Consider the following 72089-nt stretch of genomic DNA (forward strand, 5'->3'; position numbering starts at 1 on the left):
AGTTTGACAAAGCATTCTTTATTCTGCTTTATTTTATTCTGTTTTAGTATTCTCCATTTACTTTGTGTTCAAATGTGCTTTAGTTTGCCATGACATTCCAGTCCTTTATTTTTTGTCATGTATAAGAGATATAAACTTTCAGATTGGGTAAAAATTGTGCTCTGTTTCAAATATCAATAAATCGATGTTTGATGGGCTAGTAGATAAATTGATTGAAAAGTGTAAACAAAATTTGCTTTCCAACACCACTTTTGATGAGCACATATTCATTTATTCTGTTTGCTTCTCTCTCTTATCGCCTTTGGCAAGCTGTCATTCTTTTTCTGTGCTTTTGTGCATGGATTGCATTTAAGCTTTTATGCAATTTAAGGGTCATTTTGCTTGCTTCTTTCTGATCTAAAGATGTTGAATGACTTATACAGTATATTTTTTACCAAAACTGAAGATCTATTGAAATTTATGTTTCAACTGACTAGTTATTGGTCCTCCCAGGGTGATTACATTTATGAGTTTTTTTTAATTCTTTTTTTTTTTTTTAACCAAACAAAATTGTTGATACTTGATGAATGATAGCTAAAGTTGTGATGATTGGTTGTAAATGTTAATGAAAATAATTTTTAGATCTTACATGCTAATCAATTTCTAGATTCATTTGGTTGTAATCTTAAAATAAGTCGTTTGCCTTTTAGATACTACAAAATATTATAGGTCTTTGTGATCAAATAAGAAATAGTATGGTATAGATTTGCTGATAAGTTATTTACATCTAGATGAAAGGTTGTGGGTCCATAGACACACATATTTAGTGTGAATAGAGTATTGAAATTGCGTCACCAAGGATGTGGCATCATGCCATCTTTAGATTTCTGGGTGACGTGGATGCGGTAGCATATCTTTCCCTTTTAATTTTAGGAATTATATAGATACTATTAATTAGTATTTTAATTTCTATGTGTGCCTTGTCATGTAGAACCAGTCCGTTCTTTCCTGGTTGGAGCCTTTACATTTTTCATGTTTCATTTTCAGTGGATCATGTCCTTCATTTTCTGGAGAAAGAAATCACGTCAAAGCAAGTAAGTTTTTCACATTTCAGTTATGGATGATTGGTTTATCTTTTTTCTCCAATTATATATACTACACTCTTAGGTTTAAATGATTTGTCTTCTCTCCACAATCTCTCTGCACAATCTCTCTGCTCAATCTCTCTGCTCAATCTCTCTGCTTATTTCCTATTACTACAAATACAAAATTTAATAAATTTTGGTAAACGTCTTTTTTCTTCTTTCCTGGGTATTTCTATGGTTCATTGAAAGCTATGAACAGAACAATGGAGATAGACTTATTGGTTGGAGCCTCTTGTAATTAGATTCAACCTTGAGGGCTTTTTCAACTTCGTATTCATGATCAGTCTTTTGTTATTACTCTTATTAGATTCTACCTTAAGGACACTTGGACTTTGTATTCATCTAAGCTTGTACACATATTTCAGACTAATAGAACTAACTAAGGAGATGGACTATTTGGTTAGAGTCTTTTTGTGGTCAATTACAAACAAAAGTCTAGCAAACTTTTTTAAAAAAAAACAGATATTATTATTTACTTTACTACCCTAGCTTATGTTATTTACTGGTCTTCCGTGGATTTATTTATTATCCTTTTTGTTTCATAACTACACATTTCCTTTTTTGCGTAAAGAATGTCAATAGATGATAGATTTTTAGCTTTGCATTTCTTTGTTGATAATTGTGGGAATTTATGATTGGAGAGCAGAGCCAATAGCTTTGAGATAACATATGAGATAGTTGTGTAGAGCAGAGCCAATAGCTCTGAGATAATATAAAAAGATTGTTATTCTTTTAGTATGAACATTATCACCATGTATGCTGTATCATCTATATGGCGAACATCAGACTATTAATTGTTCATACTGGTCTAGTTTCACTTGTTTTGCTATGTGTTATTTCTGTCTCTTTTGCATCTGATGGTATTTAATTATTTTCTGTCATATACTAATTTTTTATGGATGATAACAGGTACATGTTTGAATTGACGGCGAATAATGTGGGTCTGCTACTGCTTTTGGATAAAAACCCACGCTCCAAACTATGGAGATGTGTTTCATCAACGCAAATTCGATAAGCTGAGCTACCAAACTTGTAGCGAGTTTGTCAATTTAGGAGCTGCATTTCCGGGCTTGCGTTTAGATAAACATTTGTTTCTGGATTTATGGAATATGGTTATTTGTGCAGCGTTCTTTGTGATTCATTTTCCCCCTTTACCCTCCATTGAAAAGTTTGGGGTTAAAATTTGCTTAGCTGGTTCTTCAGCAAAAATCATGTGATATAGGCCAGTGTGCAGTTTGGTTTTTCTGAAATTTTAGCATTTGAGGTAGGTATTTTGACAAATTCTCCTGTATAGTTCAAGATTCATGTATTATGTTAAATTGGTGCTCATTTTTTACTTTCAGAGTGAAAAAAATGAAATCATATATTTGTTGTTCTCTCACAGTTTCAAACTAATAAGGCAGTAAAACCTTTCCAGCTTTGAAGGGTGTATTTCTCTCTTTTAATTGCAGTATTATTTCATATTATGACTATTATGTTGTGTGAAGGCTGTTGAAGCCCTTGGAGGAGTATCATGTAGGGTTCCATAGGAACAAAACATATGATTACTACGCAATAACAGTTACCCCAAATAAAGTACTTCTTCCGTTACATATTACTTGCAACAATTACTATAAATAGTCGGTACACATTACTTGCAACAAATCCAAATCTTTCCTTTTTTAGTAAATTTTTTAAATGAAATTACAAAAACACCCTTAAATAAAATTTTATAATTTCAATTACATACTTTAAACATAATTAATTAAATCTACATAGTAATTAAATTCATCTTCTCCACAATCTTTCTCTCTTTTCCTTCTTCATCATCTTCCTCATCCCTTTATTATTCTCTCCTCCAACCCCATTCTCATAAATTGTTGAAGAAGACCACCCTTTCGTTGTGGGTTTTTCCAGATCTGACGGTTTTGGTTTTGGATTCGTGTATGGGTTTTCATGGGATCGGGTTTTTGGTTCGTGGGTTATGGATTTTGAGGTTATTGGTTCGAATTCAAGTTTCTGGGTTGAGGGTTTTTGGGGTTCGTGGGTTCGTCGGTTGTTCAAATTCGTGGGTTCGTCTGTTGTTCAAATTCAAGGGTCGATTGTGGGTTGAGGGTGATGGGTTTGGGGTTTGTGGGTTGAGGGTTATGGGTTTTGGGGTTCGTGGGTTCAATTCGTCGGTTGTGGGTGGTGACGCTCAAAGTCGTGGGTTCTTGGGTTTGATTGTGGGTTCGATTGTGGTGCTACTAGGTCGTGGTGGTGGTGCTGGGTGGTTTCATGGTGTTGGATTGTGGTGCTGCTAGGTGGTGGTGGTATGGTGCTGTGTGGTTGTGTTTGTGTTTGATTTGATTTAATTATATTTTTTTATTATTGGTTGGATTAATACTAATTACATGCCCTTATTTTTCAATGATTATACTTTAAGAACTTTTGCCTAGGAGTCTGCAATCCTCCCTTTTGTTGCGAGTAATTCGTAACGGTGGGAGAATATAATTAGTGTAACAAAGATTGAGCGAAATTGCTTATACTTTCTAGTGACACAAGCTTTGGGTGTGTTGCAATAGCACAAACTAGAAACATTGACAATATCAAGGAAAAAATTGCCAAGATAATCTCAATTTTGCCTCATCCGTCAATATTAATATCAACTTTAGATTTTTTTTTTTTTAATCCCAACTTTATAACCCATCTGCCAATAACACTCCCAACCGGTCATTCAACCTAATATTACATATTACAAGACACGTGTCAGCCTATGATTGGCTTTAAAAAAAAGAAATTAAACTATAAAATTAAAAATTAAAAACAAAAAAACCAAAACCACCAAGCTAGCCCCTTGCCACGGTGCCACCCACGACCAGCCCCGCCCAACCCCTTCCCTCCAAAGCGCCATCCGCCACCCATACCCTCTTCCCCTCCTCCGGTGTCGGGGCATCCCCGACCACCTCCCCTTTCCCCTTCAATCACCATGAAATCCCCCAAATCACATACCCTAACTCTAACCTTCAATCTCCAACAGCGGAAAGCTAAGACGTTGGTGAGGGGGAGGTGTGGTTGGATATTTCCGGTGGTTAAAAAGGTTACTTAAGGATTTTTGGAGGGGAGGGGGAGGGGTTACGTGAGGTTTTAAGGGGAAAGGTGAAGGTGGTCGGGAAGCACGACACTGTGGGAGGGGAAGGGGGTCCTCGCGGCGGCCGCACTCCGAGGGGATAGGGTTTGGCGGGGCTAGCAACGAATTGGCTAGTCGTGGGTACCGCGGCAGGGGCTAGCCTTGATGGTTTTGGCTTTTGAGTTTATTGTTTTCTAATTTTGTTTTTACCAATCACAAGCTCACATGTGTATATTAAACTTTTAAAAAAATTATCTCCTCAACAGCTAATCAGTCACGTAGGAGTGTTATGAGCGGAAGGAGTATAAAGTTTGGATTAATAATAAATAATTCAAAGTTGGGATTAATATTGGCGGATGAAGCAAAGTTGGAATTAATCATGTTAATTTTTCCAAAAACTAAACCAAGTTGGTTATACATAGACATAAACTAGTATAAATTATATTATAGGGTAATGATGCATGTGAATCACATAGGCTTCCTACAAATCTACAATGGAATAAAATTGAAAATTTATTACATAATTATGTGTAACATAATTATGTGTAAATTGTTGTAAGTAATGTTTATACTACCTCCGATTTTTATTAGTTGCAACTTTGAAATATTTTATATCTCACAAATAATACCCCAAAGTTGCAACTAAAAAAAATTAGAGGTAGATATTCATTAATATTTTCTTCAATTTTTTGCGGGTTAGGGCTCGTAGAGGACAATGTCTACCAATGGTCTCATGTTGACTTGTAGTGTTACAAAAGACATTGTACTCCTTCAAGAAAAAAAAAAAAAAAAAAAACCAACTATTAGTAACGAATGAAGCTTAAATAAACACTACACTACCCCCTTGTTTCACTCAAATATTCAAAGTATTAAGGTTTGCGTTCATCAATTCACATCAAACTTCAACGCCAAATAATAATCCAAACATTATTAGAGCAATAAAAACATGTTTACAAATAACCAACAAACAATTCAACAAATAATTTCATTTGATCATCACAAAACCCTAAGATTACCCACATAAAATAGAAATTCGGCAAAAAAAAACAGACCATAATAAGGGAGTTATGAGTATACCTAGCTTAATTTAAGAGAATTCGGTCGAAATCGCTGCAAAATATGAATAATCAACTTGCTTTTTCCTCTAAAATGGTCACTTTCGCTCTAGAATTGGGGAGAAGAATGAAAGGGGGCCAAGATTTTTTTTTTTGTAGAAATGAATAAAATATTAGAAAATTTTGTCAAGAATAAGTCAACCTTTACGTGGTTAGCTCAAAATAAGTCAACTTTTCGATTAACTCAAAATAAGTCAATTTTTATAAGATATCTTCTTCAAAATGAGTCAAAACCTGTTAGATTAAAAGGTAACCGGTTGTTAAAGTAAAATATGACACATGTCATTATATGGTTGGTCATTTTTACAAAAGTTAACTAAGGCTCCGTTCTCTTCACCTTATTTTTGCTGAACTTAAATTATTTTTACTGAAATGAAATTATTTTTGCTGAACTGAAATTATTTTTACTAATTTTTGTTATAATTCTTCTTTAAGAAAATTGATTTTTACTGAACTTATTTTTACTAAATTGAAATTAATTATGCTGAACTGAAATTATTTTTACTGAACTGAAATTATTTTTACTTAATATTATTTTTTTAAGGTAAAGAGAACAGATCCTAAGATTTTTTTTCTATTAAATGTTAAAAAAAATCAATTAATAATTAAATAATTATATCAAATAATTAAAATGAACATAAAAACTTTAAAATTTTGAAAAAAAAAACCTCAGCCACCACTTCTTACTAGCCCCCTCCCCCGGCCAGCGGTCGACGATCACCTCCCTACCCCGGCGTCGGCGACCCTATTACTCTCCCTTTCCCCATTCTTGCTTCCCCCACCCCAACTCCTAACATTTTCTATTTTATATCTACTGGAATGTGGATATCTTCTTTTGATTCTTCTTGTACTGTTTCTAAACTCATCTTTTTTTTTTCCCCAATTCTAGTATTATCTTCTTGTGAAAAAGTTGAAAAACAAAATCAATTAATTTATCAATGTTTACTAAAATTTGGGTTGAAAATTAAAGAGATAAATCTCCGTACGTATACATGATAAATTTTCCCCAGAAAACACATTTAACTCATTTTTGTTGTTATAAATATAAACTCGAAAAAGGGGTGAAATAGACAGAATGAAAGAGGAAAGTTGTAGATTGTGGGTGGGGGGAAGAGGGGATGGTTGGTGGTCTATCACCGCCAGCAGTTGGCAGTGGGTGGGGGGAGGGAGTTGCTGGGCTTTTTTAATTATGTTATTTAATTTTTTTACAATTTTTTTATATAATTATAGTTGAACATTTAATTAAATTTAATAAATTATTTTCAATTAAAAAGGTGATATAATTGATAGGTTGTAGGTCATTTGACCTATTAAAAGAAAATATCCCTTAAAAGTTGACTTATATTGATTTATCAAAAAGTTGACTTATTTTGAGCTAATTACCACGCAAATGTTGGCTTATTCTTAACAAATTTTCTCAAAATATAAGAAGGGTAACTTCTATAAAATAATTAAGCACACTTCCCCATGCCACATCACCCATGTGACAATGACTAGTTGCCAGTTAACTAAAAATTAAATTTTAATTAATTATTGTCTCTCCTAAAGTAAATGTTATAAAAGGTGAAAAAATCGTTTCTTAACCAAGATGAAGCAGTGTTCTGATAGAAAATTAATTATTACCAATCGGGGTTCTCTTTTAGCAAAGGTGTGTGTGTTTCGAAGCAAGAGGAGTTGATCGAGTTGTTAAGCATGGAAAAGATGGAGGAGCATGAAAAATATTTAGGCATTCCTACCATCATAGGGAGGTCAAAACAGGTTACTTTTAATTCTCTCAAGGACAAGCTGTGGAAAAAGATGCAAGGTTGGAAGGAAAAGCTTCTTTCTAGGGTTGGGAAAGAAAGTCTCATCAAATCGGTGATTCAAGCCATTCTAACATACTTGATGGGTGTGTACAAGATCCTAACGAGTGTTATTGATGATATTAGGTCTATGACGGCGCAATTCTGGTGGGAACATTCGGGTCAAAAGAGAAGGGTCCACTAAATTAATTGGGATGCTTTGTGTGCTCCAAAATGTTTAGGAGGCATGGGGTTTCATGATATGGGGCTTTCCAATACATCCCTCCTTGGAAAGCAATCGTAGAGATTCTTGATAAATCCAACCTCGATGTTAGGACGGGTGATGACTGCTAAATATTACCCCGCGTCTGAGTTTTTAGGCTCGACTTTAGGTCTTGCGGGTAACTAGTTTTGGACTGGCATGTAGGTGTCAAAGGCTTTATTAAAGGAAGGTCTCATTTGGCGTGCTGGAAACGGTTGTCGCATTAAGGGTTGGGAGGACCAATGGGTGGTTGAAGAGCAGGGGAACCATTTTGTTTCTAATCGGGTGTCGAATGTTAAAAGGGTTAAAGACCCCATTAAGGATAGCAACAAAGATTGGAGGGCTGATTTTATTGTGGATAATTTATGTGAAAGGGACGTCAAATGCATTCTTTCCATTCCTCTAAGCCACCTTTCTCCTGGAGACGAATTAATTTGGGCCTCCTCCAAAGATGGGAGGTACTATGTGAAAAACGCTTATTTAATTTGCTGGGAAAATCTTGTAACCTTGATGATTTTCATAAATCTTGGGTGATTATTTGGAGCATGAAACACCCACCAAAAATCAGATTCTTTATGATGAGAGCTTGCGTTAGAACACTACCCGTGCGAGTTTATCTATAGGCTAGGCATGTGTCCGATTTTAATAGCTGTCTTTGGTGTCTTGATAAGGCTGAAACTCTGCAGCACACGCTCTTTGAATGTTTAGCTACCAAAGACTTATGAAGAGAAGTGGGATGTGAGCATCTCATAATTAGTGATGGGATGTCTTTTGCGGATCTTGTTGTTACTCAGAAGGATCGTTATGCATCTAGTTGCCACATAGGTGTGTAGGCGTCATTATTCGAAGCGCACCTACCAAGCATGTTGTGAATGTGCTTGGTACTCATTGGAAGTGGGAATTGACGTACGGTTAGGGACACGATTAAGGAAAAAGCAAAGTAGGAGGCCGCCAACAAGTTTTTAAGGAACTTGTATACCGTTCACGAATCATTAAAAGGCAACCACAAAAAGGGACAACGATAGACCACAACGATTACCCGAGAAGGTTACACCCCATTCAAATCCATGAGATTACTAACTCCATATGGTTCGGAACGACGAAAGGAGGATCGAGGATGATGGTACGAAGTGAGTCATGGAGTCAAATTCGCCCGTATTGGCCTCTACTCGATTTTTATAGCGAAAAGTAATTCCTGCGATCTCAAAAGCATACAAACAAATATTCAATGTGCTCCAAGCTAAATTAGGCTGAATTGGTTGAATGTTAATGAAACATATAATTTTAAGTATTGTGATCAATTAAATTAACAACAAGATTAAAAAGGATCCTAACCGGTCGTCCGAATTATCTTATTAGGCGTTGTATTCAATTACATATTCCTTTAACATGCAATATGATGATCAACAAATATTATAAAATCAATATCAACATTTGAAGCAATTTAACCATAAAAACAACGATTAATATATGAAAAAACATAATAAAAATCGTTAAAAATATAAAAGGAACCTGATTCGTTACTTTGATTGCTTTTGCTTGCAACTATAAAACAATAAATGCGTTAGTAGTTTCAAGGAAATAATAAACAATAATGGAAATTAAGTTAAATTAAAGTAGAGTTAATTTGGGGCCAAACACTCAAACAGTTTTACCTTTCACGCCTCGGTTTAAGTTTAGAACCTCAGGTAAAGTACAGACTCCTGGAGAGTGCTTAGGGGATGTATTGTGAAAGAATAAGAGAGGTTAGTATTTTAAGTTAGAGCATAAGAGAGAAAGATCGAATTATTTGGTGCCCCGAAATTGAGAAAGCAACCTCGTATGTATAGAGGAAATGAGGGGGGTAAGGTCCGGAACCCTATAATAAATGAAGCGCTACTGAAAAACAAACCTTTGAAATTACCGTGTCACGACACAAATTGTAATGACACAGTACAATTTGTCGTGACACAACAAAGTCTACCGTGGTGCGAAATTTCCGCCGTGACACGTCATATGCCTTGTCTTGAATTCCGTCTAAATTCATTTTTATCTTTTTTGTTTAACATTAAGCACGTGATAATTTGGTTGTTCTAGATCTATTTGAGGTTTAGGATTATAATATTTATTAATCAGGCTTAATTAATAAATAAAATGAAATGAATTAAAAAGGTTTATGCTTAAATGAGGCCATGAGGGTTGGACTATGCTTTGACTAAATACTTAGATTGATCTGTTGACTGACTTGTGATGAATCTATTTGACTAAATATGGATTTAAAGCACTCCCGAGATTAAATACTTGACCCGACTAATAATGGTAGTGGAAGGTTGTCATCATCTCGTTTGGTTTAAGGGAGACATTTTTAGGTATCTACAAGGTGCCATCCTTTTTATGGAAAATCTGAAATAGAAGAAACGACAAGGTGTTTAAAAGAGTGAAGTCTCACACTATACCGTTGTAGAGCATACTAGAAAACTTGTTGGAGACTTGATCTTATACGCTGTGAAAATTTATGGGAGTGCTAGCATGACGATGGGGATGCAAGAGTCCAAACAAGTAGGTAGCCCCTCCGAATGAAGTGGTAAAAGTCAATTGTGGCGCTTGATTGACGAAACTGGTTGGGTGGGTCTTGGTGTAGTAGCAAGAGATGCTTCAGGGACTATTCTTTTTGCAGCCATGAGGAGGATCAGAGCCTATTGGGATCCTACTGTTGTCGAAGGGAAGGCACTAGCAATGGCTGTGAGGCTAGCTTGCAGGTTTAAGTACAAAAAAAGTTATTTTTGAGAATGACAATGCTTCGTTGATCACGCGTCTCATAAATACAATGATTTATTTATCAGAACTTGATGACATCCTTGAATATATTTGTTCACTTTCTTGTTATTTTGAGTTAGTGCATTAGTCTCATGTTAAAAGGGATGAGAATTTTGTAGCCCATCACCTTGCTACATTGATTCCCTTTGGTGTAAAACAAGTATGGATAAATCATTTTCCCTGTGAGACATTTCACCTATGCTTGACGGACATATTGAGTTAATTTAATGGATTACGATGTTTCAAAAAAAAAAAAAAAAAAAAAGAACACTTTATAGTTTATACATGCTCGGATCAAACATTCGAAGCCATGACATAGAACAAGCCCAAGTGACAGCAAAAACCCCCAAAACCAAAAGCAGGCGGGAGGGAAATGAAAATGCACTTCAAATAATCACTTCCTCTGAAAAATCTTCATCTTCATCTCATCTTCCCCCTTTTTTTCCCATTTCAATTTTTCACCTTGTTCATCTTCCCTCCTCTTTTTCTCTCTCCTCCCCACTTTTCATTCTTACCCAGATTCGCCCTAAATCCCTCGTTTGGGGCGGATTCTTCCCTAATTTCACCCTTCTCTTCTCCATTTTTCTCCCAACCCTAATTTTTCGCCTAATTTAATCATTTAATCAGGTACTACTCTTGACCAGTTTCTATTCAATTTCTTATCCTTTTCTGTTCTTCGACTTTTAATTTTCTTGTGAATTGATTTGGTTTGATTTGATTGAAGTTTGAATGATTGTGAATTGCAGTGAAGGAGTAGGGCTGGCTGTGATTCTGGATTCATAGCATGGCCAAAGTTGCCAAAGTTGCTGCTGCCCCGGGTTCTTTGCCTTCCGATTCGGCACGGTTTTGTGGGGGTCCCATGAATGCTGGTCCTGCTCTTAAGAGAAAGACGCCGTCCGAATTAAGAGTAAGTTTTTTTGCTGTTGCTTTGGTTAATTTCAACTCAACTTTATCTTTGGAATCTGTACTATGTGTTGATGCTATGTACTTGAACGTATTGAGGGTGGAATGCTTCTAAATGATGTAGTATCAATGTTGATCGGGTTATAAAGGCGAGTGCTATGTCATAAGTTTGCTTAAAGTGTTGTAATATTTGATTCATTTTATTAACATAAAGTTTCTGAATATCAAGTTTTAGTAGTAGGGTTGGTTTTCCATTTATATATATTTTCGCCGTTAATGATATGATTACTTATAAAATGTGCCGTGGGTTGGAATTAACAATCAATAGGTAGAAGGAGGATAAAAGCTGAATTTAGTAACATATTTGGTATTGAACACAAATGAAGTTGACAGTGTTTAACTTAGTCCAGTGAAATTTGTGTGGGTTTAGAGGAGTGAGAAAAATTCAGCTTTAGATTTTACAGGATTTAGATAACAAATGTGTTAGCAAATTAGTCAAACTCTTTACTGGATCATGTTATATACATTCAAAGATTATTGTCGCGTATTTATTGTTTCCATCTATGAAAACTTCTATTACGGATTAGGTTACTGTCACTCCATTGGTTTGCTGAAAAAGGTATAGGGAATTTTAGTATTGTGTCTGTATAACAAAGAATTCTCCTGCAGTTTACTGGTGTGTCTTATTCGTAACTTGTAAGCTAAAAGAAAGTTGATGGAAAGCTTCTTAATCTGGAAAAGAAATTGTGTAGCATTTATTGCACAAATTTTAGGTTTATTGATTCATGCATTTGTCTCGGTACTGCAGGGTGAGCAATTAAAGAGAAGAATAGCAGTGGAGCTTGTCCATGAATCTGCTGCACCTTCAGAGTATGTTTCATTCCTGCCTTCTACTTGCTTGTTTAGTTTTCATTTGTTATAGGCTCTCTTCTGCCTTTAAATTTTGACCTTTTTTTAAGAATTTTTGGTTCTAATGTTTTAACACTAAAACCAATACTTTATCCCAGAAATGCAGATGTCGTGGACTCTGGTTCTAACAAGTCACAAGGCCCAAAAAATACAAAATACATTGACAAGCGTCTTGATGAAGTATATCCTGCTAGAAAACCAAACAGCAGGCTCAGCTTGCTTTCTGGAAAATCAAATTTTAAGGTATTTTCTGTACTGTTTGTATAGTTTGAGTGAATATAAGGACTAATTATTATTCTGGATGCCTGATTTCAATGTAAGTAATAATGTTCACTTTTGTCTGTATCTCGATCTCTTGCATGCAGGAAAATCAAGTTGTTCAGGAAAAAAGTGGGTTTAAGAGTTCTTTTTCTTCACGTTTGACACCCAAGAATCAGCAAGAGCTTAATGGGTATGATTTTTCTGATTCTAGAGGTTTTGTATTTCGGGGGTGGGGGTTCAGTTCTGTATAGGAAACAAAGTTATATATTGAAAAGATGTGCTAATTTGTTCTATTTTACCCTTGGTTTTACAGCAGCTCTAAAGTATCAGTTGCCAAGGCCACTGGCTGTGTTTTACGACAGTGTGAAACTGGTGAAAAAGGCACTCAAAATAAGTTTCGTAGCGTAGCTGAGCTCTCACTTGGTAGTGACAGATTTACAGAGCAGGGCACAGTTGATGTGGTATTGCTATGGTTTCTTTGGCTACTACAATATTCTTGTGTGATATTTATATGTTGTTAATAACTCTTATATTTTTAGGATAAAGCACTGAAAGGACTCGCTGCTCATGAGAGTTCTGGCTCTTGTTCTCCATCAAGTTCAGCTGGAAAGTCTGGGGATGTAAAGTCTACATCTATGGGAAATTATTGTTCAGAAATACAAATTCCTGGAGTAAAAGTTCCTCTTGATTTTACCCTGAAAACCATCATGCGTATAGTATCCTCTTCACCTGTGGACAGGTAAGAAAATCTGATTTCCTTTGCAATTATTTGTGTATTAATACTGGTGAAGATGGTTTACTTGTTGGTAAACTAATATACATCATACATTCATACTATGGAAGAGAAACTTTACTCTTTCACCCTTGATACCTGAGTTTGTTGTCTCATGTATTGCAATTTCAGGTTTCACAGGTTATTTATGGGTGGCACTTACAATGGAATATCCTCTTTCTCTTTATCTGGCAACTCTGCCAATGAAAGTATTGAGTCTGCTTTAAACACTCCAGCATCTGGGGATTCTTATAATTTTCAATCATGGATATACCCCCAGTCCTCATTGCCAGCTTCTGTAATATCAGTATTGAGCTCATCTTCAGGAGGTAAATGTGCCCAAATTCGCTGAGCAGTGAAGTCTTTGTGGCTACCAAATATCTTTAACATCCCCTCTCCATTTTACATGAGGTTGAAAACAATCTTATCTCAGTTTATCATGATTTTTCTCTGGTATGGATTATGTCACTTTATTTGCAGCTGAAATGGACTTTTTGGAGAAACGCCAATTAGCTTGGGAGGATTCCTTTAGAAGTCTTTACTACATGCTACGGAAGAGTGGGTGCAATGTATTTTATGGTTAGAATTCTACTCTTGCATTTCCCTTTCTCATTTCAGTTCTACAATGATACAAATATGGTAATATGAGCCGTGCAATTTTATTCTGGAACATAAAGAATGATGTTGTAAGATTTCTAAGTACAATTTTATACCTTTAGAGACTTATGTCTCAAGCTGCTACATGTATAGCAAGATATTATGCTATACAGATCCAAATTTTCTAGAAGTTTACCTTGACTCTAGAGTGAAGACATTGCTATTTTATTACTTCCTCTGTTCTTTATTACTTGACCTGTATTCCTTTTTAGGAAGTTTCTTTTTACTTGACTAGTTTCCTTTCATGGCAAATATAATACTACACTTTTACTTATTTACCCTCATGACCAATTCAACATAATATTACACTACACCCTCTTACCTTTCCTACTTCCTCTCTCATCACCTCAGTCAACCCCAGTTCATTGATTACCACCACCCCAAATCTTCCTCTTTCCTACCCTTTATCCATGGCAGCCACCACAACCACCACCTCAATTTTTTTTTTAAACATCAATCACCACCCTTATCTCTCCTCTTCACCGCCGATGGTCTCCCCCCTTCTCTCATCACACTCTCTCTCGTCACCTACGCGCCGTTTCCACCACCGTCAAAGTACTCAAAGTTTACCAAATGTCCAAAATCGAGGCTATGGTGGTCCAATCTAGCCGCCAAATTTAGATCTAAAACAAACACAGCCAAATTCAACCTTCGTAGATACGGTTTTGGGTCTCAAATACGTAATAATTGCTTGGGTGTGGGTGGTTGGAGTATGGGTATTTTCTTTCTCACTCCTTTCTTGTCTTTACTTCGGCGGTGGTACTAATTTCGACCTTCAATCTTTCAATTTCGTAAAAAATGCTCATGTATGTGATGGTGGTTGTCTTTTTAAAAAAAATAAAATAAAAAGGGTATGGTGGTGGCGGCTCCGTGGGGCGGCGAAGGGGAGTGTGTGTGGTGAAGTTGTGGTGTGGTGCGGCTGCGGTGAAGTGGTGGCTCTGTGGGGCGGTGAAGGGGAATGTGTGGTGAAGTGGTGCGGCTGCGGTGAAGTGGTGGTGTGGTGCGGCTGCGGTAAAGTGATGGCTCCACAACTGTGCTGTGAGATGTACTGTATGTCTGGGTGGAGGGGAAAGAGGGAAAGGGTAGGAGTAGAGGGGTAATTTGGTCTTTCACTTTTTTTCCTATTCTACCTTAAAATTTGTGCCTATTTACAATAGGTCAAGTAATAAAAAACAGAGGAAGTAGATCTTAGGCGGCACTTGGAAGAATTGTTTGTAAAGTTGATTCATGTTTTACCAAAATTCAATCTCGCACTTTTTCATAGATTAGGAAAATGGGCTGCATGAGTTGCAGCCAAACAAGGCTTTAGAAGAGAAGTAGTAGAGGATGGAAAGGATTGGTGTCTGGGGTGGCGGTTTGCTGGTTTGGTTTACACGCAGAAATAAAAAAATAAAAAAAAAGAGAATTTATTGAACTCTATTTCACAAATGGAACTTTGTCACAAGATAAAACTGCAAACCTTTGTATTTTTCCGAATATACTTGTTAGGGTAACTATGATTCAATTTGCATTGTTTTGTTTTTCGTTTTCCTGTGATATCTGCATTAAAAAAGGGCTCGAAACTTGGGGCTTGGTTGCCGCGATCAATTTGCGTCTTATTTTTGTGTGTTACTAGCTCTAAAGTTGACAAATAGTTTGTGTAGAGGGAATTATTAATCAAAGTTCAAGTGAAGTAGTCAGTTTATGGTTGGGTAAAACCGTAAAACTCTTGATTTTCTCAACTATCCATTAATTAGTTCATAAATTGAAGTAGATTTTGTATCCTATGTGCAAAAAATAAAAGTATTTTAAAGTTGCTTGTCTGCTTTGCCTCCGCCCGTTTTCAGTGCACACAAGCCTCATCTATGATTCGGGGCAGAGATTCGGGGTGAGGGAGGGGGAGGTTGCCGATGGGCAGATGGCCGGGGGAATGCCGTGCGGGGGGGGGGGGGGGCGCTAGTCCAGGAAACGGATGACTGGGGTTTTAATTTTTTTTTTTATTTTAATTATTTCTTAATAGTTTAATAATTAAATATAAATAAAAAAAATCTAACCATGGTTGATGATTTTAATTGAAAATAATTGTTTTCTTTAATAATAATAATAATACAATGTTACCAAAGATAATGGATTTTTTTGCAATTCAACAAAGAGAAAAATAAAAAATTTGATGTTACTAAAGAGAATCCCTCCCCCCCCCCCCCAAAAAAAAAAAAAAAAAAAAAAAAAACAAACAAAAACAAAGGAAGCATATTAGTTCATATCTCTAAAATCTAATGGCACAATCAAAAGCTAATCTGTGGAAACCTGATTCCCGTAGTAGATATTTTTTATCAACCCCTAGTTAGATATTGGATATGGCTAAATTGATAGACATGACATAGTTTACAATGGTTGCTAAATACCAACAAGATATTTCGGCATATTGGCAATTTGGCTTTATTAGTTTGGGTGTGTTTTCTCTGTTGAGGATCTTGTGTCTTCCCATATTCACTTTGTTACTGTTATGATTTGGTATGCTCTAATCCTTAGATTTTTATATCTTTTACCAGTTTGTACATCACAGTTTGTGGTGATCTTCAGTGCTGTTGAAGGCACAGGGAAGGTCAAACGCACATGCAATGCATTTATTTCCAAATCAACAAGAGGTTTAAGGTCTTTATTGAAGGAGCATGTAAGTTGTAAATCTTGTAATATGGATATTCTTCCAACTACTGTCTTACTTTTTTCCAATCTAAATACATAAAGATGTTTATCATTTGTCTTTGTCTTGCAAGCTCTCCATGGCTCTTTCAATTTATCACTCACTTTGTGTTTTTTTTTTTTTTTTTAATATATTTTTTTTGAACATATTTGACCTTTTCTACTTTACCAAATCCACTTTGACTTATGTTAATGATATATACATAAGACAAAAAAAGTCTTGCGGGTATTTGTTGGAATCATCTCAATGAATAGTTTATTAATATTCAATTGTTATAATTTCAACGTATTGATAATTAAAAATATTATTAGTTAAGGTTTTGCATTGGCTTAAAAGCATGGGAGAAACGTTTCACTTAAAAAAACAAAGGGAGTATTTGTAGTTTTTTAAAAGTTGAGTAGCATTGGTATGCTATATTTCTATTGCTTCCTAATGAATAACGGTTCAACATCCCTTTGTATAATTAAAACTATCTTCAGGGTGAACATCAAAGCCAAAGTGAGATTAAAGATAAATTATGAAATATGGCTATCCATCAATATTAGGAGGAGGGACACTTTAGAATATAGCATAATAATTCAGTTGGAGAGATTGAGAGATTCTTTAGCTTTTAGATTGAATAGTGCACCTTGAGCCTTTACATATGAAGAGCGCACTTCATTTGAAAAAAGGATTAATGGTATCTTCAGTTAACGTGTGAAGATTATGAAATATTCATTGCTAGATTTGTTCAACATTTCAAATTTCTATTTATTAGAAGTTTCATAATTATTGATTCAGCTGAATGGATTTTTAATTCTGAATTCAAGTTTAAACCTTACCTTTCTTCTGAACTTAATCTAATTTGATTGTGGGATGCTGATTTAATTAGCTATTAATCCCTTCGTTACTTATTAAACTCCCTATCTGTGTTGGGCACAAGTATTTAAAAGAGAAGTTGTAGTGAGATCTTGTTGTTTAAATGTCAGTAGAAATTTTTAAATTTTGTGTGTGTTTGTGTTTGTGTGTGGAGGTAAGAAAGTAAGAAGCTTGAATTTGAAAACAAAATGTTATTTATCATTTTTGAGAAATTGGAAGTTTGATGGGGGATGGAGGGAGTATTTGGATTGATTCTCGCCAGTTTAGGTCCTGTCTAAACATAACCTGCAAAGAGTGAAGGGAATTACATTTAAAGGATGGCTTTCTTGACTGCTTTTGATATTTTAGAATGAATTATGCGTAATGAAGAAAGGTGCTAAAATCTGCAGAATCTTAAACATAACATTGTGATCGAGGGATCTAATGGAAGAACTATAAATCAGAAGTTTGTGTATGAGTGGGAGCCAATCTACTGTAAGCGTTGTACCAAAGCTGGTCATGACTGTGGTGTGAGTAAACCAGTTGAGAGAAAGAAGAAAGCACAAGAGAAATGGGTGCCTAGGGTGCAAGCCCAACCACAGTGAGTTGCATCATGAAAAGGAGGCACGCCAAAGTAAACAGCACATAAAAAAGCTTGAGCCATGGGTTAGCTAAGTGAATTGAGCGGCTACTAATAAAGATCTCATTTTGGCACCACAAAGATGGCTAAAACCATCTTTTTATATGTGAAAGTTCATTTAGGGTCCATAAAGTTGATTTTCCTTTTTGCAACCTGATTTTTATGTTAGAGGTGATTTTTTTACCTGGGGGATTGATTGGTAGAATTTCCACGACATCACTTGTAACATTTTAATTGTAGGAATTTTTTAAATGCATTCCTAAATAGCTTTTGTTACCTATAAAATCATATTATAATTTACATATAACCCACAAACATGGGGCCAGATAGACACTTTCAATATTCATTTGTGCATTCTGTATATCTATGTCCTAACAATCAATTGTGAATTTATCTTAGGTAATTATTATTTGTGAAGTTTCAACCTTGCTTTTATGCCTCCTTTAGTCTTATGAGTTGTGACTATATGGGCTTCTTGGAATTACCCATGCTAACATTTTCTTCCTTATGTCACCAGGATATCAGTTTCACTATGCCTTTGTGTTGTTCTGAAGTGGAGCAGATAAGTAGAGAAGACTTGGTGGAGCTCTCTGAAATTGAGAAGCATAATTTAGGACAGGTTCCAATCTGAGCTTTATTTTGCAAGTCAAGCATCTCTTTTTCATAGGTTATTCTCATATCAACCAGAAATAGCAAGAAAGTTATTTGTTAGGGTATAAAAAATAAAAACAAAATCAGAAAACAAAAGTAAAACAGTTTTTGTGACTGACTAGTGAGTACTGAGTAGTGACTACAGTTCATCTTAATTTCTTGTGGATATACTAATTCTGTTTCTAATTTTTTTTTTTTTTTTTTTGGTTATTGAAATCAACCTGTGCAGGCTAAACGTTTTGGTTCTATGCCTGACGTGGACAACAGCCCAAAATCTTTGTTAGCATTCAACGGAAATGAAAGTGTTCATGGCCTATATGATTTTCTATTAAATTATAGGTACATAAGCCTGGAGTTTGGCTGTTAGATACTTAGAATTGAGATTTCTGTCAGCATTTCATTTGGGCTGTTTGTTTCTACAGGTCTTTGTTGACAACTTTGAGCAATATGGATGTACCTGTGCTGTGTTCTCCTATTCCTTTTCTTAATGCTGCTCTATCTTCCCCACAGGTGAATTATTTTTGCATTCTTAATCACCTGGCGTATATTTGTCAAATGCAGCAAGATGTATATATCGATTAAAAATTGTTGATCGTGCTATTTTGCCCCTATTCTATTCAAATTATTCGGTAAATAAATTTGACTTACATCTTTCATTGAAAATTCATCAACAAATGCTGAAACTGACAGTTTTCCTTACGCAATACTTGAACCAAGTTCCCCTTTATAATGAACAATTAGGGATTTTCTGAGGTATTATTCGTTAATCATGCGCAGTAAGATGTCTGAATGCTAAGCACCACATTAAAACGGAATCAAAGATGGTTCTAGTTTATATCTTTGATATTAAAGTGGTTTGGTCAATCTAAATGGTCTGTACCTCTAAATCAATTCAATTGTCTGGTTTTTGTGTTTGTTCAGCATGTAAATTTTATTTTGCAGATCAGGTGCAAGGAGATTAGGAGAGTTGATACTTTGCAGTCAAAAGGATCATTGGCAAAAGATGGGGAATCATTTGCTTTAAAGACTGGTATCTGCTACAGCATTGAAGTAAAGGATGCATATCTTCCTCCTTGGATAGTTTCTTCCCTATGTGCTGTGATGGGTTCTGAGGGGAGAAGTTTTGAGGCATGGTGTGTGCTCATCTGTCTTTTACGTTTTTGGGGGGGGGGGGGGGGGGTGGGTTTGGTAGATGATGTTGCAAACTAGATATTGACGTATTGAATGACTCTTTCTCTGGTTTCATGCAGCTTTGTGACAGACCCTAACACAATGGGATTGAATGCTGCTCTTGAAGCCGTCAGCCAAAAATCCAACAGTAACACTGATGAGACAACTGGAGATTCACAAGATACTGCCTATGCATTTGGTATTTCAGCAGCTGTGGTAAATTCTGGCTTACATTCCACATGTTTGAAGGCGTTGAAATATTCAAATGGGTCTTATGTAGCTGCCCTTTCCCCTGTTTGAACTCTAATCAAACTTTTGCTGTCTAATGGGAGGAAGTGACTAGTGTGGCCAACGCTCCATTCAACCCCTCTTGTTTTGTTTATACTTTCCCTAAGATGTGCTCATCCTCGGTGTATAATGGTTTCTGTACCATGCATATTCTGACATAGGAAGGGGTAAAATTCGTGTTAGTTTGAATAATTACAAATGAATATTGTAGTCATTTTGGAAGAACTTATATTCCTCCTCCGTTAACGGTTAATTACAACAAAGAGGGTGTGCACGGAACCCAAGGTAAAATTTCTTAACTATGATTAATGAAAAGTAAGGGCATATACTTGATATTAATCCAACAAAAACTAAAACCACAATTAAACAGAACACCAAGCACCACCACCTACGAACCCAAAAACCACCCACGAACCCAGAAACCATCGCCTAGCTCACCTACGCGAACCCAAATCCACCACAAACCCCCGAACCCACCACCTAGCTTACCCACGCAAACCCACCACCACAAACCCACCACATAACTTACCCAAGCGAACCCAAATCCAAAATCCACAAACTAACCCACCACCCATGCGAACCACCACCACGAACCACCAACCCACAAAACCACCACCCACAAAACACTTGCTTGACCCCCAAAAGGCCAAAACCCAGATCTGAAATTGAATAATAAAAAGGTGGTCTTCTTCTTCAATTGATGAGAATGGTTGAAGGAGGACAAAGAAATATAATGGGGAAATGAGAGATGAAGATGAAGGAGGAGAGAGAAAGATAATGGGGAATAGGGATGAATGTGATTTTAATTAAGTTAAATTAGGATTATAATGATTTGTAGTTATGTATAGTTTTATGTGTTAATAATTTTTAAGTGAGGGTCTTTTGGTCATTTTGGTAAAGAAAACTTATCAAAAAAGGAAAGAAATTTTTTTGTTGCAATTAAAGCTTAGTACCCATTTTTAGTAATTGTTGCAATTAACCGTTAACGGAGGAAGTATATGACCCTATGTCTCTCCTTCACAAACATTGTAACTGCTAAGTAATGGGCTTATTGACAAAAAAACCTTTGTTTTTCTCAAATATTAACCTGCATTCTTTAACATTTGGATTAGGTTTTTTTTTTTTTTTTTTTTTTTTTTTTTTTTTTTTGTTTATCTGATGTAAATGTCAAATTTGACCTTAAATATAAGATAATCTATACGGAAAAAAAATATAGGAATTTTTTTTAATTACCACCCAAAAACGTAACCATTTTTGAACTATCCACCAGTTAATTATTATTTTTTTTTTAAAATTATCATCCCTTAAATTAAATAAATGCTCAGATTACCACCTATTTTAAAAATCCGGGGGATTTTCCACCTGAGTAACTTCCTTCCTTTATTTTTTCTTTTGATTTAATCATCGCACTGATATAATTCACTCAACCTATCATCATTTCCTTCATTGAATTCAACACTGATATAATTTCATTTTCTAAACCCCTTAATTTTACAACTTCAGACAAAAAAAAAAACATATCACCACCATTACACTGTCAACCTTCTCATTCATTTTCTCTCTCCTCCCCTCACTACGAAAAGCTTAACATGGCGGCTCCGGAGAAGAGAAGGTGGTTGAGACGGCGGAGAAGATCATTCTCCGATGGGATTCCACTGTTTCCGAGGAAGCTTGTGATAAGATTATTTTCTTCGGCGACCGCCATGAAGTTGACCTTTACCTCTGTGCTATTGATGGGATCCAACGCTCACTTCATTCGCTCGTAATTTTATCTCCGTGCTGCTTCCTTCATTGATTTAACCCATTACAACAACTCAACACACCAACAACTCTGTAGCACTGAACCTCTCAACCCAGCCAATACCCACCTCCGACCCCATTTCATCTGCATCCGCAAACATCCGCGCAACAACTCGCATCCCCCTCTCCAACTGTAACAGCAACCCACACAAAGAAGCTAATTGTAGCAGCTAAGCGCCTGCAAGAATGAATTGCAGTTGGCGCAACTTTCAATTTCAACCCCAATTCGATTTGAATTCAAAGCCCCAATTTCAACCCCAATTCGATTTGATTTCATGAACCCTAATTCCCAAATCTACTTATTACCCCAATTATAGTGAAATTTGGTAGAATTTGGCGAAGGAAATGTGAATTGAAGTTAGGAGAACGTTTTTAAAGAGAAAAATCTAGGAAAATCAGTCAAAATAAGGGTCGAAATAAGCGTTAGGTGAGACCCACTGATGGAAAATACACCGGATTTTTAAAAATGGGTGGTAATATGAGCATTTATTTAATTTAAGGGGTGATAATTTAAAATAAAAAATTAAACGGGTGGTTAATTCGAAAATGGTTACATTTTTGGGTGATAATTTAAAAATTTTCCAAAAATATATCAAGTGGGGTCTTGTTACATTCGTAATAATGTGTATTTTAGTAATGTTTAATTTTCATAATTTTTTTCACTACGAAATTAAAGATATTTAGCGATAAAAAACTACACATAAAACGATGAATTTTTTTTGAGGAAACATGAAACGATGATTTGATCCGAATTTATTTTTTCTGATCTGACCTAATCTAAACTTTTTTTTTTCCTGATCTGATCTGAACTTATTTTTTCTAAAATAAGTAAAAATAAGATGAAATAAACAAGGTCCGAGTCCTCATAATTTAGGTGGTGCACTATGGTGTATTTTTTGCGTTGCACACTCTGGAGTGGAATTGTAGTTATGTTTAGTTATCAATTGTAATATCTCACAAATACTCCCTCTGTTCCCAATTGTTTGCCTCAAACCATAAATTTACTTTGCTAAGGCTTTGGGCAAAAAATGGTGCATATGGGTTGACACAAATATCAATAAGGAGAGAGATAGAGAGAGTGCAAGTGGGAAAACATGCCAAAAGTAGTATGAGACAATCTTTTGAGGACACCCTAAAAAGAAAAGTGGAGCAAACAATTAATTAGGGACAGAGAGAGTGTCTTGTTGTAGTGTTTTTTCAATTGAAACATTTATAAGAAAATATATATGAGTAGATTATGTGAAATTAACTATTTGTAGGAAGAATAGAGAATATTATATTTAATACAAATAAATTATATATTGCCAATTTTTAACACATGAAATGTAACTATGTAAGTCGTAAAATAAAATGAGAATCTCCTAGAATTATTGCAAAACTAATTAAGAGCACTTTCTTGCGGAAAAAAATATAATAAATAAATAAAATTAAGAGACCCGTATTTGATACATGGTACTACTTACAAGCTATAAAATGGGAAATACATTTTGTTAAAAAAAAAAAAAAAAAGAAATACATTACAATTTAGACTCCCAATTTACCATGCTAGACAGGCTTACCCCCAGGACCCAGGTATAAGAAAAGTCTTAAGATTATAATAGTTCGTACGAAAAATAGAGAGAGCTAGCAAAGAGACAAGGTCACTTAAGTCACGATATCCACTTTGTGCAAAGCCAATAGATATGTTGACCCTCAGACATCACACGATCACACTGCCAATTTATCATATGCATTTTTCATCATGGAAATTTATAGAATAAAAATAAACATTATAATTTCATAACATATGTGAAAGTCTAACTGGCTAATACAAGAGGGGGGGGGGGGGTGAATTGTATTTGAGGTGAAATCTAAAAACTTTTTTGCGGAATTTAACTAAATGAAATAATAACGAGAGAAGATATAGGCTTTTCTAAATTTCCACTATGTAATCAAACTCTTTACAAGTGAAGATTCAAACCCGTTAACAAGTTCCACAAATTAGGAACTTGTTCCCAACTCTCACAGAAGACTTCAGCAACGAAGCTTCCTTGACCTCACCTTACACAAAATCACAATCCCAACCCCAAAGTACTTGAATACAATCTGTGATTACAAATACCTATTGCACTCAAGAATATAAGAAGGATAATAACTCTCTTTATGTTATTAGATGGCTACTGGAATTTTTATGCTCAAGAGTTATGTTTTTCTGAGATAGTTTGCATGAGTATTTATAGAGAAGGCTTAGTCATTAACCTCCACTATAATCACGTCCACATGCCAACACCCCACTAACAACTTGTGGAGTTATCTTGACAGATGGTGATCATGAAGGAGGTTTCCTAGCCTTATCTCACTAATCCACTATCTCAACAACTTGATAAACATTAGCTATGAAAAAACGTATAATCAGAGATTTTCGCTGCTTGCTAACTTTATCAAAAATTTGTTTAAAAAGATTATCAAAAGTTTTTTGTAAAAGATTTTATTTGAAAAGATAAATTTATTATTTATATTAAAACAACTAGATAATTATTTTCGATAATTATCTTTATTCAAAAATAGATGACTAAATAAAACTTTTATAAATTATCTTTTCTTAAAGAAATTATCTTTTAAAACTAACTTTTATTCCAGTAGTCTTTTTAATAACATAAGTCATTGAGTTCCTTTCCGACTTTATATTATTGAGTGCTGACAATTAAAACTAGAACGTGAGATTTGCATGAGGCTTTTTAGAGAATGCTACTCCGCATCCAAGTTCCTACTCCGGAACGAACTTTGCTTGAACCCTTTATTCACCAAAGACTCAAAACATTCATTAGTCGAGTTTGTCAATTTGTCCATCAAAACCAAAAGGCTCAACAAATTCCCCCTTTTTGATGATGACAAACATTGACAAACTTAGGTAAATAAAATCATCAAGGCATGCAACAAAAATTTAAAGCAAGACATGAAAACCAAAAAAAATAATTAAAGAACTTAGAAAAATATTAAAAAGTATTATTATTATTATTATTATTATTTTTTTTTTTTAAAAAAAAAACTGAGCAAAAGAAAAATTAACAAAGACTTTAAAAACTGAACTTAGCAAAAGTTTGTACCTTCGATGTGTGAGTTCCTTGGTAAACACTTTAGCCGCCATGAAGTTTGTCTTTTCCCCCTTTTGGCATTATCAAAAGATTGAAAAAAAACATTTTGCTATACTCCCACTAGACTACGTAGGGAATAGTGAGCTCAAATAATGCAAGGCAAAAATAAGTTAGGTACCAAATTATCAGCAAACACACACAATCATATGAAAAATACGAGCCAAGTTCCGATTTAGGAAATAGAAGAGGAACATAGAGAATGTAGCAAAGGATAAAGGCGTACAAACCAAAGTTAAGAGAGATTAAACAAAACCAAAATAAAATTGTTCAACATATGAAATTAGAATAAGTGCAATCAAGGATTTAAGAGGCTGCATTGGTAGGATCAAGGGTTGGATTTGTGGGATCAATAGAGTCTTCCTCGACTTCCTCAAAGGCTACTTTGTTGATAGTTTCCAAGATCTCCTTGTTGCCTTCACTAAACTTGCCTTCAGCCTGTGCAAGCTTTGCCTCCACGCCTGCAAATCCGGTTGCTTGAGATTCTGCCAGAGCCTGCACCTGGCCTTTAAGAGAAAGCAATTCCGAGGCCATTTCCTCCAGTTTCTTGCTCACCAGGGTAGTCAACTTCTCCATATCTGCTTTAACCTGTTGAAAATCATAAACAGACACACGAGTTCCAGAGAAAGCAGCAAAGCCAGTAGGCTGAAATGGAGGAGGAGAAGGTGAATGAGGAGGCTGCCTAGTAGGTGAGACGGGAATAGAAGAGGGTTCAGTGGAAGAGGGAACTTGGGTAGGTGTGAAGGTGGGATCAGATTTGTCTGAGGAGCTGATGGTTTCTACAGTCACAGGGTGTGTAGTAGAAAGGGCAGGCTTGACCACATTCCTCTTACTTCTTCTAAGGCCCCCTGTAGACACAGGAATGACAGGTGGTCCAGCTGTGCTCTCAGAGTCTGTGGTATGTTCCCCCTCACTTTGATCAGTTCCCTGCCCCTCATGTGAGTCAGATTTTTGAGTTTCCCCCTCAGACACTTCCTTATGTTCCCCCTCAGAATCTTCCTGTTTTTCTCCTTGCACATCTCCCTCAAGTATTTTTTCTTTGTTTTTCTCTCCGTTAGAACTTTTTTCTTCTTCCTTATCTCCCTCAGAATCACTGGAGGTGGTAGCACCCTCACTAGCATCCTCACTACCCTGGTCACCGCCCTCCTCATCACTTGCATCACATTCTTCCTCAGCTTCTTTCCCTTTCCCTTTCTTTTTCTCCCCTCCTTTCCGAGGCACAAAACATACTTTGCCATTTGTAAGCCTAAGACTCAGTCTAAGTAATGATTGTTCAGAGAGGATATTATCGGGTTTGAGATATGTTGGGGATTCACATTCAACATCAATACCAAAAGATTTGAACAACACAGTAAGGAAAGAGCCATATGGAATTGTGGTCTTTTGAGCATAAAAATTCAAGTGTTCAATCATTAGAGCAGGGAAATTAATCTGTATTTTGCATGCAAGACAGAATATGAGGGAGGCATCCAAGAGTGATACGGTACTCCGTTTTTGTAAACGGGGTACTATACCCTTCCAGGTGAAGGTAAACAGTAGCTTATTAAGGGGTGTTAGGGCATGATGGTGAGTAGTTTTCACTTTCGGATTTCCTCCAATAAATTGAAGGATTTTGCATTCATCATTATGGCCAATGTTTACAGATTGTTTGTGCTTTAAATAAGAACAATAGCCTTTAACAGGAACTTGAAATAGATTTCCAAGATAATTGGCATCAAACGAAATTGGAATATCATTAACTACGGCCGAGCACACACCATTATCACATTGAAAGGTATTTTTGAACTCATAAATAAATTTAGGATAAATAGGGTAATGAGAACAATTCTGGAACAAGTGAGTCCATTTTTGATAATCAATTAAAGAAGTAAATTCAGTGAACTTACTCGCCACACACCAATCATAGTTGATGTGATATCCGAGAGTGTAATTCCATGATGGGAATTTGGTGGTTGCGCGCCGTTTCCTGTCGCCGCCCTTCACAGCCTTAGCCTTCCTCTTTGGCTGAGCAGATGGATGCACCACCGCAATTGGCACCGGTTGTGGAGACCCCGTGTTTGAGGAGGGTTTGGATGGTGGTGATCGGGTTTTTGGGGTGGTGTTTCGGTTGGTTTTCATAGTGTTGAAGGTAAGATGAAGGGAAGGAGAAGATGAATAGTGTGAATAGGAAGGAGAGAGAGTGAGGCCGGTTATGGGAGTTTATGGGGAGTTTAATTGATTTGATAGGTGAAGGTGGAGTGAAAAGAAGAAGAAGAGTTTAATTGGGAGGATTGAGAAAGAAAAGTGACGGTTTAAAAGGTGAAGTAGTGGGGTAGTTTTAGAGGTAGTAGGATTTAATTTGGTGAAATAATTGCACTCATCTAATTCAATGTTGATAAAATAAAGTCGTAAGTTAAGGAGTTGATATACATGCTCCTTATCTTACGTAACAAATCAAATCTTTTTGTATTTTTTGAATTTTCAAAAGAAAGCAGAACTGAACAAAGGAAAATAAGGAGAAAAAAAAAAGATAAAAATATGAATAAAAGATAAGAATAAAAGATAAAAAATAAGGAAGGCAAAAAAAAATAATAACAAGAAGGATAACAAATTAACAATATAAAAACAAATAGGTAAGTGCAAATGGATCGTAAATTATGATGATAATTTACGTGATCATAATACAGAGAATAAAGAATGATGAAAAGGGAACTTGAAACAACATGGCTCAATATTTTGAACATATCAAAAGTATGTATAAGTGACTTTTCAATACTTCACAAATCTTTTCCCTGGGTAATTTCAGCTGTGTTAAGCACACAAGATTGAGCATAGCATTGTTAGTTACATCCGATTTTACCTTAGGGGTTCCAAACAAAAATCACTTTAGCCGTAGCATCCCCAATTCCACACGCATCTTTTCAAACTTGTCTCTGCTTAAAGGCTTAGTTAATATATCAGCAATTTGACATTCAGTAGAAATAAAATCTAGCCTAATTAAGCCCTTTTTCAAGAAAGTCATAAACATATCAAAAGTTTCATCTTTACTATGTAAGAATATGACCCATGTAAATCTAGAATAATCATCCACAAGAACTAAGACATATCTTTTTCCACTTCTACTTTGAATTCTAACGGGGCCACACAAATCCATATGAATGAGTTCCAATGGTTTTGTGGTGCTTACCATTTTCTTTGATTTAAACGATGATCGAACATGCTTTCCTTTGATGCAGGCTTCACAAATTTTATCATTAAGGAACTTGATAGATGGTAGTCCGATTTCCAAGTCCTTTGACCTTAATTTGTCAAGCAATGAAAGACTAGCATGTCCAAAACGTTTATGCCATAGAAGTGGATCATCCTCAATAACACTTAAACAAGATAGATTGTATTTTGGAACTTTGTTAAGGTCCACGGTATACGTGTTCCCTTTACGAGTTCCTTCCAAAACGATTTTTCCAGTGTTATTGTTGCTGATTTTGCATTTTTCAGAAGAAAAGCTTACAGAGTTTCCTTTATCACAAAACTGAGAAATACTGAGTAGATTATGCTTCAAACCCTCGACTAAAAATACATTGTCAATTTCATGGGAACTTAACCTTCCTACTTTGCCAACAGCAACAATGTTGCCTTTCTTATTGTCTCCAAAGGTCACTGTTCCCCCTGTATAGGCCGTCAGTGAGAGAAATCTGGATTCATCTCCTGTCATGTGCTTAGAACAACCGCTATCGAGGTACCACTGGTTGTTCCCCCTCACTGCGACGTGCAAAAGAAATTAAGGGTTAGTAGCAGGAACCCTTTCATTCATGGTTCACATTCTTATTGTACTGATTTGCTTTCTTAGTACATTCTTCACTGCGATGTTCTTGTTTACCACAAAATGAACAAACAGTCTCACTAGGCAAATCCACATACTTCTTTTTCTTTCCAGTAGACTTCTTCTTATGGCCATAGCCTAGACCTTCTGTTCTTTTTGTCTGAGCTTCCTGTACCCACTTAGGAACACCCGTGCTTGCTGTATTTTTACTTTTTCTTGCAATTGCTAGGTCCTTTTCTAGTTTCTCATTTTTATCATTAGTATCCTTTATCTCTTTCTTAACATGCTCTAGTTCATTATTAAACATGATTAAAGGAACTTCAGTAGACCTGCAAGAATCAATGTTAGTACACAGCATTTTATATTGAGTCAATTCAATATTCAGCATGATATTCTCACTCTTGACTCTTTCAAGGGATTCTTTTAGCATAATATTTTTATCTAACAATTCAAAGAATCTGCCTTGAACATCATTTCTTAAGCTATTCAGATACTTAACATGATCTCTACAAATTCCAGTTGCCTTTTCGGCTTGCCTTAGTTTTGCACATAATTCTTTATATTCATCTAAGGTTTCTAACAATGAAGAGATTAATTTATCCTTTGAGAGAGATTTCAAATAACTAGGTTGAATGACTACCTCATCATCATGCTTTGCCATTAGACAGAGATTGGCTACTTCATCGTCTGTGTGTTCCTGTTCCTCTTCTTCGGAACTTGATTCTCCCCACGTGGAAATCATTGCTTTCCTGAAATTTGTTTTAGAAAAGTTAGGCTTGGAGTTTCTGTTTTGATCAGCTTCTTTTCCCTTGCCTTTCTTAGATTCCCATAATGGACACTCTTTGATGAAGTGGTTGATGCTTCCACATTTGTGACAAGAAGACTTGGCTTTGGATTCCTGATTTCTTTTACTGTATCCTTTCTTCTTGTCTAAAAACTTGTTGTTACGGTAGAATTTTTTCAGCCTTCTCACCAACATTGCAGCTTCTTCTTCATCAATGTCAGACTTCTCTTCGGATTCTTCATTAGCTCTTAGTGCTAGCCCTTGACTTTTGACAGTCTCCTGAGTTCGATTGTTCGACTGGATCTCGTGGGTAATGAGGGAACCCGCAAGCTGTTCTAGATCGAACTTGGTGAAGTCTTTTGATTCCTGCACAGCTGCAACCTTTGCTCTCCATCTTTCATTGTCTGGAAGACTTCTTAAGACCTTTCTGACCTGCTCATCTATAGGAATTATCTTACCAAGACACGTTAGTTCGTTAGTAATACTTTTAAATCGAGTAAACATGTCTTTAATGGATTATTTGTTTCCCATTTCAAAGCGCTCATACTGAGACAAAAGAATGTCTATTTTGGAACGTTTAACATCTGACGTTCCTTCATGTGTAACTTCCAGAAGATCCCAAATTTCCTTTGCGGACTTGCACCCTTTGACACGAGTATGTTCATCGGGTCCAAGTCCCCAAATTAAAAACTTTTTGGCAGTAGCATTCATTTCTAGTTTTTCGAAATCAGTTTTTTCATATTCATCCATAGGTTTAGGGATTACCTCATTGTTGGCATTCGTTTTTGTAATTTCGTAATCTCCTACTTGTATAATCCGCCATACCTGATAATTCTCTGCTTGGATAAAGATTTCCATCTTATCCTTCCAATAAGGATAATATTTGCCGTTGAAGTATGGAGGCCTTTGAATGGATGTACTCCCGAATTCCTTTTCCTCTGTGTAAGCCATTTTCCCAGGAACTTACTCAACAGGGTTGCCTGCGTGCTCTGAGTTCCCTCTCTGATACCAACTGAAAGTCTAACTGGCTAATACAAGAGGGGGGGGGGGTGAATTGTATTTGAGGTGAAATCTTAAAACTTTTTTGCGGAATTTAACTAAATGAAATAATAACGAGAGAAGATATAGGCTTTTCTAAATTTCCACTATGTAATCAAACTCTTTACAAGTGAAGATTCAAACCCGTTAACAAGTTCCACAAATTAGGAACTTGTTCCCAACTCTCACAGAAGACTTCAGCAACGAAGCTTCCTTGACCTCACCTTACACAAACTCACAATCCCAACCCCAAAGTACTTGAATACAATCTGTGATTACAAATACCTATTGCACTCAAGAATATAAGAAGGATAATAACTCTCTTTATGTTATTAGATGGCTACTGGAATTTTTATGCTCAAGAGTTATGTTTTTCTGAGATAGTTTGCATGAGTATTTATAGAGAAGGCTTAGTCATTAACCTCCACTATAATCACGTCCACATGCCAACACCCCACTAACAACTTGTGGAGTTATCTTGACAGATGGTGATCATGAAGGAGGTTTCCTAGCCTTATCTCACTAATCCACTATCTCAACAACTTGATAAACATTAGCTATGAAAAAACGTATAATCAGAGATTTTCGCTGCTTGCTAACTTTATCAAAAATTTGTTTAAAAAGATTATCAAAAGTTTGTTTTAAAAGATTTTATTTGAAAAGATAAATTTATTATTTATATTAAAACAACTAGATAATTATCTTCGATAATTATCTTTATTCAAAAATAGATGACTAAATAAAACTTTTATAAATTATCTTTTCTTTAAGAAATTATCTTTTAAAACTAACTTTTATTCCAGTAGTCTTTTTAATAACATAAGTCATTGAGTTCCTTTCCGACTTTATATTATTGAGTGCTGACAATTAAAACTAGAACGTGAGATTTGCATGAGGCTTTTTAGAGAATGCTACTCCGCATCCAAGTTCCTACTCCGGAACGAACTTTGCTTGAACCCTTTATTCACCAAAGACTCAAAACATTCATTAGTCGAGTTTGTCAATTTGTCCATCAAAATCAAAAGGCTCAACAATATGCTTTTGTTTTTAAAGAAAAGGATCAGTCATCAATTAATGTGTCATTTTTTTTTACAAGAATGTGGCAAACTTACTTTTTTTAAACAAAAGCTTAAAATTAGTTGCATACTCTCGTTTTTAGTTAATAAACTCTTTCTATCTCTCTCCTATTCCGTGGATTCATTTTTTTTGGACTGCAATTAACAAAGTGATGCAACTAAAAAAAGGAGAAAGTATACATAATGAAAACGCTCACTTTCATGCCCTAATATTTGACATATTGGGTGTGTGTGTTTGTGTGGTGTTAGAGCCAGACCTAGTTTATATCACTAACAAAATATGTTAATAATATCCTTCTATGCTCTATCTCCTCCCCTCCCAAAGCAATTCCTTCTATCTCCTCCCCTCCCAAAGCTATTCATTCTTTCTCCTTTGCACAACCACTGTCGCACAACCACCTTCGCGACTGTAATATGGTCGACTGACCAAATAAAACAACCTATTCGCAAAGCATGTAAATTGGGCCCGTGCTAATCCTTTAGAAAAGGAATTTACTCTTGTGGTGGTGTTAGTGGTTGGGTGGTTGTGCTAATAGTCGTGCGGTGGTCGCGCGATGGTGTTAACAGAAGTACGGTGGTCGTGCGATGGTGCTAGTGGTCAATTGACCAACTTAATTAATTTTCTTAAAAAAAACATTTGTTATAAAAATTGAAGAAAAAATTATTGATTTAAAATTGAAAATAAATTGTCAAGTTACTCATTTTTTTAGGACAACGCCGATGCATAATATTAATTAATGGACAAAGAGTCCGAGATTACATAAGGAGAAATCTCCATGGGACAGTGATTGACCCACACTTGCTCAACCCCAAATGACACTACTCTAGCAAGATGATGTGCAACATAGTTGCCACGACTCTTTACATGGGACCACTTGAAATAATTAAAAGTACTACTTAAAGACAAAATATCATCAAAACAATATCAAAATCAGAGAAATAAGTCGCAGCTTTTGAGAGGCGATTAATAAGCACTTCACAATCGGACTCCAAAATTACATCATTATAGCCCCACCTTCGTGCTAGCTTGACTGCCATAAGGAGTGCTCTACCCTGTGCTATCTCTGGAGGCCAAAAGGCCTTGACCCTTCGAATAGCTGAATGCTAGCATCTACATTAATTTTGATCACACCAAGTGGCGGGGCAAACCATCTTGATGGACTCTTGCAGCCCCTAGCTTGAGCAATCCCATAAATCTTCTTGCTGTATTTCCCCTGCTCATCCACAAGCCTATCAACCCTTGCAATCAACAAAGCATTGGATGTAATTTTTCCTTCAAACACTCGAGTGTTTCTCTCAGCCCAGATAACCCATGTCAAGAAGGTTGCCTTCTGTTTCAATTTGGCATCAACGTTCTTCCAGTGCTCTAGCAGGTCACACATAGAGCCTTCCCTATTCTGCAGCAAGCTCACGCAGTCACACTCTTCCCATAGTTCCTGAACCCGAACACAATCAAAAAGAGCGTGAGAACTTGTTTCCTCTGTCTCGCTGCACCATGGACACCCAGCCTCCTAAATCAAGTGCGTTGACTTCAATAAAGCTCGAGTTGGTAGAGTGTTTGTACATAGGCGCCAAAGAAAGTGACGTATGTTTGGAGAAACATCCATGCCCCAAATTTCAACCCACGCAATGTGAGTCATCAAAATTACAACCTTTCCCAAGCATATAAGACGTTTTGGTAGAGTGCAAACCGTCTTTAGAGAAGGCCCAAGTAAGCTGATCTTGAGGTGATCTCATACTCACCGGAATTAATAAAATGCACTGCTGGTCCTGCTCATTGAAGGTCGCAGAAATCAAGGTAAAATCCAACTCCTTCGGCTGCATATCAATTAGATCAGAAACTTGTTTAAATTCTTAGACTTCTGTAGATGTCACGAACCTTCCTTCAGCATCTGCCAACCAAGGATCCTTCCAGATGTTTATCTTTGCTCCGTTGCCAACACGCCATAGCAAGCCTTCTTTTACAAGTGCCTTGGCACTCCTCCAAGAATAGCTCCCCCCCCCCCCCCCCCACCCCCAAATACGCATCAAGGAATGATGAGTTTGGGTAGTATTTTGCCTTGAACACTCTGCTCAACAGAAAGCTTTCATACTGTATCAATTGCCAGGCTTGTTTTCCGAACAACGCCTCATTAAAAACCTCAAGATCCTTGAACCCCATCCCCCCTAAACATTTTGGTGTACACATATATTCCCATGATTTCCAGTGATTTTCCGGCTCAAACCACCATACCCCCAGAAAAAACGAGCCATATATGATTGGATGGTATTAAATTTCAAGCTCGGGAATTTGTACACACCCATTAAATAAGTCGGGATTGCCTGTATCACTGACTTCAAAAGTACTTCTTTTCCTGCTCTTGAAAGCAATTTCTCTTTCCAACCCTGTAGCTTCTTCCATATTCTGTCAATAAGTGCGGTGAAAATAGCTTTCTAGTTATAATTTCTTTTTCTCTCTAGGGTTCTTTAAAAAAAAAGTATTTCATAGGCCCGAGATTTGGCTATTTCCAACCCCTTCCCTTTAATTTCTTCATGTTTTTGGTTATTGAATATAATAACTCTACACTCTTTGATGGTAGTAAGTACTCTTATAGTGGGTTTGAGTGTAGTAAGTGCCCCTATAATGAGTTTTTTTTGTTTTTATTTTTATTTTTTGAGTTTAGTATGGTTAAAGATTTGTGCGGAGTTAAGAAAGAGGTTAATCCTTTGATTACAATCAGATGAATTAGTCGGAAATTTTCTTCATGACTATAACAGATCTATAGACCCCCTCGTCGAAAAAGGTTTTAAATCACAACAATATGAAAGAGGGTATAAAGAAGGTACGATTTGCAATAATTATCGTAGATTTGATGAAATAATGTTTTTATTTGATTCAATTTTCATATATTAATTATATTTAAATCTCTTTATAGATGTCGTATGACTTTTCATTGATTAAAAAAAAAAACTAATCTGCCACTGATTTTATTCATGATGTAATAATTTGATAGATATGTTTACGCACCAACATTTTGTAACACTCCCAAATTACTCTCCAATAATAATTATTATAAAACATGATTTAGAGAGAAACTTAGGGATATTACCACCACGTGATTACGTTAGGCTTTTCAAAACAGAGATTTGCACCAGAAGAAATGCATACTTAACTTTTCTATATTAATAATAATAGTAATAATAGCTTTTAAATTGAACTATATGAGAACTTTTCATAAAAAAGTCAACCATGAAACCTAGACTACATGATTATCGCCCTTCATCCCCAATGCCACATTTAGATCACGTCGAGTTATCATCAACTATCTACTTATCATAATGACAAGTAGGGCCAAGCAAAAATAAAAGAGAAATACGTATTAGAAAAAACGCTAAGTACATACCAACGCTAGATATGAAAAACCTAGTTATTTAAGTAAACATACTTTCGTAAGATTTAGCATTTGTGGATAATAATTATTCAAACCTTCCATAAATAGAAATTTCGCATTTATCTTAGAAATGTTTAGAAACATTCCAAAAATTATCAACATTTCAAAACCAGAGACTTTCCCAAAATAGATTCCAATATACATGGAAGATCAATTTTTTCGTAAACCATTTTCCCAACCTAAGTGTGCACACACCCCCAAACTAGTAACTTCTTACATAGTGCTATCAAGGGAAAACTAGGTTATACATAGCTCATAGTCTTCCATCAATTTTATCTCCACATAGTGTGAGTCATAAAAATCCAATATATATATTTGATAAGTCAACCTTCCAATCCCCATGTATGGCATTTCAATAACATTTGTTCTTAAAAATGAATTTAAATTCAAGTATGTGTATAAAAAACTTTTAGAGCATTGAGATTATTTCCAAAGATCAAACAATAAAATATTTCACAATATTTATTTCATAAACATTCATAAATCCTTGTTCAACATTCAAACATATTTGTATAAAATCACATAATTAAAGATCTAGCCACGAGTACGTATCTTGCTCTTTACAACTATTCCACCTAGATTTACAAGCACGAGTTATCTCCTAAATAAACATTATATGGAGTATATTAAATAAACATAAAATATGAAACCTTATAAATATCATAAATTGAAAATAAATTTTAGTTTTTTAGGAGACTAATCACAAAACAATCTAAAGTAGCAAAGCTCACGCGAAGGTTCATGTTGTAAAGGAGGCAGATCTTGCAGAGGTCATATCTCATAGTGTATAACTCGGGTGATTCTTGAGTCTAACCTCAAGGACTTTTCAAGAGGAACAACTTTGTCTCAAATAGCAGAATAGCATAAAGCTAAAAATGATCAGAAATGGTTGAAAAATAGCTTGGAACAAATACGGGCTGAACTAGTACAAAAATGAAAGGCATAAGAAGAAAGAAGAAAAGGAGGATGGAGCTTTAAGAGCAAGAGACTTTTGGCTTAAAATAGCTGAACTTTGGGTTCTATTTATAGAGTTTGAGAATTCTTTTGACATCATGTATGATGTCAACAATTTGGGGGTCAAGTATTCAAACTTATAGAGGAAGTTTATGATTTTGGTCATGCTATTGATATCATGTATGATGTTAACAACTTGACGGTTAAGTATTCAAGTTTGTAGAGGAAGTTTATGACTTTGGTCTTGTTTTAAGAGTAAGAAATATTGACTCTGGTCTTTATGTTAACTTAGAGAAATAATGAAAGATGCACACGAAGTAGAAAAATATGATTTTCGGCTACTGAATTCCCGGCTTCCATTTTAAAATCTTTTATAAAACATTATTTTAACCAAGTCATTTTCGTAACTACGATGTTGTTTGGTTGATAAGGGAATTTAATTCTCATGGGAATTTGTATTTCATGGGAATTAAATACCTATATCTAATTCCTAGGAATTGTCTAAACTTACTTGGTTAGGATGAAGGAAGTTGCAAATCATGGGAATTTTGAGTTACCTAGGGAAGGTTAGGTAATTAATGTCCCATATTTGTGGGAAGTCACAATTCCCATGAATTTGTAATTCCCCCATTTACACTTTTTATTGTCAACCAAACAACTCACTCATTTGCAAATTCCCATGATTTTTCACTTTCCCCATTATTATTATTATTATTATTATTATTATTATTATTATTATTATTATTATTATTATTATTATTATTATTATTATTATTATTATTATTATTATTATTATTATTATTATTATTATTATTATTATTATTATTATTATTATTATTATTATTATTATTATTATTATTATTATTATGACGTATTCAAGTCAAAACATAATTAATGTTCATAAAACGGGTCTGAAAATACGGGGTATTACACATTTTTTGAATTCATTTTTACCTTGTCTTTATATTAAAAAAAAAACTTTAATACAACCTTCTAGTTAGATTGGAATTTTATCATGTTTAGTGGTGTTCAAAAATCGGTCCAGACCGAAAAAATGGATCACTGGACCGAATTAATTGGCCTAGTCTTCGGGTCTAATTTTTTTTCCCGGTCTTCGGGCCGGTTCAAAACCCTATGAAAACCGGTCTTGGATCGGACCGATTTTTTTATTAAAAATGTGCGTGAAACCTTAAATAATGGTTTAGATTATCCTTAATAATCTTAGAAAACTCTAATTTATGACTTTTTTTGTACTAAATACACAAAAAAAGAAGTTAAAGTGTAGATTTTCTTTACTTTTTTTTTCAAGTTTTTCGTTAAATTATTAAAAAATATTAGAATTCTTTTTAAAAAATTCTTAAATCGGTCCAAAGCGATTCGGTATGGGTTTTGGACCGATTCTTTTGGTCCAATCTAGGATTGCTCCTAGCTTAATCGGTCCGGTCTTCAGTTTTTAAAATTCTAATTTTCGGTATTAGGTCCGATCCGAGTTAGTCTGGTCTGGTCCGGTCTTAGACCTATGATAATCATGTTTACTCTTAAAGCCTATTAATCATCCCTTCAATAATGTCCATTTTAAAGTTGAAATGTGTTGACTTAGAAATCATTTGAACACATAAAAGTATATATCTTGGTTTAAAATTTTACTTTTCCATTACAATTTATTACATTACAATTTATTATTTTTGAAAGACATTTCTTAAGGAATTAACTAAATTAATTATTGTCCCAATAAAAAAAATATTTATTGTGTAGCTTTTATGAATACGATAGTTATTTATGAAATCCTTAGAAACATAAATAAAAAAAATCTAGTATTATATTTTCCGTTACATTTTCATTATCTTGATAATAACATATATAAAATGTGTCAACATCTTTATTTAGAGTCAGGATTTCTACGTTACCCAATATGATTATAATATTTATATGCATACAAGATACTAATATAAAAAAAATTACATACTAGATTTACATGGAATTAAAATTAATTAAAATAGGAATTTTGTTACATTACATGAAAAAAATTACATGGAAATAATTTATAAATTATTTTTATTATGATACTGTCCAATTATAATGCTGGAGGTTTTTAATCAATTTTAGTGTATTTTCAATTCTGTTTTAAGTTTGTTATTTCTGGGTTTTTAGAAAGCAATATTTTCTTTTATGAATGAGTGGTTGTAATGTGTTTGCTAATTGGTTATTAAAGCAACTGAAAGTTGTAATTGAAAATTAAAAAATGAATTACAATTTTATCTCTCTCTTCTACTTCTCTCTGATTCTATCTTTTCCTTCTTGTTTTTTCTATCCTATTCCGCTTCTATCTATGCTGCTGCATTCTTCATCCCCTCTCTAAAATTGAGTTCGATATCGACAATTGAGGTATGTAGGCGTCGTTTGAAGTGCGCTACGTTAGGCATGTATGAATATGCTTAGAATTATTAGAAAGTGGGAATTGACATATATGATTAGGGACAACGATTAGTGTAATACTCCGTACTTTTATGTATTTTTATAGAGTATTTAAGTATTTATAAAATATATTTTAAGGGCTCACGTATTTTAATTAAATATTTTAAAGGGTTAAAGTATTTTAATTATAAGGTTTTATAAAAGTAAAATATATATTTTGGGTCAAACGCTTACTAATTATTGGGCCTTGTTTAAAATATTGTATATAAACTATTTCTACATACTCTTATTGAAAATATCCATTTCATTTAAATAAGCCCAACCCTTCATTTGAACCGTTGTGGGTCAAATGTCTTATAATTCAAGCCCATTTATTTATTAAGCCCAAACCTACTCTATACTCTCTACTCTATAAATATCCCCCAAGACCCCAAAATTTTTTCACACAAATAGGCCAAAATCAGTTTTTGCCATGTAAGTATTTATTTATTCTTTTTCTATCTTTTCTTTCTTTTTCTTTCTCTTCTTTTTGGTTCATGCGTGAACAACATCACGCAAGCAAGCAAGTTGCTTGCCTTGTTTCTTGACTTTGCCACCTTGCTGCCACGTCATGCTGCCGGCCTACCGTCGGCCACCACCCATGGTGGTTTCCTCTTCTCTCTCCTCGTTCTTAATTTAATTTATGTACTTCCTCCGTTCTTTTATTATTGCACCACTTGCCTTTTTAGGAAGTTTCACAAATATTGCACCATTTCTTCTTTAGGAAAAAAAATTATTTGTGTTCACAATATAAATACCCAACATACCCTTGTTTTTTCACACTTACTTTTTAATTTATCAATATGACACAAAGGCAATTTTGTATTTTTACCTTTCTCTCTCTTACTTTTTTCTACTACCAAAATATTTGCACCCAACCCCTATGGTGCAATAATAAAAAAAAAACGGAGGAAGTATTATATATTTTTGGGTATTGATTTTTGATTGTTAAATTATGACTAGTATATTTTTTTATTGTGTTTTGATGTTTAAAGATTGTAAATTTTATATTATAATTAAACTGTTTAATTTTCAGATTTTATAAAGTATTAAAAGTTAGGGTTTTTATTATTAAAGTGTTGATTTTTAGGGTTCTAACTTACAATTGATTTGGGGGTTTTATATACCCATTGATTCTAAGTGATAATAAAGCTTAAAGATTGTATCTTTATGGAGTTTTGATGAAGATTTAATGGGTTTTTGATTAAATTATAATGCTGGATTTTTTCCAAAGTACTACTTTTGACGGTTTTAAGAAAAGGGTTTAGTTACCCATTAATGAGGAGTTTAATTAGGGGTTTTAAAATAATTTTCAGATTATTTGTAGTAGTTTAAAGTGAATTTAAGTAGCTGGAAATTGTGTATACAAAGAGAAGTAATATAGTGTTATTGTCCCTTTATGTAGGAGACTTGATTCGGGAATTGTTGTAGTGTAATCGCATACTTAAGGGCTGAATTGAGGTACACACGCGTACTTAGAAATTTATTAGGCGTGTAGAAACATGCTAGGTTTTGCTTAATTGATTCCAAGTTAGTGTCATGCTAGGAATTTATTGGAATGGTTGAATTGAAATGAGATTGGTGATTTGTATTGGGTTGATCGAATTGAGAATGGTTTTGGTGAATTATTTGTGAAGTATGATTGGTTGAAATAAATTATTTATTGGACTGGTGATATTGGAATATTGTCATTGAACTTTATTTTTATTATTGGAATGTTGAAGGTTTATTTAATAAAACTAAATGTTTAATTTGGTTTAGAATATTGAAAAGGAATTTTATTATGGTTCATACAAATTTTATTGATGTTTTAAGCATGAGGAAAGAGCTATTTAAGTGTCTTTGTACACGAGGGTTAAATTATATTTTGGTGCTTTGGCGCTTTATACGTTTAAGGTGTCTTCGACAACGAGGTAGATTTAAAAAGGGTTTAACATTAAATATTATGTGGTCACTAATTATTCAAGAATTAAATTGGTATATTTGATTGTTTGAATAATTATTGTTGGTTGAATGATATGGATTGAGAGTCATCACCAAGTCTAATAATATGTAAATAACGTAAAGTGAAAGAAATTACGCACCAAAACTCTTGGAACGTATATACCTTGAGTATGGACATATAGGGGGAGTTATGGGGTTTTATATTTAATCATAACTTCTACTGGAGTACAGGACGCTGTACATTCCTTTTATTATTATTATTATTATTATTATTATTATTATTATTATTCTTATTATTCTTATTATTATTATTATTATTATTATTATTATTATTATTATTATTATTATTATTATTATTATTATTATTATTATTATTATTATTATTATTATTATTATTATTATTATTATTATTATTATTATGCGCAGGAATTCCGCCACTTACGAGTGGTTATTTGATGCTGGCACTAGGGGTGGCAAAAACTGACCCGACCCGAAAACCCGACCCGAACCCGACCTGAAAATAGCGGGTTTGGGTTGAGATTTTCGACCCGAAAACTTAAATGGGTTGACACGAACCCGACCCGAAATTAAATAGGTTAGGTTAAGGTTGAAAATCTCAACCCGAAAATGACCCACTTAACCCGAAATTATTTTCGGGTCAAAATCAGGTCGGGTTCGGGTCGGGTCAATCCGAACCCAACCTTAAAAAAAAGTCTTACAAAAAAAAAAATAAAAAATAAAAAAGAAACTAAAACTACTACTAGGCCAAGGCCCCAAACCCCAAGCCCAAATCTTTAAACAAAAAAACCGTAAGTGCCTTATATTGAGCTTGAAACCCTAACACTCACTCTTACTCTCATTCTCTCAGCCTCTTATCTCATCTCAGCCGTTTTCACATTTCCCTCTCTTAAAAAATTTCATTCTCAATTTCTCTGTTTCTCCTCAAAACCCTAACCCTAAATCGGTTCAAGCAATCAAGCTTAACGTCTCAGCTCTTAATAGATCAAAGGTAATTTTTAACTTTTAGTTAATTGTTTTTGTTTTCGTTTCGGTTGTTTTTTTCGATCTCAAGTTCTCTATATTCGATTTTTTTGAATGATCTCCAGTTCTCCAACTTCTCCTCCAAGCCGTCATCTTAATATGCCTAAGATTTTTGTTCTTAATTTCTATTTTTGATTTGTTTTTTTTATGGGAAAGGGTAGATCCGTAGATCGATAGATTTGTTGTTGACTTGTTGTTTAATTTATATTTCTGTTTTCTTTTTCTAACATTTGCAAATCAGATATTAAGATTAACATTTTCTGTTGTTGATTTGTTGTTCATATCCTCAACTACACTTTTCGGTTGATCTGCAATTCTCCATCTTCAAATCTTCCTCTACTTCTAAGGTAATTTTCTGTTTTACTTTTTCGTTGTTTTTTTTTTCAAATTTTTTTTTTTATTTCAGTTTTTGTATTCGATTGTGTTGATGTTCTTGGTTAATAATTGTAATATGATAAATTTTTTGTTGATTTGTTGTTTGACGAGAAAAAGTATAGTGCATGTCTTTTTAATTTTTGTTTTTTGCTGATTTGTTGGTGATTTGTTGTTCTTGATTTTTGCTGATTTGTTGTTGATTTCTTGCTAATTTTTATTGCTTTCTTACTGATTTGTTCTTGCTGTTTTGGTTGTTTTTCCTGAGATGTTGCTAATTTGTTGTTCTTGCTAATTTGGTTGTTCTTGAGTTGTCTTTTTAATTGTTTTATTTTGTTATATTTTTTTGCAGCAGTTATGGACACCCATCAACCCCTTGTACAACAACTTTCTTCTGGGAATATGAGAAGATTCAGGAGATTGTAACTTTAAATACATTTGTTTCTTTTTAATTATGGTTTGTAATTTGTTAAGACTTTATTTTGGTATGTAATAGTTAATTAGGCATTTAGACTTCTTATACTTTATTTGGTTTTTATTGAAAATTTAAGTTTGAAAATTAAGTTTGAAGACATTAGGTAAAAAAAAAATCAGGTTTTATTAACGGTTAAGTAGTCAATCAGGCTAAAAAATCAGGTTATTCAAGTAAAAAAAAATAAATAAATAAAAAATCATGTCAAATCAGGTCGTTTTCAGGTTGACCCGAACCTGAAAATATCAGGTTCAGGTTGGGGTTTTCAACCCAAAAACTTAAATGGATCAGGTTCAGGTTGGGGGTTAGCTGATCCGAAACCCGAAAACCCGAACACGAACCCGACCTGACCTGATCCGTTTGCCACCCCTAGCTGGCACGGTTAGCTCCCGTGTTAGTAACCCCATTATTGGGGGAGATTATTTGGGAAATCCGTTCGATGCATAATCAATACTAAATAAATTATTTAGTTGTCTAGTTAAGAAGTTTTTGTTGAATGTTGTGTGCTTGTAAATAGGTGCATTGAGGTAAGTGTGTGTTGATAGGTGAAGGCATGTTAGTGTGTTTTATTTACGCTTATGTATTTAGCATTGCTGATTGTGTGTTTGTATGTTTGTTTGGCCTTGTCTTTACTTTGGCCCTACAACGACCCATTTCTAATGGCGAATAGTGGGGACAAGTAGAGAGGAGTTTTTCAGGTGATGAAGCATATTTGAGAATGACAACGGATCGGACTGTATGGGATCCGACTCCGATCCGCAACACAATTGGACCTGAAATCCGAGTCCAACTCCGAATCCGACTCCGAGTAGCTGAGCTCCGAGTCCGACTCCGGTATCTTCTGCGACCTCCGAATCCGAACGATAATGATATTAAATTTTCACTTTTTATGAATCCAAATTATTGAAGACTAAATTAATGTATAATTGCAAACAAACTTTCAATAAAATTATACTTTATATAAATTGAATCAATTTTAATGAATATACAATTATGAAAATAACAAAATGAACTCGAAAAAAAAAGAAAAGAAAATTACAGAATGAATGATCTTAGATGTAGAAATATATACTAACACTACTATTAATTTAAAATGGCATAATTCTTTGCTTTCCCTCAAATTTCATCCTTATTAATGATATGTTCATTTTATATAGTATTTTACCCCCGTCCCTCGGTCATAATTTGTAGTGTTTTTGGCTCTTTAGAGCCACTTTTATTACTGATTGGTGTTTTTTAGTGTTTTCGTAGTTTTAATTGAGTTTTGTAGGAAATTGCACTTTTGGAGCATTTTCCTAGGATTTTATGGAGCAACTACGATCATTGGAGATGCACGACCATTTTTATAGCCCAGGGCCGGTTAGAACCATCGAACCAGTGATTAAGGGCTCGGTATATGTGATACCGGGGCATTTGGACCAAGTATTCAAGACCCGAAGAGGAAATCCGGATTGGGACGAAGAATCGGAGCCCAATCGAAGTCCAAGGAGTAGCCCAAGAGTGTCGCCCGGCCAAGAGAGCTCCCGCCCGAAGTCCAAGGAAGAGTGAACTCGCGCCCGGCCGGGCGCGAGAGAAGCTATTGCCGAAGAAAAGGCGGGCCTGATCGGGCGGTGCCTCGCCCGATCGGACGCGTGTCAGCATTAGGAGTTTGTGAGCGTCGTTAAGTTTGTTTTAGTTTAGGATTCTTGCTTAATATAAATACTTTTACGTTAAGCAAGTCTAGTATCTCTTTTTACACTTTCTTACTTATTTTCTTAGACTTTCTCTCTCTACTTAGCTTTTAGATTATTTTCTCTCTCTACACTTTATACTTTGTTCTTTGCTCAACTCTTAATTCCGATTTCTTTGGTTCTTTTCTCTTAATCTCAGTTATTTATTTTATTCCTTCGATCATGTCTTATTTTATTGCTTTGAATTGTTTAGATTTGATTATGTCTGAGTAGTTTCTTTTCTAGGGTTTGTGGGGATCCATAAATAATATGAAGGGGTAATTTATTGTTGTTGATTATCAATGCTTGATTATTTTCCTATTGATTAATTTAATGCTATGTGACTAGATTAGGCCTGATCTTTTATGCATGAGTTTGACAATATTGATTCGAGATTCGAGAGATGAGAATTGATGTTTAGGTCTAGTTTCAATAGGCAGGTTAATTTATAAATGGTTAAGTCGAGATTCGAGAGATGAGATTTAATACCGGTAAATTAATTCTATGATTGTAATACGTAGCGAAAGCCCTTTATGATCTGATTAATTGATGCATTGATGATGGATTGTTATGCTTTATCCTGGAATGTTATTTATTGGTGAACCTATGCCCTAGGTCTTTTATTCATTGATTTCCTCTACTTTTATTCTTCCCTACTTTTACTCTTAGTAGTTTAGTTATTTCGATTACAATATATTGGTTACTTTATAATTTAGATTGCTTTAATTAATTAGGAATAGAAAGACAAGTTTCCCTGTGGATTCGACCCTACTTCCCTATCTGCATTAGTTAGAGGATTTAGGTATTATTTTTTATTGGGTGATACGACTTTAGCCTGTCAAAAGTTGGCGCCGTTGCCGGGAAAATGGGTTTATTTTTATTTCTAATTGTTTTATGTAGTCTAGGTTATTTCTTTTTGTCTTAGAGAATGTTAGTTGTTTGAGGCAAGTCTCATATTTGCTTTTAGTTCTTTGTTTATGCCCAGGTGTTCCAGATCAGGCTATATCCCATTCGATCCTGAGATCGAACGATCCTTCCGTAGACAAAAGAATTTTTACAGGCAAATCCTGGCGGGTTCTGGTGATAATAATATTCGCCAAGACCCTCCAACTGATTCTAGCGATTCAGAGGTATCTTCAGATCCAGAATCAGAGATGGCGGTACCTAAGAAACTCAGTGATTATTCACAGCCAAAGCTTACAGATTTTCCACACCTTACTCCCACTCCAGCTCTTGATGGGGTACAATTCAAGATTAAACCTCAATTTATCACGATGATAGAAAGGAAGAAATTCAGTGGAGCTAAGGGTGAAGACCCAAATCTTCATATTGCAGACTACTGTCAGTATTGTAATACCATCAGGCAAGCTGGGGTCACACAAGACCAAATCAGGGAGATTCTCTTTCCTTTCCCTTTATTTGGAAAAGCCAAATTATGGTTTAATGGATTAAATAGAACTGCACTTGGTATAACTGACTGGGAAACTCTTGTTTTAAATTTTTATAATAAATATTATCCAGCAGAGAGAACAACTGTACTAAGGAGTGCTATTCATAACTTTGCCCAAGAAGCCGATGAAACTCTATATGAGGCTTGGGAAAGGTTCAAGGATCTTCAGAGAGAATGCCCCCACCATAATCCGGCACAATAGCAGTTGATCCAAGCCTTTTACAATGGGATTGGAAATTCATCTAGAATAATATTGGATTCTGCAGCTAGTGGGAGGTTTATGAACCTTAATGTTGATGATGCAGGTTAAGTTATTGAAGATATGGCAATACATAATTCCCAATATGGGAATCCCAGAGGCTTTGCTAACAAAGGGAAACATAATGTCGACTCTGTATCCTTTTTACAAGCTCAATTAACCTCTATTTTCCAGAAACTAGATAATCTCAGTAATGCAAATGTAGCTAATGTTTCTGCAATTAATACTAATGCTAATGAGGCTTTCTCTGAAAAGTGTGGAATTGTAGGTCATTGGGAGAAAAATTACAGGAGTTCCGTGGAGCAAGTCAATGCCTTTCAAGCTTATAGGCAGAATGACCCATACCAGAGCACCAATTTTCAAAATCCACCACCTCCACAAGAATCACAGGCGCTACAACAAACTCAGTAGAAATATTACCACCCCAATGTTGGCCAGAAGAACCAACCACAACAACCCTCATCTTCCGACCCTGCTTTGGTAGAAATTAGAGCGAGGCTGGCTAGTTTGCAGAAGCACATGGAGAGTAGAGATGCCCAAATTGATTCGATCATAGCACATAATAAAATTGTAGATAATCAAATTGCGCAAATTTCTGCTACTCTGCAAGCCCGTCAACAGGGAGCCCTGCCAGCACAGCCAACCAAGACTACGGATCAAGCTTTTACAATTACTCTAAGGAGTGGTTCACACTATGAAGGGCCCCCTATGCCCAGAGATGATGAACCTATTTTAATAAATAATGCTAATCTTGATTCCATTAAACCTGACAATGTAGCTAATAGCCCTGCAGGGCTAAAGAGTAGTACTAATATTTCTGATAATACATTGCAGGGTACGACTCCAGGGAAGGTAGCAGCTCCAGATAAGAGCAGCAATGCCCCAAAGCCAGTTATCAAACTTCCATTCCCCAATCGTCACTTGAAAACAAATTTGGATAAGCAATTTGGTAAGTTTCTGGAGATGGTTGAAGATTTGCAGGTAACAGTTCCCTTCACTGAATTAATCACACAAATTCCTACATATGCAAAATTCATGAAGGAAATATTGACAAGAAAAAGGTCTATTAATGAGGTAGAGACAGTAGCTTTCACTGCAGAATGTAGTGCGGTACTTCAAAATAAATCTCCACCTAAACTGAAAGACCCGGGTAGTTTTTCTATCCCTTGTCATATTGGTAATCTAATGATTGATAATGCATTATGTGATTTGGGTGCTAGCGTTAGTGTTATGCCATTGTCTGTGTGTTCCAAGCTAAATATGGGTAAATTAAAAGCTACTAATATTACTCTAAAAATGGCCGACCGTTCTTTTAAATACCCCTTAGGTGTTTAGAGGATGTTCCTGTTAGAGTAGGTAAATTTTATATACCTGTTGATTTTTTTTGTGCTTGATATGGCTGAGGATATGCAAACCCCAATTATTTTGGGTAGACCATTGCTTAACACTGTAGGAGCAATTATAGATGTGAGATGTGGCAAATTGATACTATCAGTAGGGGACGATAAAATTACTTTTAATATGAATAATACTCTTAAAATCCCTATGACAGAGGAGAAGTGTTTTAGTGTTAATGTGGTTCATAATTATTCTAACAAGCCCCAAGCTCTTGTAAAAGATCCCTTGGAGGCGGTATCTTGTGTTGCATCCTCTACAGATGAAATAGACAAATGGAAAAAGGAAGTCGTTGATGCAAAAGAAAAAGCCTTCTACACTGTCGGTCTTGGCTTTGAAGATGAGAAGGTGGAAATAAACAAGAAAGTTGTGGAAATTGAGCCTACAGTAAGTGTTCCGCCAGATCGAGTTGCAATTGCTACATCTAGTGATAATTTAAAGCAACCATCGATCGAAGAGGGGTCTCTAGTGTGAAGTATTAAAGAACCCCCAGTCCAAGTCAAGGAGGATCCACCAGATTAGGTGAATTGGCATCCCACAGGGTATGTCAGGAAGTCGCGTCGTGGCCTAAACACCGCTCGACCGGGTGAGAAACCACCCGACCAAGCGTTAGGCCAAGAGTCCTAGTTTTTAAACTTGGTAAGAAGGTCGTGCGGGACCTAAATAAACCAGCGCTTTGCGGGAGGCAACCCGTATTTTCTTGATTTTAGTCTTCTTTCTTTTTCTTATGAGAGGAGAGAGGAGGGAAGTTAATGAGTTTATTGAGTTGTACAGGTTTGGAAAGAGTTAGTAAAATTTGGAGAAAAGAAAAAAAATCAATCGTCAAAATTTGCCTCGGGCCCGACCGGGCGAAGCTCGTCCGATCGTGCGCGAGAGTAAAGGAAGAAAAATTGGCAATTTTCACCCGATCGGGCGAATCGCGCCTGATCGGCCGCGAGATTTGACGAAATACGGACATTTTAATCACCCAACCGGGCGTTAGGCGCCCGACTGGGCGCGAGAGTAGAAGAAATTCTGGGTAAAAGATCGCTCGATCGGGCGAAGCTCGCCCTACCGGGCGCGAAAATACCTTACCCATGCTTTTCTTCTTTCTTCTTCCTTCTTTTCTCAATTTCTCATCTTTCCTCCATACTTTCTCTCACTAAACCTCCATTTTTCTCTAACTTCTCTCTAAGTTTCCCTCTCCATCTCTTACCCAAATCCAATAATTCTTACATATTCTTAATCCTCTCTTCACCCTCTACACTTCTATACCAAATTTTCCCAAATTCAATCAAATATTTTCATACCCATTTTTCTATTATGGCTACAAAGAGGTGCCAATCGATCTTTGGGAGAGGTTCTAGTTCAAGGGAGGAGTATGATCCGGATTTTCAACTTCCTTATTGGCCAACAATCCGAATTGCTACCCAGGAGCAAAAAGAACGGCTAGAACACCTTTGCGGGCGGGAGGTAATTCCTTCACGGTGGTTACACCGCTCTACCCTTGAATCTTATGGCTTATATGATTTTGTTAAACGTTTTTTAAACGATATAGGAATGAGAAAATTTGTTGACATGCATTATCCTACATATCGTACGTGAATTAACGTGCAAATTTTTGTCATCTTTGAAAGTTGTAAATAGTAGAAATGGGCCGAACTTATTTTTTAGGTTGAACAATAGGAATGTTAGTTTAACTTATGTTGAATTTTGTAAAATTTTTTATTTGAATTCTGAATTACCTCATCAATGGCATGCTGATTATAAAACGGGTGATATTTACCATGCTTTAATTGGTTTACTGACCTCCGACGCCCAACATGCTAGTACGAAACCTATCCATCAACCTGTCCCAAAAATCTGGCAAAGATTCGTAGGTTGTTGTTTTCTTGGTAGGTACGAGCCTCATAACGCCCAAACCAACGAACCAGCTGTTATTGGACACTATGCGTATGGGTTTGGTAAACCGAACATAGGTAGATACATCATCCACCATTTGAGTAGACATGCCACGACCAGTATCCAGTCTAGTACCCCTATTCGTTTAGGAGGCCTGATCACTAGGATAACAGTTAAAAAGGCCGGTTTGGTTAAGAGTGGACCCCACCAGATGACCAATTGTGGACCGAATACCTATATGACTGCTAGGTATTTTGAAGAGTTGGGTTGGGTACGATTAGATGGTGAGCAAACCCCCCACTGGTGTATTAGGACAAGGACTGAGCAGCCATTGCCTATTTTTCCTTGCGTAGTCCTAATTTGACCGCTTTTCCTCCTGGGCAAGCATCCTACACGTATGACCTATTAGTTGCCCATGCCCGAGGGCAAGCACCTCCCGTTCCACTACCACATCCACCACCCGAGCCTAAGCCTGTAGTGATCCCATCACCACCTCGCACGTCTCACTCAGTCCCCCATGGTGACTCTGACCTAGTTCGGGGCCTCTAGAGTATAGGTTAGGCTTTAGGTCGTATTGAGCATTACCACACTGACCTTAGGAGGATGGTAGGCTCCATAGACCATATATTAGGGTACCTTGAGAGGAACCAGGGTAAAGCCCTCTACCCTATGTATGATGATTATGCTCGGCAGGGCTACATTCCCGACGATGCCATCTACCCTGACTGGTTTCAGCCTCCACCCCAGGGATAAGATAGGGATCCCACTGCCCATGGTATTTATACTGACTATTCTACCTTCCATGGGTACGGCCAGGACATTCCTTTTGGGGGACCGCCGAGGGGGAGTTTTCATGCTAACTATTTTGGTGGTAGCTCTTCTAGTGTAGGTGGTGCAGGTGGCAGCGGAGGAGAAGGGTTCGCCTCGATGGATGAGGATGATGAGGATTAGCCAGCTGGGCTAGTTCCCGAGCCATTGAGGACATTGTCTGATTCTAGATTTGGGGAGATTTTGGATTTGGTATCTTTCTTCTTTTCTTTTCTTTTGTTTTTGGTGTGTTTTCTTAGATTAGATTTATTGCTTTCTAGGTTAGTTTTATTGCTTTCTTATATGAAAAATACAAAAAGAAAAAAAAATCCAAAAATACGTTCTAATGAATTGTAAATCATGCTTCCCTGTGCCCCATAATTGGAAAATATTGTTTTGATTCTTGGTATATGATGATAAGCATTGTGGATTTGTTGATCATGATTTGAAGTTTGATTGCTTAGATGTCCTAACATGCGTCAATTTTTTCCAACTGCTTATGAATATAGTGCTTGACTAGTTGATTTGGTTAGGAATTGTGTGATAGTTCTTGGTATGTCAATGAATTTGAGTATTGGTTTGCAACTATAAGTAATGTTTATATGACTCATTATGATGCACATTGTGGAGGACGAAGGCAATTGTTCTTTTATTTAGCCTTCAGATGATTTTAGATACATTTGTTCCCTTCTTGCTACCCATGTTGTTTCCTTGACTTTTTATTGTTTATTAGCCACATTACAAGCCTATTTTTCCCCATTGGTTACTAGTCCCAATCTTGGCTTGGGGGATCTATTATTGAGTGAGGTGAGGGAGTTTGTAGTGTGCTTATTATTTGCACAATTTGGGTGGGTTTAAAGAAGTTATTTTGTTCTTGATCATAGTTATTTTTGATAAGTTTGAAAGTTGTATTTTCTTTAAAAAATAAAGTACAATGATATGAAAAAAAAGAGAAGTTCAAAAAAAAAATAAGTGAACTTCAATGAAAAAAGTTCAAGTGTTCTAAGTGAAGGTTGATCAAAAGAAAGAAAGAAAAAAATCGAGTTCCAATGAAATAAATCAAGTTTGAAGAGTTAAAGTTTGTTTTTCGCTCAAGTGTTACATTATTATATCTTTATGAGTGAATTTGTAAGTGTTGGGATTGTTGTTTATGTTTGGAGTTGTATTTGGTTATTTTTTGTTGGAGTTGAGTATGTTGGAGATGATTGCTCATCATTTATTTTTGACCTTGGTTTTATTAGGATTTTCTCCCTTAAGCATTGCTTTTCTCTCACATTTTCCCAAATATTTCCTACCCTTTACCCTAGCCTTACATTACAAGTTTTAAAGACCTTCCGACCTTTGTGCATAGAGTTGTATGGATGTGAAAGTGTTGTTTATCAATGCAAGTTATGATTTGACATATTTCGAGTCGACTAGTAGGTTGAGTGCTTGTCTTTTTAAACACACGAGAGTTGTGAGTTTGGGAGGGCATTGTTCACATTAAAGGGGTTGGTTGGAGAGCGATCGAGTACATCTTTTACTCGCCACATAAATGAGAGTTGAGTGTGTGAGCACTAGTCTTGAATTCTATATGCTATTGTGGTTTGCTCTATTTGACAATTGTTAGAACCACTTTTATTACTGATTGGTGTTTTCTAATATTTCTCGTAGTTTTATTTGAGTTTTGTAATAAATTGCACTTTTGAAGCATTTTTGCGGGATTTTATAAACAACTACGAGCATTGGAGATGCACGACCATTTTTTATACCCCAGGGCCGGTTAAAGTCATCGAACCAGTGATTAAGGGCTCGATATATGTGATATCGGGGCATTTGGACCAAGTATTCAAGACCCGAAGAGGAAATCCAGATTGGGCCGAAGAATCGGAGCCCAATCGAAGTCCAAGGAGTATCCCAAGAGTGCCGCCCGGCCAAGAGAGCTCCCGCCCGAAGGTGCGCCCGACCGGGCAAGGAAGAGTGAACTCGCGCCCGACCGTGCGCGAGAGAAGCTATTACCGAAGAAAAGGCAGGCCCGATCAAGCGGTGCCTCGCCCGATCGGACGCATGTCAGCATTAGGAGTTTTTGAGCGTCATTAAGTTTGTTTTAGTATAGGATTCTTGCTTAAAATAATACTTTTTCGTTAAGCAAGTTTAGTGTTTTGGGTGTTTTTGTCCCTTGGGAGAGTTACGTCACGAAGCCTGATCCGGCTGAGCTGTACCTGCAAAATAACGGAGACTCCGGGTGGTTGGAGCTCCGCCTCCGAAGATCAAGTCAATAACTTGAAAGGAAATAAAGAGAACGGAAATTTAGGTGGGGATCTGCCTGGATTCCAAGCTCAGGTCTTTCTCTGATGTGAGAGAAAGCAGGTGTAATAAATGATTGAATGTGTCCCCAAAGTGGGGAAATATCTCCCTATTTATAGGGTCCTTGGATAACGTGCCCCTACCTAGGTCACTTGACCTAAATTTCAGTGGGCTGCGCCGAATAACGGCGCTTCTAGGGATTTGGGCCCTTGAAGGCCGTCACTTCAGAGGTGTATCTGAGGGCGCCAAGTGTCAAGAGGATGTTAAGCCACTGGGCCATCCTGAGCTCGACACGTTGCTTCCTCTCACTGGTCCACGTGTCTAGGGTATTTTTACCCTAAACATTTAGTATCTCTTTTTACACTTTCTTACTTCTTTTCTTAGACTTTCTCTCTCTACTTAGCTTTTAGATTATTTTCTCTCTCTACACTTTATACTTTTTTCTTTGCTCAACTCTTAATTCCGATTACTTTGGTAACGATTTCTTTTCTTTTAATCTCAGTTATTTATTTTATTCCTTCGATCATGTCTTATTTTATTGCTTTGAATTGTTTAGATTTGATTATGTCTGAGTAGTTTCTTTTCTAGGGTTTGTGAGGATCCATAAATAATATGAAGGGGTAATTTATTGTTGTTGATTATCAATGCTTGATTATTTTCCTATTGATTGATTTAATGTTATGTGACTAGATTAGGCCTGATCTTTTATGCATGAGTTTGACAATATTGATTCGAGATTCGAGAGATGAGAATTGATGTTTAGGTCTAGTTTCAATAGGCAGGTTAATTTATAAATGGTTAAGTCGAGATTCGAGAGATGAGATTTAATACCGGTAAATTAATTATGTGATTGTAATACGTAGCGAAAGCCCTTTATGATCTGATTAATTGATGCATTGATGATTGATTGTTTTGCTTTACCCTAGAATGTTATTTATCGGTGAACCTATACCCTATGTCTTTTATTCATTGATTTCCTCTACTTTTATTCTTCCCTACTTTTACTCTTGGTAGTTTAGTTATTCTTCGATTACAATATATTGGTTACTCTATAATTTAGATTCCTTTAATTAATTAGGAATAGAAAGACCTGTTTCCCTGTGGATTCGACCCTACCTCCCTATCTGCATTAGTTAAAGGATTTAGGTATTATTTTTGATTGGGTGATACGACTTTAGCCTGTCAATTAACAAGTTTCAAAACTAGATTTACAACTGATAAGAACACATTGTGAAGGAGACTTGTAGATTTTCACCCAACACGTGCATAGCTAGTTAGCTACACATATTACGAACCAAATTTGGTTTCTTCAATTGTTATGAGAGGAGAGAGATTGACTGATGAGATTAGAAATAACAAAGGAATTAAATAATGGGAGATTTGGAATTTTGAAGATTGAGAAAAATGAGTAGAGGAGAGAAGATGGTTTAGACTTTTCAGTAGGAGAGGAAAAGAAAGCGGCGGAAGTAGTATAACAAGGGTTATGGGCTTTTGGCTCTTTAGGCCCACAAAAAAAAACTGTACTATAAACCTACTCTGTATGACTATCATACATATATAGCGGGTCGGGCTCGGATTTGGGTTGGATCCATTGGACCTCAAGCAAGATCTGAGTCCGATCAGACTCCACTCGGATTCGGACTTTTTTTAATCGGTTTCGGATTCGGATTTTTCTTTTTTGGATTTGGATCGGACTTTTTTCTTTGAATCATATCGGACTTGGATTGAATTCGGATTAAATTGCCACCCCTAAGCATATTCATATGGGCATGAGAGAGGAGCAAATCATGCTTAGTTTCCATAAGACTATGATGTGATATATTGCTTTATTGATTATATTATTATTATGCTTGTGAGACTAACACAAAGGTTTTCACGTTTTATTTGGTTTTATTAAGGGCGTACAATGGTTCCAAGTTGTAGGTTGTTTTTGTTTGACTTTAATTTCGTTTGGTTTGGTTTTTTTTTTGGATGGTTTTAAAGACAGTCTTTCGCTGTGTGTCTTTGATAATTGTCTTAGCGTTTTCACGGTGGTGGTAATATCTTAGATTTTCCTATTTCAATTTTTAAAAAGAGCAAAATAGGTATTTTAAAGGAAAGGAATTTCTAGGGTGTTACAATTAGGGACAAGAAAAGTAGGGAGCCGCCAACAAGTTTTAAGGAACTTGTAAAACGTTCACAGATCATAAAAGGCAACCACGAATAAAGGGACAACGATAGGCAACAACGATTGACCCTTGAAGGTTACACCCCATTCATAATCCATGAGATTACTAACTCCATATGGTTCGGAACCACGAAAGGAGGATCGGGGATGATGGTACGAAGTGAGTCATGGAGTCACATTCGCCCGTATTGGCCTCTACTCGATTCTTATAGTGAAAAGTAATTCCTGCGATCTTTAAGGCATGCAAACAAAGACTCAATTTGCTCCAAACTAACATTAGGCTAAATTGGTTGAATATTAATGCAACATATAATTCTAAAATATTTGTGATCACTTGAATTAATAACAAGATTAAATAATAAGATTAAAAAGGAACCTAAATCGGTCGTCCAAATTATCTTATTAGGCGTGATTTTCAATTACATATTTCCTTTAACATGCAATATGATGATCATAAATATAATAAAATCAACATTAATATTGGAATCAATTAAACAATAAATTGTTAGTCAAATCAAATCATAATAAACCTAATCATGATACTAGCAACAAGAATAAAAATAAGAGTAATTAAGTGATTAATTACTCACTTTTCGCGTTTCCTTGAATTGCTACATCATGAATAAACTGTTAGTAACTTCAATAAAAATACAAATCAAATTGAAACAATTAAATTAAAAAAGTAGAGTTGACTTGGTCCAAACCCTCAGTTAATTCTACTTTTCACGCCTTGGTTTAAGGACGGAACCTCAAGTGTTGTATGGACTCCTTGAAGTGATTAAGGAAGGAATGGTGTAATTAGGAATATAGGTTTAAGGCTTAGAGTATGAGAGAGAGAGAGAGAAGAGAATTATTTTTGGTGTAGAAGAGAGGAAGAGAGAATGATTTGGTGCCCCGAACTGTAGAAAAATGGGGGGTACTTATAGAGGAAATGAGTAGGAGATCACAAGGAACCCTAGAAAAGATAAAAAACCTTAATTTAGGGCACTGTGACACGATAAGTATCTGTCGTGAGTCGTGACACGGTCACAGGATGTCGTGACACGGTCACAGTTACACCGTGGCGCAGTGCATAATTTGCCCAAAAATGATAAAGCTGTGTAGTAGTGTATGCATAGAAAATACAGAAAAATTCCGTTTCACAGTATGTGTACCATGACACAGAAAAGGATGTCGTGACGCAGCAATGTCCACCGTGGCGCGGCACGTGGCTTCGTGTCACGGTGCACAACCTACCCAAAATTGTGTCCAGATTCATAAACGCGTGAGAAAAAATGCGGAATAGACATGGGAAAGCACTGTGTCACTGTATGTGTACCGCGATACGGTGCAGAATACCGTGTCACGGTACCATGCACCGTAACACGTCAGTAATTGCTGTGACGCGACAATTTAGTTTTACGCGGTAATTCTAGTTTTTTACGCGTTTTTAAGACTTTGATAACTTTTGATTCGTAACTTGGAATAAGACATATAATATATCATTGGAAGCTTATCAAGTCTAGTTTCCAAGCCAAATTGGAATTAGGTCAAAATAGCTTGTAGATTTTAAGATATGGTCATTTTAGTGAAAGGGTGTCGGTTTTGGGCCGAGTTTAGTATTTTGCTCATATCTTATTCGTTTTACATCGGAATTGGGCTTATGATATATTGTTGGAAAGCTTATTTCAGGCCCTATCCAATAAAATAATAATTTGATCAAAATTATAGGGCCAATAATCATTTTCTCTCGATTTTGTGATGTGGACACGAAAAGTGGAAAGTAAGTGATGATTTAGGGAAATGAGCTAGGAATTGGATTGGTTTATGAAATGTATTGGGAATGAATATGGATTTAAGCACTTCAAAGGTTAAATACTCAACTCGTCCAATAATGACGGTGAAAGATTATTCGTCATCGAGTTTGGTTTTGGGGAGACATTTTTAGGTGTCTACTAGGTCAGATAAGGATTTCACCCTTATCATATTATTATTAGGAATCTTATATTGGATAACACCTAACTTTTTGTTTTTCTCTTTAGTGAATTAAAAAAAAATATATTTCTTCTGTTTTTTTGATTACTAAAAATAATAACAAATTTAAATTACAATTATTAACCATGGTTAGTTTTATTTTTATATTTAAACAATTAAATTATTTTTGAATTATTAAAAAAAAACAACCTACCCTCTCTACCAGCCAACCACTCCTACCCCTCTCCCATTGGCGCTGGTGCCTAGTCCTCCCCCCATGTCGCGTCCAACCTTATATCTCGTTTCATTCCCATAGTCTTATCAACGGTAGGATTTCAATTTGGAGAAAGCTATACATATGTTCTACAATTGCATATGCTTGATCTTTGTCTCCACGGTTTATAACTCTTGCACAATTCACTGAATGACACATTTTCTTTCCGACACGATTTTTGATATGTTTTTGCAAACAATGATATGCTGAAAATAGTATGAAGCACTCAGTGCAGTCTCATATAGCCCATGAGTTGTCATCTCATAGGTCTTTACAATTGCAACAATGAGAGGAAATATAACTCTGCTAAAAAGAGATGAGCCTAGAATACCTTCTTAATAGTCTCCTCCATCTTTGATGTTATTGTAATCAGTAATTTTACGAATAAATGTCACTTCTTCCAAATAGTGACTCAATTCACATTAAAGATCTTTGGGAAGATAATTTGGAGAATAAATTTTGTTTTAGTCATGATATATTAGGTTATTAGAGGGATTTAGAATTTAAGGACAACATTTCGAGATGGGAGAAATGGCTCAATTCTGGGTGCAGTGGGGGACAGGAAAGGGGGTCGTTTTGGAGTTACTGAAAGGGGGGAAGGGTAGGTTGTCAGAGTAGGGGAAAGGGAGGGTGGGGTGTCGGCTGGGGCAACGGGTAGAAAAGGGAATGGGGTTGCCGACGGGGGGAGAGTGATGGTGGCCGGCGTGGGTAAGGGGGCTTCCAGTGGTGGCAGGGGAGGGAGGTAGGAGGGGTGAGTTATTTTTTTATTTTAATTGTTCAAAAGTTATTTAAGTAATAATTTTTTTTTTTAATTGTTAAAAATGTAAATATCTAACTATAGTTCAAAATTTAATAAAAAAATCATCATTTATGTCATAAGTAATATGATATCAATAATACAAGATTGCCAAATAATAATAATGATGATGGTGATGGTGATAATAATAATAATAATAATAATAATAATAATAATAATAATAATAATAATAATAATAATAATAATAATAATAATTAATTAATTAATTAATTAATAAACCTTATCATAAGAGAAAATAAAAATATCCCAAAATACAAATTTTCTTTCTTTAGTTTTTTCATTTTTTATTTTTACCCTATGAACTAGAATAAGTGTCACCTTCCAACTTTGAACAAATGTCGATGCGATGATTTACCTTATTTTATTATAAACTAATTTAGGTCTCGTGCCATACACTGCATAACTATTTTTAATGCTATTTTAATTAGTTAAAATAACATATAACTACAAAACTCTCTTCATTTTCTAAGTGCATCACTTTGCCTTCCATATATGCCAATACATAGCTCTGGCCATTAATATCTTTTAAATTCATAAGTAAATAATATAAAAATTATTATTATGTGTTGAAAAGACAATTTTTATTATAATTTATATGTTTATGTAATGTGTATTAATTAAAATATTATTTTATTATGGTGGAAATGAAACACTTCATTTTCTTACTTGAATTTGCAAGTTGTATAAATATGTAACGATCAATCCATTAACATGTACTTGTTATTACATTTGTTTGTTATTTTGAATATATTAGAAACAAAAATTTAGCAAGTCAAAATCACAATTGAAGTAACACTTGCTCAATCAAAAATGATATTGCTAATAATATGTATCTATACATATAATTTTTTTTAATATAATTACTTAACCTTGCGTCATAAGTCATAACAAAGGAGTAATTTTTTTATTTTTTATTTTTTTGGAAAAAAACTATCTTTATCATTTTTTTTCCCAAAACTTTTTTTATGTAAAGTTCAAATTAATACAAAGTATAATTTAGTTAACAAAAACATTGCTTGGAGTTAAGACATAAAGATTTTGTAATAAGAAAAATATCATATGATAATATTATGCTTTCCTTACAAATTAAAATGATTGCCTTAAAAGTTAAAAGTTATAATTTTATTTATAGATATAAAAGTACTTAATAAAAAACTATAGACACGCCAGGAGATGACACGTGTCATTGTTGGTGCGTCTTTTAGTATATAGTTATTGGTTGATGATTATTAATAATGAAAATTATTTTTATGAAAATCATATTAAGAAACTTTATATTAATACTTATCTAAAAACATATTTTATGAAACTAGCTAGGTTGCCATGACTCAGCAACAATTGTTATGTCACGGCAGACCCTGTAGCTATGCGGAAAAATCTAACGTGGTGTGGAACTGATTGCCATGACGTGGCATAAAATATCATGACAAAGTCAGTTTTCCATTTTTTCACTTTAATAGATAAGTTTTATTAGGTCGATTATAGAGTTTGCACTAATAACTAATAGGTGAAGACATTCCATTGGACAATCGTTAGTTGAAGATATAAATAAACAACAATCAAAATGAAGAACATATATTAAGGTTAGCATATGAAAATCGCATAAATTATGCACATGTAAGGAACATAGTCACAATAATGATGCAATGAAGTTCGCAACCTTAAGTCATGGTTCTATAGTATTACGATGGTCAAGCTTATTTCGATGGTCAAAAGGTATATGGTTAGAAGTTTGGACGTGTAACAAGGCAACCTCCCTTAAGGGAATATGCATACAAGCGGCTTCGCGAGTTAGTGGTGTCTCCATGGCTTGGTGGATATAAAATCTATGATGAATCCTTATTGTGAAGAGCATTTTTGAGTCGGAAAAGCATAAATCATCAGGGTTGAAACATGTGTAAAACACATACAATGATACAGGTTTGAGAAAAGGTCGCAAAGTTGACTGCACGAAATAACAAACCATCACGTCATTTTCATTTTTGTCGAGCAGCAGTAAAATTAGCATTGACGGGGAAATTATTCCGCTGTGCGACAATATTACCGTGTCACGACAAATACTACCGAGGTGCAACAATAATAAAAATGTTGTGGTCTTGTATGTTCCAATTGCGTTAAGTTTTTCGATTTTAACCTATATTGCAGAATCTATTTCGACAATTTTAACTTCAATGCTTATGCAATAGATGCCAATTAAATCGTAAAAAATACAAGTAAAAACTCATTCAATTCTCATCCACTCATTTCAATTAAATAATACCAATCCATTAAATCGATAAATAATTTAAAGTCCTCCCAAGTGGAGTTGTTAAATTGTAGGAGTCAAGCGACGTGCACTTACTTTAGCATGCTGTGAATATGCTTGGCAATCATAGGAAGTTGGAATTGGTTGTATAATCATTAGGGACAATGAATAAAATAGGAAGACTCCAACTAATTTTTAAAGAGCTTGTAAACCGTTCACAAGTTCTACGAAATAGACAATGGCAGCCACGAATGTTAATTTATGAAGATTACACCTATTCACAATCCTTGAGAGTGCTATCTTCATATATATGTTCAACAATTATCCACGACTAGAGGATCGTGGGTGATAGTAAAAATCGAGTCATGGAGACAATTCCGCCCGTATTGGCCTCTATTCTTATTGCAAAAAATATTCTTTTGCAATTTGATTGACATGCAAATAAAGCTCAATTAGCTACAAACTAATATTACTATGTTGGATGAATATTTAATGCACATAAAATTTTCCACATCGTGATCACTTCAAAACTATATTAGTCGTGGTTTTTAATTACATATTCTAAATCAAACATGCAAAAGGGTTATCAAACATATAAAATATTCGGGAGCTTTTTCTGGTTACACTAATAAGGGAAAATAGTTATAAAAAAAATAAATAAAAAAAAAGGCATTTAACATTAATGAAGGAAAAATAAAAGGCAATTAACATTAATGAACACAAAATAAAAATTTGTACATAATAATAAGGATAAACATGTAAATGCTCATTTTAAAGGATATAATTGGCAGCACACTATTTATAAGAGTTTTTTTTTTTTTTTTTTTGTACTTTATTAAGGTAGAGATAGGGATATGACATAAATATGGGACGCAACATTACAAACATTAATTACTCAAAGCATTCAAAATAATCCAATCGTGATAATAGCCCAAAAAAAAAGAGTAATTAAAAAAATTAATTACTTACAATGTGCACGCTCCTTAAAATTTCTCTATGCCTCTATCATAAATAAATCGTTGGTAACTTCAATAAAATATTAATTAAATTGAATGAATTAAATTAAAATAAAGTAAAGTTTAGATTTGTCCAAACTCTTAAAAAAAAATTCAACCTTTACGTCTAAGTTGATGAGTAGAACTTGAACTATTGCAATGGGATTTTGAATTGCTTGAAGACATAATGAATTAGAATTCACTATAAAAGCTCACAAATAAAAATATTATTATTAAAAATAAAATTTTATCTTTTGTTAATAAAGATTTTATCTAAATATTTACCGTATGAGTAAACAACATGTTTTGTGTGTGGCTGGTTATACGGTATGACCAGCTACTAACACACGAGTAACCTCTCGAGTAACCCCTTAAGTAACCCCTTGAGTAACCTCTTTAGTAACCCCACTTAAGTAACCCCTTAGTAACCCATCGAGTAACCTCTTTAGTAACCCAAGTAACTCCACTTAAGTAACCCCTCAAATAACCCTTCAAGCAACCCATCTAGTAACCACTAACCAAGTAAGTAACCCCTAGTAACCCCCAAGTAACCTCTAACCAAGTGAGCTTAAAATAGAAACAATAGCCATGAAATTCCAATAATCCATCTCCCAAAAATGCAAATTCAGTTCAAATACAACCCAATAAGTAAAGATGAGCACGGGTCGTGCGGGCACGGTCCTGACATGACTCTGGCACGGCACGGTGGCCCACTTGTGGGCCTTGGCTGTGCCGTGAACAAAAAATTGATATCTGACACGGGCTCGACGGACGGCACGATCGTCGGCGCGCCGAAACGCTTTCGTGGCACGGCCCATGCCCAATTATATTAAAACTTATTTAGTTAAGTTTAATTATATGAACTTATGTAATAAATAAATAAATAAGTTTATTTATACAAACTTAATTAAATTAAAGTTGTTCAATATATATATATATATATTGATTTTTTTTATATACATATATATTTATATAAAAAAAATACGGGTTGGCCTGCAGCCCGGCACGGCACGGCCCGCCAGGCACGTGGGCCGTGCTTTGGGTTGGGGTGTGCCAAAATTTGGCACGGCACGGCCCGCGACAGTCCGACACGACACGATGCCCACCTTAATAAGGCAATAACCCAAAAATCAATTCAATTGAAAAAGCAACAATACCCAATTAGTAAATCAAAACTAAACATTCAACAACACCCAAAAACTGGAATGAAATATTTCGTATAGAATCATTTAAACAAAAATGTAAGAAACTACCACTTCTACCCACAACGAAACCACCAACAAACCACCACTACCCACTCAGCGAAACCACCACCAACGAACTACTTCTACCCACACCGAAACCACCCTTGAAACCACCTAAAAACACCAAAAACGTAATCAACACCACTGACGAAATACCACCCTGGAAACCACCAAAAACGTAACCAACACCACTGACGAACAAACCATCCACGACTATCGACGATTGAAATTGAAAACCGTAACCCTAGATCCTGCAATTCCTTCTTCAATTGAAAAAGGTAAAGCTCCGATCATTGCCGACAAATGATGGTTGCAAAATTTTTTTGATTGTTTCTTAGAGAAAATTAGAGGAGAGGAGATAGGAGAGAGAAATGGTTGCAGATTTTTTTGATTGTTTCTTAGAGAAAATGAGACGAGAGGAGAGAGAAAATAAAAAAAATAAAATTGTGTCTGGTGGACGGTATGGCAAGCCACATACTCCCTCCGTTTTTAAATAATTGCTCCATTTCTCCATACGCGGAGTTTTAGGAGAAATGGAAGAAAGTAATAAAATATGGAGGTAGTGGGGTAGTTGAGAAAATAAAAAATTATAAAAAACAAAAGTAGTGGAAGAATATGAGGAGAGAAAGTATTATATTAGGTCCACTAAGTATGAGAAATGATTTAAATATTATAAAAGCTTTCCAAAAGAGGAAATGGAGCAAGTATTTAAAAACGGCCGAAAAAGGAAAGTGGAGCAAGTATTTAAAAATGGAGGGAGTATAAAACTTTGTCATGAGTCAAAAGATTTACGGCTTAATGTATAAAAATAAAATTTTAAAGTTCATAAGCTAGAATTTGACAATATATTTTATCAAATTGACAGTATATATTTTATTCCTCTGTTTTTTATTAGATGTATCACTTTTGTAATTGAGGACTCCAAGACAACATGTTAGAGTAAAGAGTGATAGAAAGAAAAATTAAGAGGGTACATATGCATGAAATACAAGTTACTCATCCTGAGTAACAACAAATGTAACTCAAGGGGCACGGATGTAATTTCGTGCTTTTAAGTTGGGGGTAAAAACGTCCACAGCATATTTCATAGCAATGGATGAGTTCCTTCCATCCTCAACAACACCCTCCTTCTTCCTCCATTCTCCCACCAGTAATCCTTGGCCCTAGTAGTACCCTTCTTCTTCTCCACCGTTCTTTCTCCTTCCCTCCGCAAGAGTAACACCTTCGCCGGAACAAGATGCTAGCCCTAAGGGGTTGATATGGCCCTAATTAAAACTATTTGTTCCTAGGGTTTCGTTTTGTTTCGCCGCAAAGCGGCGTTTAGGGCTTGAAGCCATTGTTATCGAGGAAGGAAGAAGAAAAGGGGGACAACGGGGAAGAAGATCAGAGATCGTCGGTGGACGGTGGTTCAGACGAAGATGGTGGTGGTGGTGGTTGTGACAAAAGACGAATAACGACGATGGTGTTGGTGTCTGTAACGAAGACGGGAAACGGAGAAGACGAAGGGTAATGGTGGTAAAGCGCAAACTGGTGGTGGTGGTGAAGCCCTGAAGCGCACTCAACGTTCTCCAAGAAGACGAAGGTTTTTTTTTAAAAAAAAATTAATAATAAAAAAAAATTTGTGTAAAATTACAACATATGCCACTTGAGTAACAAATTTCGTTACTCAGGCTGAGTAACTGGGGCTTGCTCGTACATATGTGATAGGAGAGATATATTAACTATGGGTATGTTCTCTTCTGCTTATTTCCAGTTCAGTTCAGCTCCAATAAGTTCAGTTCAATTCAGTTCTTATCTTAATGTCCTTCTCTTATAAAATATTCAGTTCGTTCAGCTCCAATAAATTCAGTTCAATAAATTAAAACAGGCTTTAAAAAGAAAAATGATCTATCTAAATTGAAATTTTCATTTATGGGACTATGGGAGGGACACCAATGAAGCACAGTTGGTGTAAATGAGAAGTCGAATATACTCCCTACTACTAGCCAGTCGAAGGCCCCATAAATAAGGAAGAGCAAACATGGTGTGGCCTGCCGGGCACATCCACCAGTAGTTGAATTGATCCTTCGCAAAATCCAACCAGCCCTGCACTATCATCTTGATTACTCCAAGCTCCATCCAAAATGAGGCAGTAATCAAGAGAACCATCAATGGATCCCCTGAGGCATCTGAAATAAGGATCTTTGGGAAAATGAGACTGAGCGAGTTGTGAGAATTGCGATTTAGAGTAAATAACCCAACTTGCATGCTGCGAGATATCCACTCCTTCGAAAGATGGGAGATAGCACCTTTGAAGATGATTTGATTATGAGTTAACCAAATAGACCAAAGATAGCAAACCCTACCAATTTCTAGATTTGCGAAACACAGACACCAAATCCCTAAACCATCTCTCGGAAGGCGAAATAGACATAGACAGAGAACACACATGTAGGATTTACCAAAAACCTCATAAACTTAGAGCAGTCCCAGAGGCAGTGGTGTGTAGTATTTTTCCAGCAAAAAAACTTCCAACTTCGGGAGGAGAGGCAATTCCCAAAACCGTCTCTACTAGGGATCAAAAGCTAGAAACTCCAGAGGCCATGAACTAGCAATACATATGCTGACCTTATAGAAAATTGGCCATCACGAGTAAACTTCCAATAAACAAAATCATCCATTGTACACAGAGGGTGCTCAGCGGAAAGAATTCGCAACACCGTAGAATTATCGAACTACCGGTGAACAAGGAAATATCCCACGTGTGTGAACGCTGATTAATGACAATTTTTTATGTTACATTGAAGTTTTTCACAAATTCAACTTTTTCCTTGTGAACAAGAAAGTACAATTCTTTCTATGTAGACATTACACCCAAATAGCACCGTCTAGAAAGAACAATTTTTGGAGCTTATTCAAAATTTTACTATTGCCTACAGAGATACAGAGCCTTTCATTGAGAGTTGAGATGCACAAGAGCATGTATGAAATGAGGCAATTTGTTTTACAGACGCATCAGAAGAACTATTGCAATACAAGATCAAGCAAACCTTGGAATTGTATTAAGAAATTCCTTCCAAAAAACTGATGACAGCCAAGGACAAAAGAATAATGGAGACAAGGAAAGAAAGACATAATTATACTGAAACAAAATTGACTGTAATATGATCATATCAGAAATTTTTTTAAAGTAAATAATTGACAATAAAAAGGAATCCTGAAAATGAACTTAAATGAATATACCAGAGTAAGATATCAATATATAAGCTCACCACCAGATTATGTGTCCAGCAACCCAAAACCTGCATAGTCTAGCCTAAGAAGGAAAACTTGAAAGCTCCAGCATTAGAATCTGAAACAGTTTCCCAAAATGGACGTTTCTTCTTCATTTCTTCAGCTTTAGTCACTAGCTGATCTATAGTCCCAGGAAAAGCAAACTCAATAGCTTCTTTGAACTTATTGTGCAGATTGACACGGTCCCTTGTTCCTGATACAAGTTCACTCGCATTTGGCTTCTGGAGGAATTCCAATACATTCAGCAAATTTCTCCTGATGAGGCAAGATAAGAAAAATGTCACATGATTCATCACTTAGGAGCAGTGAAGCTCTGCAGTGGCTTATACAAGTCTTAATACCAATTACCATATAAGAACAATTCTTGCATTCTTGACTTCTCAAGGCATGCATAGCAAAGTAAACTTGAATAACACGAGCAGACAGCAATCATACTAAAGCCAAATTTATAAAGATAATATGTACTTGAAGACAAGCTGGACAGTCTCTCATGGCAATCCCAGAACAATGTAAGGATAGAATTTCAATTAGCGATTCAATTTATAGAATCTGGATGTCTTTATTTATTTATTTATTCTGTACTTAACTTTGAACAGCCACACTTGATATCAATTGGACATTCTTAGCTTCTGTTCTCCTTGAAAATAAAATGGTATTATTGCTCTTGACTCTTGTATAGGTTGTGTCAAAAAGAAGATTCTCAGACCCAAGGATGACTTGGCAGTAAAAGCCTCAATGCAATAATATGGGCAAATACAAGCACATCTGACCAGCCCCCAAGGAATAAAAAGGCTCAAGGCGCACCAAGGTGATAGGTATTTCATCTCATTAAAGTGAGGAACATTTGCGCATTAAATAAAAAGTGAAAAAAAATCTGGAGAAAACATGTGCGACATCTGGACTCTGGAGCGTCTAGGCATAGTGCCCCTCTGGAGACATACCAAAAAAGGTACACTGCCCATGTCACCTTGGGCTTCAGTGCCTAGGCACTCCTACTTATACACTGCCAGCCCCTATCCTGTCCAAGCTAGAAGCCTCGTTAGAGTCAGAAAGAATGCTGCACCAGTATGACATCTAAATTGATTTAGTTCAATAAACTCAAATGACTCAACTTTGTTGCCTCCTCCAATAGGCCAGGACCCAACTTACCCTTATAAGAACTTGTCAATTATTGGGTTGCCCACAAATGGCCAAACTAATTACTATTATTACATAATAAGTTGATTGAATTGCTACCTTAATTGTCTACTATGACTAGAGAGTGATTACACTTTCAAAAACATGATGAAAAGTAATGGAATGAGATTAGACAGTGTTCTGGTAGATGACAAGTTTTTGATCAAAAGTTTCCAGGTAAGCAGTAATTTTTGAGGTATGGAGCTACACCCCTACCCCCTCACAGTAGAGGACCATAATATAAATATCAAACAACAATTATAGGATTATACATAATATAAATATCAAGTAGCAAACTAGCAACCGATAGGACTATAACATAGATCAGAACATGTGCACTCGGAATGAGTTATAATCACATAGCAGCAAAACGATAAAAATTAAATTGGCACAATGAGAAAAGTGGACATGTCTTAGTTCTAGGAATCAACAACTTAACATATATGGAAGAGTAAAACCTTTTCATCTCAATTCATTTTTTTCAGCAACCGTACACATACTAACACTTTTCCAGCTAGATAGCTAAGAATTATGCAAAGCAAGATTCTCTAATCCTCAATAGAGAAAACATATTGAATTATTATAATGAGGGCAGCCCAAATAAAAAGATATTTCAGCAGGTTATGCTTACAAAATCAAAATGTTGATTTAATAAAGAAATTCTGTACCATCAACTAGGAGGATATGGTTTACTTACAGCAAAATGCCATCACTTATTTCTTTTTAATTTGTCTATACTAATGAGAGGAAACAAAGGGAAAAAAGAAAATGGTTCACCACTTCACCAAGCTAAGTGATACTATGTGTAGACATATCTGGCAGCAGTCTGATAAGTATGCATATGATACACTCTTTCACTAGAGTCCACTTTACTCCTTGAGAGTGGACACTATTGCTAAATTCTTTAAGAACTGTAAATGATAAGCAATTTATCATAATAAATTTACAATCATCAACAATAATCTTCTATCATTAACTTGAAAACTAAGTTATCACAATTGTAGCATTTTAAGGTGAGCTAGAGAAGGCACTCAAACACTTGAGGAAGCAGATACAGAAAGCCAATAATAAAAAAAGGGTTGATTAGTCTAGCCACAGTAAACTTTGTCATTTTGACATTGCATAGTGATTAGCAGAGAAATTTGGGAGATATACCTGCTAACATAGTTCTGTGTGATAGCAATAGATTCTTCTAAGTTGATAACCAAATGCCACCATCCATTAGGCACAAAGAGAACCTCGCCTGCTTTACAGACACACTCAATGGGTCTCCTCCTCCAATCTTTTGTGGCTCCATAAAAATTCATAAACCACTCAATTATTGAAACTGGACATGCCACTTCAGCACCATCAGGGCTAGGATGGACACCAGGAGGTACAATCTCAGGAGGAAATAAAACCCACTTCTTGGACCCCTTAATCACAGCATTCCAAGCTGATGTAGAATTAGGATCAATATGAAACGAAGAACCCGACCCAGCAGGTCCAATTATTATCCATCTGTAATCAGGCCTCTCTTTACCCAAAACAGAAAATAAATCCTCCCTAAAGTATATAGGAACTTCATACTCTCTACCCAATGTCGGAACTTTCTCTGCAAACTTAGGATCAAACAAATACAAGGGTCTCTCTTCCCTAGTAAGGTCAGAATACCTAAAGTAATCCTCAAGCTTCATTTCAACTGGACCAACCGAAAACTTAACATCACCACAACTTTTAATCAAATAATCCTTATCCCATTTATCCTTTGCAACCCAGCTATCCAAGCAACCTTCCAACAACACAGGCTTATTAGGCTCCTCAAAATCTTTTATAAATTCCTCAACTGAAATCCCCCGCCTTCGCGGTATGTTATCCCTCTGTAGCCACTCATGTTTCATCTCAAGATTAGCACATAACCAACTTTGAAACAGAAAATCAGAATAAAAATCCCTAATTCCCAACCCACAAGACCCAATTTTTGAATTATCAAAACATGGGTAATGAGCAGCAATACAAGTTTTTCTCCATGACCCATTATACAAAAATCCACCTTTAAGGGTTTCCAATACCAAATCCCTCCAAAGGGGTTCATGGGTACTAAATACATATAAAGATTTACTAACAGTAGCTAAAATCCCTAAATAATTAGCATCCAAAAACCCTAAAATCTCAAGAACAAGTTCATCAGTAAGAACTTTCAAATTACCTAAGCCAATGTCTCTGGAATTATGAGAATTTGAGCTGAGAAAAAGATTACCCAATGGTTGAACTCCATGATTATTTGAAGGTGCAGAAGTTCTTAGCCTAAAACCACCTTCTTCTGGTTCATCTTCTTCAAAACTATGAGTAGGTTGTTGGGTTTTTCGAAAATTAGAGCCATTTTTGTTAGGTGTTGTTCTTGATTTCTTCTTGTTTTGCTTCTTTTTGTTCTTTCGTTTAATGGGTTTCTGCAGGAATCTCTTGCAGCTTAGCATTGTGCAATTTTGAGTTCGGGAATTTTGAGAAAGGGATTACATGAAAGCGGCTACAGGCGGTACCTTGAATAAGCCGAACTGTTTTGAGTTTTTGACACTTATGCAGGGTTCAGGTTTCACTCTTGATTTAGCATTTGTGGACCCGCGCGTTCTATTTTTGTTGAGCGATCATTTTTGGACTGCCACCAAGGCTGTTCACTTGTCCCAAATGGGACTAAAACCCGTGTGCTTTTAGTGTGGCTAGCTAACACATACTAAAATTCTAACCGAGCAACCCCGGATCGAGTAGCCCCTTACCCACCGAGTAACCACCAACTAAGTAACTCCTTATTACTGACTAAGTAACCATTGACTAAGTAGCCCCGGCCACATGATGTGGTTAATCACATATGAAATTTTGTAATAGATTAATAATACATTTCAATATATAAATATTTTTTGTTCCCATATGTTCCTTGTTGATTATTTGATTCATATCCATGGATTACTCGTTTCACGGTCATAAGTGTTAAGGGCCTCAACCAAAGAACCTTCTTATAGAATTTCTTATACTACTCCGTACTAGAAAAGGCTCAACCGAATCATTAACCCAAGCACACAGTAAGGCAAAGTTTCAAAATCTCACCCTTTTGTAGTTCCCCAATAGGTCTTAGCTGCATCCTAGTGCAACTAAGATAGCTACAACAAGGGGAGGCCCAAAACACGCGGCCAAATCAAATAACCAAGACAGCATGTCCGCGATCCGCACAAATCAACACCACGCTCCATAAAATGAACATTTAGTTGAAAAAAATGAACATGAAAAAAATAAACATTTAATAAAAAAAATGAACGTTTAGTTAGAAAAATGAATATGTAAAAAAAATATTCAGTAATAAAAAATGAACACGTAAAAAAATGAACATTTAATAATAAAAAGTGAACATGTCAGTGTTTCGGGGGTTTTTGTCCCTCGGGAGAGTTACAACACTGAGACTGGAATTAACCAAAGGACGCCTGTACCTGCAAAGCAAACGGACCGCCGAATGGTCGGTGGTCCGCCTCCGAAGATTAAGTTAGTAAACGTTCGGTAATAAAACGTGCGGAAGTAAAGTTATCTGCTCGGATTCCAAGCTCAAGTAAAGTGATGTCTGTTCTTTGAAAATGACAACTCTGTAGTAAGTGACGTATTGTCTCGTGGTGCGAGTATATCTCTCTCTTTTTCTCTGTCCTGTCATAAATGTAAGAATGTCCCTATTTATAGGGTCCTTTTGGAAAGTGTGCCCTCCCTAGGATCTGGTGACCTAGGGATTAGGGCACGCCGTTTTTTAAGGGCCCCTTGGGATTTGGGCCTTGAAAGCCGCCATTCCCAGGGGGCAATATCTGCTCAACACGTGTCACCATCTGGAAGGTCCAAGTAGGTGCCCCTTCCAGTGACATGTGCCATGCTCTGATTGGGCCACTTGGCAGGGTATAAAATACCCAAATCATTTGCCCCTCACAGGGGTCACGTGTATTGCACGTGGCACCTGTGACAGGTGTCTTCATCTGACTGGCTGGATTTTCAAATTGTATTTTTTGGGGAAAAACTAGGGTTTCCCCTTTCTATAAGTAGGAGGGTTTGACTTCATTTTCGTTTTCACACCTTAGCGAATCTTGGAGAATCTCTGGAATTTTGACTCTCAAAGACTTAAAGATCTTGATTTTTGTCAAGCATCCGACACTCGGCTTTTCTGACAGACTGCTTCAGCCAACCAGGCGCCTCAAAATTGACTAGAATATAACAAGTTACGTTAGAATTTAAGTTAGAATTAAGAACAAAAACTAGGCTAATAAAAAAAAATTTGAACTAAAAGTTTCGAAAGGAATTCATGAATGAAAATGCAAAAAATAGACTTTTTATTTGGATTACTCGTTTTAAAAAAGAAATATTATTCTTCTAAGGTAACCGCATACTTTTTCTTTTATTTTTTCTTGCGTTTTTCATTTATGCAAATGGTTTCCCAAACGTACACGGCACGACCTAGGTTAGTGATCAGTCGGTCACCAGGTACGGCTGAATCTAGAACTAGGAGTGCCGAATGCTCGTTCGAGAACTTTCCTTTAAGTGCATCTCCAAATCCGACAGTGTCTGTGCATCTGCAGGACACGATGGCTCGAATAAAGCAGACAGCAAGGAGATATAGGCCGGATGGTTCCTTTTACCATTCGGACAGTGAGACTCCAAATTCAGGCGGCTCCATTAGGGTGCTAGTTAGCAAAATTTCTGAGCACCCCCCAAACCCTTCTTCTGACCCTCCCCAAACTCCAACATACTATTCTCCCCTTTCTTCAAGCGGCACCCCTAGTGATACTATTCTAAGGGAAGCCGACAGTCAGTACCAGTCCGAGCCTTCAGAACAGGCGTCGGAGGAGAGTATAGGGGAAGACCCTGCTGGCCCTAGCCGGCAGGCCCTTAGCTCTGGGGATAGCTGCGATGATGATTCGGCCTCGTCATCTTTTGATAGTGCCCCAGTTAACTTAGAGGAGGCCCGAGCAAAAATAGAAACTACAAGGGAATCCTTGTCAGTAGAAAAAGGGGAAGATTGGGCGGAGCCGAGTGCTTCCAGGTGCCTAGAACGCGCTCCCTACTATCACCATGTTCCGCAAAGCAAGCGGACCTCTATGACATCCGGTCTTGCCAATTTCAGGCGCAAGACCGCAATGGGGCATGGCTTTTCCTTGTATGTCCCCAACAAGGAGGATACTATAACCTGGCCCTCCCTGGCCAGTTATAAGGACCAAGCCTTTGGCTGCTACGAGGCGGTCCTTTAGGCTGGTTTACGCTTCCCTCTTCATTCGGCCGTGGAGAGGATTTTGGACGGATACCAGCTGGGTATCTGGCAACTCGTACCGAATTCCTGAATCAATATTATCGGGTACGTTTCCGCATGTGAAATGCTGGAGGTGGATCCCAGCTTTGAGGCATTCGCCCACATGCACTATCTTAGCCGAGCGCTTGCCAAGGGCAGCGAAGGCTGGTACACCTTGTCCACCTGAAAGGGGTACATGATGGCAGTCGACAAGGAGAACAAATGGAAGGACTGGAGAACAAAGTTCTACATTGCCCATTCCTCTGAAAGCCGACTGAACCAAAAATATAATAGGTGGAACAAGGATCCGCCCCTCCTGGCTGGCAAAAGCGCCTTGCCCCCTCTCCCTAGGCGCGCCCAGGAGGAAATTTTTGACAGGGATCTGTTTAATGTGTCCGTTCGGACAAACGAGAATGGGGAGAAAATAATCGTCCCCCAGAGCTACATTCCCCTTTACAAGTGGCTAGAAGATGGGGTGTACTTGGCCGCTTGTGGGCTAAGTTCTGAGATGCCGAAAGGTAGTCGGTCGTCTAATCTTGTGCAAACTTAAAGTTGTTTTTCAATGTTTGTTTATAAAACCTAACTCTTTCTTTTGGTGCAAACAAAGCGATGGAAAAGCTCTCGGTAACAAAGAAGCC

General features: G+C 35.9%; 5 protein-coding genes and 1 long non-coding RNA gene across 7 annotated transcripts in view; 3 read left to right on the plus strand and 3 right to left on the minus strand.

Annotated features, from left to right (window-relative positions):
• LOC110688849 (myosin-binding protein 7-like) overlaps nucleotides 1-2555 on the plus strand; it is a 5460-nt gene extending 2905 nt beyond the window's left edge. Inside the window, exons 3-4 of the mRNA XM_021865608.1 lie at nucleotides 1027-1073; nucleotides 2034-2555. Of these exons, the coding sequence (XP_021721300.1) occupies nucleotides 1027-1073; nucleotides 2034-2139 (153 nt within the window). The 3' untranslated portion in view covers nucleotides 2140-2555. The remainder of the gene's footprint in view (nucleotides 1-1026; nucleotides 1074-2033) is intronic.
• A 7898-nt stretch (nucleotides 2556-10453) lies between these two features.
• Nucleotides 10454-20216, plus strand: LOC110688850 (protein downstream neighbor of son homolog). 2 transcript variants are annotated; one of them, XM_021865610.1, is made up of 15 exons: nucleotides 10454-10793; nucleotides 10891-11073; nucleotides 11878-11939; nucleotides 12077-12221; nucleotides 12344-12429; nucleotides 12553-12700; nucleotides 12779-12978; nucleotides 13144-13340; nucleotides 13492-13590; nucleotides 16200-16321; nucleotides 18346-18447; nucleotides 18709-18818; nucleotides 18902-18989; nucleotides 19422-19612; nucleotides 19730-20216. In XM_021865610.1, the coding sequence occupies exons 2-15, from the start codon at nucleotides 10951-10953 to the stop codon at nucleotides 19947-19949; spliced, it is 1893 nt and encodes a 630-aa protein (XP_021721302.1). In that variant the 5' UTR covers nucleotides 10454-10793; nucleotides 10891-10950; the 3' UTR covers nucleotides 19950-20216. The 2 variants fall into 2 exon arrangements, with proteins under 2 accessions (XP_021721302.1, XP_021721301.1); XM_021865609.1 differs by having other exon boundaries at nucleotides 10913-11073.
• Nucleotides 20217-25174: 4958 nt separating this feature from the next.
• Nucleotides 25175-27927, minus strand: LOC110688887 (neurofilament medium polypeptide-like). Its single transcript, XM_021865647.1, has 2 exons — nucleotides 27775-27927; nucleotides 25175-26383 (listed from the first exon to the last, which is right to left on the minus strand). Exon 2 carries the CDS (start codon nucleotides 26279-26281, stop codon nucleotides 25175-25177), a length of 1107 nt encoding a protein of 368 aa, XP_021721339.1. The 5' UTR covers nucleotides 26282-26383; nucleotides 27775-27927.
• Nucleotides 27928-28650: 723 nt separating this feature from the next.
• On the minus strand, nucleotides 28651-29955 carry LOC110688888. Its single transcript, XM_021865648.1, has 2 exons — nucleotides 29481-29955; nucleotides 28651-28865 (listed from the first exon to the last, which is right to left on the minus strand). The coding sequence occupies exons 1-2, from the start codon at nucleotides 29953-29955 to the stop codon at nucleotides 28651-28653; spliced, it is 690 nt and encodes a 229-aa protein (XP_021721340.1).
• Nucleotides 29956-41206: 11251 nt separating this feature from the next.
• LOC110688851 lies at nucleotides 41207-42283 on the plus strand. The gene is made up of 2 exons (XR_002504691.1): nucleotides 41207-41357; nucleotides 42117-42283. It is a non-coding gene; the product is annotated as an uncharacterized LOC110688851 (long non-coding RNA).
• A 22523-nt stretch (nucleotides 42284-64806) lies between these two features.
• LOC110688852 (F-box protein At5g06550-like) lies at nucleotides 64807-68769 on the minus strand. Its single transcript, XM_021865611.1, has 2 exons — nucleotides 67320-68769; nucleotides 64807-65243 (listed from the first exon to the last, which is right to left on the minus strand). The coding sequence occupies exons 1-2, from the start codon at nucleotides 68618-68620 to the stop codon at nucleotides 65006-65008; spliced, it is 1539 nt and encodes a 512-aa protein (XP_021721303.1). The 5' UTR covers nucleotides 68621-68769; the 3' UTR covers nucleotides 64807-65005.
• Nucleotides 68770-72089: the final 3320 nt, after the last annotated feature.

This window comes from Chenopodium quinoa, unplaced genomic scaffold (assembly GCF_001683475.1).
Source record: "Chenopodium quinoa cultivar QQ74 unplaced genomic scaffold, ASM168347v1, whole genome shotgun sequence".
In the NCBI taxonomy this organism is placed as follows: domain Eukaryota; kingdom Viridiplantae; phylum Streptophyta; class Magnoliopsida; order Caryophyllales; family Amaranthaceae; genus Chenopodium; species Chenopodium quinoa.

Excerpts from the sequence above, each read along its gene's own strand:
- LOC110688850 (XM_021865610.1), top strand. The coding sequence starts at position 10,951 with ATGGCCAAAGTTGCCAAAGTTGCTGCTGCCCCGGGTTCTTTGCCTTCC. Across the intron at positions 12,979-13,143 it reads TCCTCTTCACCTGTGGACAG|GTTTCACAGGTTATTTATGG; the intron begins GTAAGAAAATCT and ends TTGCAATTTCAG. Across the intron at positions 19,613-19,729 it reads GGGAGAAGTTTTGAGGCATG|CTTTGTGACAGACCCTAACA; the intron begins GTGTGTGCTCAT and ends GGTTTCATGCAG.
- LOC110688852 (XM_021865611.1), bottom strand. The coding sequence starts at position 68,620 with ATGCTAAGCTGCAAGAGATTCCTGCAGAAACCCATTAAACGAAAGAAC. Across the intron at positions 65,244-67,319 it reads ACACAGAACTATGTTAGCAG|GAGAAATTTGCTGAATGTAT; the intron begins GTATATCTCCCA and ends TTGCCTCATCAG.
- LOC110688887 (XM_021865647.1), bottom strand. The coding sequence starts at position 26,281 with ATGATTGAACACTTGAATTTTTATGCTCAAAAGACCACAATTCCATAT.
- LOC110688888 (XM_021865648.1), bottom strand. The coding sequence starts at position 29,955 with ATGTTTACTCGATTTAAAAGTATTACTAACGAACTAACGTGTCTTGGT. Across the intron at positions 28,866-29,480 it reads ATTATGGGAATCTAAGAAAG|CAAGCACGGGTGTTCCTAAG; the intron begins GCAAGGGAAAAG and ends GTAAAAATACAG.